Source organism: Aedes albopictus, chromosome 1 (genome assembly GCF_035046485.1).
Source record: "Aedes albopictus strain Foshan chromosome 1, AalbF5, whole genome shotgun sequence".
In the NCBI taxonomy this organism is placed as follows: domain Eukaryota; kingdom Metazoa; phylum Arthropoda; class Insecta; order Diptera; family Culicidae; genus Aedes; species Aedes albopictus.
Window position 1 is genome coordinate 233,533,584 of NC_085136.1, and position 60,803 is coordinate 233,594,386.

The window sequence follows — 60,803 nt, forward strand, 5'->3', positions numbered from 1 at the left end:
GATACTCTGGTCAAATTTTCAACTAAATCCGTTAACATTTGGGCGGTGCTAAACTCGTTTGTATGGGAGTTTATATGGGAAAACATCGAATTTTGCATTTTGCTTTTGAGGGGTTCTAATTTTCCATGCTTTTGAGTGGTTCCCGTTCCATGGACTTTGTTACAATTGTTTTTAAAAATAAACGCGTTTTTAAAATAAACGGAAATGGTCTACTGTTTTTCAGATTTGGGCTGATTATCGTCAAAATGTAAATTAGAAGTTTGTTTGTGATAAAAACGAAAGCCAAGCTACCGGAGGTGGTCCAGCTGTAGACGCTCTCATCCTATGAAGAAACTGTTGTCAAATTATTATCATTAGATAGCAGGTATTGTTGAATTTATTTTTTGCTTAAATTGTTTCTTTTCCTCTACATTCCAATTATAATTTTCAGGATCCGAATTTGGTATTCAACCAACCAGCTTCACCGCAAAGACCATCGACATCGCGATCATCTCCTCCAAATTCGCCATCTTTTCGACATGTTATGTCAAGTACGCCACAGTTGGATTCGTCAAACTGCGTAATAGAAAATGCTGAGATCATCAACACAATCAATCGGGCTGCCATCATGAAGACAATTGAGTCTATCGGCAAACGAAAGCAAAAGTCTAGCGAAGATAATACGCGAAATGAGATGCTCAGTCCGATGGCTGTCCAACTCCCAGGAGACAGCCTGATATACGGGAAAAATCTTCAAACTGAAAGAAGAGAAATGTGAAAAGAAAGCAGAACACAGATTGAGAAAGGAACAATGAAGGTCAGAAGAATTGCAATTTCAAATGTAATAACTGAATTACGTACAAGCAGCATAAACTAGCCCTCCTAAAGCGCAATTCGAAATAAACGTATAACTGTAGTTACAATAGTTACTAATCCGATCATCTTAACAATAAGGAACAAAGGTGAATGAACTCATTTGTAACAACTAATATTCACAAATAATAATGAGTAAACCAATTGATGCTAACTCACCAAATCGCGGTGATCGATCAATTGGTACCATCACAAAAGGTTCGATAAAGAATTGAGAGAATGACCTTCCCAAGGAGACTACGAAACAAATACGGAAGGGTACCGGATATGTTCCAGCGCCCTAGTCAAACTGGAGGTAAAACATGTTAAACTGAATAACACCAAGGTGTTTCTTCTGAACTGCAGGTGACGGAAGCTTATAGTACCGTCAGCCGTCAGTGGGGGTGTTATTGGGCCAAAACTGCATAGTCCTTCCCTTTGTAGGGCGTTACAATATTTTAGCTCTAAATCAATGTTGAATTCGGTAAACACGTTCATTTTTATATTGTTTAGAATTGTTTAAAGTATTAATGCTTCAACTTTAATTTTGATAGCCTAATTAAAATTGGCCCAATTTCACCCCTTGTAGGGGGTGACATTGAGCCAAACACTAAAATTCAAACAAAACAGTTCAATGTGAGAAAATATCGCTTGTCAATCAAAACTAGTGATCATTAGATGCTTGCGCACAACTTATCAGTGTCTAGTCACTTTAAAATAACATCACAGACAAACGTGAAAGCTTGACCACATTCATTGAAAATAATCAATGATCCATTACAATACATCCGCTGTCCCCTGGATATAACTCCAACTAGCATTCTCAAAAGACGACAGAAACATTTCCTTATCATCTACCTAGAAACTGATATGCGTGCATTTTTTGTTTAGCATGAATCTTAAGTGCCCACACAATGCATACGTTTGCGTGTGCGTGATAGTAGTTTGACACATTTCCCATGGGAAAACTGTCAAAAAAACGCAAACCTCGACGGAACGGACGCTATGTGCTGCAGGCTTTACATTTATTTCTAAAACCAACAACGTATTGTGCATAAAATAATGTGAATGCTCTCAGTTGTTTTAATTCACATTTGTAGGGTTCTCGTACCCTAGGTACCCGAGGTACTGACTGCATTATTGCTTTTATATGGCCCAATGTCACCCTCAAAATGAATTACACAGCGCAACATGTTTTTGTCTCAAGAGCAAACTTATGTGTCTCCGATGGATTTTGGGCCGCTGAATCCGAATCCGGGCTCAGATTTGCTCCAACACGACACAATTTTGAGCTATACCTCAATTTATAGGGCAAAATATGCCATTTTGGGCTTTTTTGACTGCAAGCCGTTAAGACTGGAAATATTTGTTTTAAGCAATCAAAAGGTTAATTGATCAATTAACATCTAAATTAACGACTCATGCAAAATATTTTGTTCTACCTAATCAAATTTGATAGATTTAAGCATTTTATGTTAGTATGAAAACTTGCATGCAACTTTTGGAGGGTGTCTTGTATGGGAAATACCAATAGAGTTAATAAACTATAGAGGACGAATGTCGCTGTCGTCACTGTTGGAACATCTCCTCTCTCGCGCGGGTTTATAAGTGTCACTTGTCGTGCATTGTTTACAAACAACACTTCGGTTTTATTTCGATTTGCGATTCGATTAGCGATGTTGTTCCCGGTAGTGCTTTTAAGTAGCTTCTAAACATGGTCCGAAAGTGTTCCTGGATCAATTGTCAGCTGACGGAACGTACTGCTGGTCCAGCAGTAACATTCCATCGGTAAGAATATTATGGAAAATCACTTGCCATTATTCAATTACGTATAACAATGTAGGCTTCCTGGTGACGCATCACAGTTAGCAGCGTTAGCAACTAATCTACCTGCTCCAGGTCCGAGAGAACAGATCTTCATTTCTGTAACGCCGATTTCATTATCACTGGAGGGAGAAAGCATCTTCGCGCCGGAGCTGTTCCATGGCCAGAGCAACCGCCCACACTCCAAGAAAAACATCACGATCCTTACTCGTTGGAAGATACTCGTGCAGATGATTCTTTTCATCCAGCTCTCTCATCACTTCAACTATCGAGCACCGGTGACGAGTTCATCCAGTGTGTATTATAAAACATTGGTTCTCAGAAAACTTCATAATCAATTTCGTTTCCCAGAACTGCTACAAGTTTCCAGGAGATGTGTACCGAATGTGACTCTGAAGAAGAAAATGCTCCATCAGGTTCTAGAACAATCCGGTATCCTGGTGACGTCCGGGAAAGCGATTTTCAATCGCCAACGCGTGCCAAGCAGGCCTTTGATATAACTTATCAAAAACTAGTGGAAACAAGAACGCAAAAAGAACGGTTACACCAGGAAAATCAGCGATATTTGGCGAAAATTTCTGCACTTCAAACTCAGCTTCAGATGGCGATGGAACAACTCTCAGTATCCAAAACCAACAGTAATGCTGAAGTTTTAGATGTAAGTAATCTTTCATACTGCGCATATCTGTTTTAGAGACCATTTTTTTAGAAGATTAATCGGTAGTGACTCACTTTCGAATAAATTGGTCACCGATGATCACATAACTTAACTAAAAATCACTGAGGTTTAATTTTCCAACAAAAATGGGCACTATTCGCTATAATTGAAAATCAATTAATTTACTAAAATTTATTTTCTTACGATATTACAGACAATCAAGCAGCTGACAACCAATACAAAACAAGGCTCACACTACACCGAAGATATCCGAACGTTTGCCATGGGAATGCATTACCATTCTCCAGCCGCGTATGAGTTCGCAAAGGAGAAACTTAGCTCCGGCGATGATCTGCCCCACAAATCGACCATTTCGCAGTGGTACAATGTTGTGGATTGCAAACCTGGGATTTCAGCGGAAGCACTAGAGATCGTCAATAACAAAGTCAAAGCAATGGAGGAAAAGGGTAAACAGCTTCTAGCAAATTTGGTCATGGACGAGATGTCCATCAGGAAGCAGTTATTTACTGAACCAGACGGGACAGTTGGAGGCTGCACGAATGTTGGATTCGATATTGGCCTCAAACAAGAGATGGCCACGGAGGCATTAGTATTTTTAGTAACAGCCATAAATGAGCATTTCAAAGTATCTGTTTCGTATCACTTTACGGCTGGAATCGTAGCAGAGCAAAAAAATATTTTGATCAATCAGGTACTCACTGCATTACATGATCAGCATCTTACCATACCATCAATTACTTTTGACGGTATGAAGACAAATATGCGCTGTATGAAATTGCTGGGGGCGTCTTTCGATGAGCCAATCACACCAACCTTTCCACATCCGTGCGGCACTGGATCAGTGTGCGTTATCATGGACGCAGTTCATATGCTAAAACTAGTAAGAAATACGTTCGCTTCTAGAGGTATTCTCCAGGATTGCCTTGGTCGTGATATCAAATTCGATTATTTGGTCGCACTTGAAGAATTTCAATCAAAGAAAGGGCTTCACCTCGGAAATAAATTAAAGAATGATCACATCAACTTTCAGAAAAACAAGATGAAATCGAAACTTGCTATTCAAACGTTCAGTAATAGTGTGGCAAATGCATTAGAATATCTGCAAAACCAGAAAGTTGACGAATTTCAGGGATGTGAAGGTACCATTGAGTTTCTCCGCACATTCAATAATTTGTTTGACATAATGAATCCAAAATCCAAATTTGGAAAAGGTTTTGGCAAACCGTATTGCAAGGAAACGCATCCCGACTTTTTTAAATACCTACAATATTGCAAACGATATATTTCAGGATTAACCTGCCTCATCAAAGGAGAACAAACTCCAATTTTGGAGTCAGTCAACTATACAGGTTTTCTTGGGCTGCTTGTGAATATTGAGTCTATAACAATTCTTTACTTTAAGTTTATTCACCCACCCAGTAGTCCGTTAGATTATTTACTGACCTACAAACTATGCCAGGATCACATCGAACAGACTTTTTGTCTAATTCGTGCCAGAGGTGGGTTTAACGACAATCCTACTACAAAACAATTCATGTATGCGTTTCGTGCTCTCCTTATCCATAAAGAATTAAAAATGTCTACTGTTGCAAATAGTCTGCCGCAGGACAGCACGGAGTTTGCAATCTTGTCAGCTTCAAGCACCCGAAAGAGACAACTGAATGAATCAGATACACCAACAGATAACTTGTGTGAAGATTGGTTGTACGATGACGTAAATTTGAAAGGTTTGGATAGCATTGACCACGACATAATAACTTACATCGCAGGATATGTAGAAAGAAAGGTCGATAAAATACTTAAATGTAATGATTGTAGAAGCGCGTTGTATACGAACGAAACAGAAAATTCGATGTTAGTCGAACAGAAGCGATTTTGTGCAGGGGGTTTAATTGCCCAACAAACATTTTAGCTGTGTAAGAGTTGAACAAACAACTCTTAAGCAAACTTCAGCTTAAGAAACTGTTGTTCATCTATCTCTGTTTCTTGGGTGATGCACAGAAAGACACAGTAATTATTTGCAAAACTGCAGAACAACTGCTAAGAGCAGAACAAACAAAAATTGAGAAAGGATTCTTAGAGCCAGTAAAGTTAGTCAACAAAACTATGTCAATCTTGTACGATCAGAATCCGACATTATTTAAGGGTTTGGATGATCACGTAATGAATTGTCCAGTGGACGAAAATCATAAATTCCTTTTGATGAAACTCATCGTACGTTGTTATCTAACTATTCGTAGCCATCACATGTGTAAGCTAGTGTCTGAATCAAGTAAGAAAGAAAATATCAGACAATTCTCGAAGAAAATGGTTATATTCGCTGGGCAGTAGTAATTAGCAGAAAATGTGTACGAATTTGAGGACACTATGAAACCACAGGAAACGAAATGTAAAATAAAGTTTATTTTGTTATATACTTATATGCTTAAAGTAGCCTTTTTTATTTTCTTATATGTACCAGTCCGTATCATAAATATATGTCATATATTCCTTTTTTGTATTTCATTGCAAAGCTTTATCTATTATTTACTACAAAACTTCGACTTCTTTTGTTTGGTTCTACATTATTCGGTGCTTAACCGGATTGACATACATCATGGAAGCAAATCATTGCATAACCTCTACCTGATTACCTCGATTACACTGCTTTATGGAAATTAAAAAAAAAGTAGATAGGGTATCACGCCACTTGGGCGGTGGCTCCTATATTCGTCTGTTTTCCACTATAACTCACTATAACTAATGTTGTACACGGGTAGATACTGTACCTACAGGGGATGGCCAAAATGTTTGGGATAGGCAACTTTTTTTCTCCCACAAAAAAAAAAATCAACATGCTGTTACTTTTCATAGAGTGCATCAAAAAATCTCAAATTTTGACTGTTTAACAACCTGTTATATGTGCATCACTGGTACAAATTTGGGCTCAATTGATCAATTTTTCGCTAAGTTAGATCCGTTCGGTTTTAACACTATTATTTAGACAACTAATTTTTGAACTGTCATATCTCGGAAACCAGTGAACCGAATTTAATGGTTTTTATTTAACGTTTATCAACAATATATTGATACTTAATACGACGTTATAAAATGTAATATTTTCTCACGGCGAATTAAGTTATACCGGATTGAAATTTTTACCCATATAGAGGAAAATAAGTCAAATTTACAATACCACACAAAAATTACTTAATGTGTTCTTCCTTCAATCGAAATAGGCTCTAATATGTCTTATTAGAGATAACTTGAGAGCAGAAGTGGAAAATCTTTGGATATCAATACTAAAATTTATTGACATTGATGTAAAAAAATACATTTTTTTGAGAAAAATCCAAAAGTGTCAATCCATGATAACTTTTTTCAACGTTTAAAAAGTGCCTATGTTTTAATAGTTTGTGAAGCATTTATATATTGTTAGTGTATGTTCAAAATTTATTCAATTCGGTTCACTGGTTTCCCGGATAAGACACCTCAAAAATGAGTTGTCTAAAAAAATAGTGTTTTACCCGAACGGTTCTAACTTTGCGAAAGATTAACCAATCGAGCCCAAATTTGTACCAATGATGCACACATAATAGGTTGACAAACAGACAAAATTTGAGATTTTTTGATGCGCTCTATGAAAAGTTATAGCTTGTTGAACTTTTTTGTGAGAGAAAAAGAAGTTGCCCATCCCAAACATTTTGGCCATCCCCTGTATCTCACCACATTGCAAAAGTTGTGTCAATTGGTTCAAATTTGACTGAGTTATAGTGGAAAACAGACGAATACAGAAGCCACCGCCCAATTGGCGCGATTCCCTACTCGTCATCTAAATTTATTGGAAATCCCAACTGAAAACTTGGAGGGTGGTAGGGTATCGCGCCACTTGGGCGGTGACTTCTATATTCGTCTGTTTTCCACTAGAACTCAGTCAATTTTGAACCAATTGACTTGAAATGTTGTACACGGGTAAATACTATACCTATCTCACCACATTCCAAAAGTTGTGTCAATTGGTTCAAATTTGACTGAGTTCTAGGGGAAAACAGACGAATATAGAAGCCACCGCCCAAAAGGCGCGATTCCCTAGATTAAAAAAAATAGCGAAAACTAATCAACGTTTGAAAATCGTTATTGTTGGTGAACTGATATTTGTTGCATCCCCGGGTGGGACCCTTGGCATCGCCTGTCGTTGTTGAACCCACCGAAGTTGCTTTAATTGCTCTGCTTAGCCGAGGACTGCTTCCTGTTTAGCATCATCACCACCCCCATCCGTCGTCTTCGTGTTTATCCGCCCTCCACTTCTGGCCAGATTTTGCCGATTGGTTTATTCTCAGGTTTCGCGTCGGAACCCAACGAATTCTTAGGAATGGAGGATTTTTAGGAATCAACTTTGCCACCGCTCAGCTTATTCCCCCCCCCCCCCTTTGGTACATCAATTACTACGTACTCCGCTTGACCAACAATCTTTGCAACCTAAAACCGAAAGCAACACGAATTTGATTCAAAATTTCAAGGACAGAAAAAATAATTCTCACCTTCAGGATTCCAACGTTGAAAGTCCCACACATCCAGGAAGAAAATTCATCCCAGCTGGGGGTGGTCCTGTCCCTGCTCGGGTCCATGCATTCGAAAGGGTTGAAAGTTGAGATCCAAATCGGTTGAGATCCAAATCGGTTGGTAGCAACTTTTCATTAGCGATCCGGTTTGTGGCGGCTTCGATACTTTTGAACATATCCTGGCGCTATCAGCAACATTCGGGGTGAAATCGATGTGTGGAAGCAGCTGCCACTATCGTTTGGGAAACAAACAGTGTAGAAAATCGGCAACACATACTGCAGCGGTAGAACAAACGTACTGTGAATGCTCTATTTTTTCTCTATAAATCACTTACCTACATTTTTCGTAGTTCCGTGAACATTCCGGCGAAAGAGGCCAATTTGTGCGACGAAAATATGGACACATAGGAATAGATTCCATTTCACTGACGATATGCGCGGCGCGAGGTAACCAAAAAAACCAAAACAAACAACACAAAGTTTGACATTTATATACCCCCGAGCGCGGAGCATGTTCCCGATGGAGAACAAAAGGAACAGCAGCGACATTCGTCCTCTATAGTTTATTAACTCTATTGAAATACCGTACCTAACATAAATCACTAAAAACTATCAAATTCGCTTTGATAAAACGAAATATTTTGCATGAGTCGTTGATTTAGATTTTAACTAGCTGAATGACCCGGCTTTGCTCGGGCAAAAGCAAAGTCTCGTTTAACTGAATCGGTGCCGATATTCCGCAAGACCATGCTGAAGATGATGAAGAAATTCCAAGTGACATAAAAGCCATGTGAAAAACTGTCAAAAAGCTAGAATTTCGAAGCATACTTAGTATACTTAACTTTAAATTTACTGATACGTTTCTACGGCATAGTGTGCCATTGTGTTGGCCGCACAATATAGGCATGGTACACTTATTACGTAACGCAAAAATTGACCATTTCAGACCCCCTCCCTCCCCCCCATGTAACGCTTTTTGTATGAAAAGTCAAAATTTTTGTATGGGTCGTAACGCTGAGCTAGACTCCCCCTCCCCCTATAGCGTTACGTAATTTGTGTACGATGCCATACAAATTTATGGAATTAAAATCAAAGAAGCCATTCAATTAAAATTAGTAGCTGTGTTCAAAAGAAAAACTAGGGGTGGGTAATGTCTGAGACATAACCGCAATGTTGACGTGGGACAAAGGCTGGAATGAAGTTCTGATTTTTATATATTAAAATGGGCCCTTTCATTTGAAGTCTTACATCAGCTGATTTTTCGGGTCATTGTTGTCCGACCTTCGTAAATAAATGCCTAACGGATTTATCACATAAAAGGCCTAAACAATGTATACTGGCCAAATTAAAATCGGCGGAGTGATGTGTTGATTAAAGTTGTTATAATGATTCATTTCACTGAACGCATTCATAAGATGTTAATTAGTTAAACCTTCCGTAACTCGCGTGGTTGGCCATCACTTGGGGGTTGAGCATTATTTCATTTTGAAGATAAATGTTCAACCGTTGTTTGAAAGAATTTCGTCGAAAGGATAAAATGATTATAATATTGAAAGGCGTTAAGCCATAGCTTCCCAAACATCATTGCGATCGTGAATTAGAATAATGACCAGTTTCACTATTGCTGGCAACGATGCTCTGTCTTTTGCTTTTTGGTTGCACTACATCTCGATCGATGATGGAAATTGTAGGATTTTCTTCCGCAAAACAACAATAAACACAACAATCTCATTCAAATTTCTTTTCTATTCTTGTTCATTTCGATGCTATCGAACATAACGGGTAAATTTTCCACTTTTTTTTCACACGCACAACACACCCGTCAATCACAACGTCTGTCTCCAAACTGTCATCATTTACATTCAGCGCCGTTGATTCGGTTCGGTTCGTTCGGTCTCGTTCGTGCTCGTTTCTGCTGTCATCATCATTTCGCTCTCACGCATGCCATCATCAGACAAGAGAGCGGCCTGCGTCTGTCGTGTCGTGCATCATCAGACAAGCGAACGGTTGCGTCGACGATGGAATGATGGTCCTAAAATACACTGGAATAAACTTAGAGATTATTTTAGAATTATTTATAGAATTATTTAGTTATTTATACAAAACCTTTGTTTACATACATATCATCATTATTACAGAAATTATCTAATTAACTCTTGAGGATTCATTTTCGATGGTCCTGAAAAGAACCGGTTTGAATAATGGACCATTATGATGCATTCATCATGCCACGTATTGCGTGTTGGTTTTCTCTGCGGAGAATGCTGGACGCCGTCGAAAATTGGCCCACCCACCGAAAATTGGTCCGCTGCCATGGATGCGATTCCTGGTGCTATCATTAGCACGATAGCCGAGAGTAGTCGCTGAGTTGGTGTGCTACTGTTTTGCTGGAGGTGACATCCACCTCCAACCTTCTTGACTGAACCAACGAAAATGACGAAAGAAAACAGAGAACACTGCTTTTATACCCCTAGATTAGCAGATGAAGCTCCTCCCATTTGGCTGGCTTTGCAGTTTATTCTGTTTGCATGACCCGTCTCGCATGCTCCAGACGCTTCAAACGATTAATCAACCAAGAAATAGAGAAAATTTTCATTGAACGGCTGAAGTAACCAAATCCAAAATATTGGATGGTTGCACCACACTTTTCTTGTTCGATGGAATGAAATTATCTAATTCACAACTCTTGAGGAATAACTTTTGGTGGTCCTGTAAAGGACCGTTTGATTAATTGACGATTTTAGGAAGGAAGTGGCATGAATTCACCATGCCACGCAAGGCGTGTTGGTTTTCTCAGTGCTGAACATTAGCGGAGCCAGCATTTTCTTTTTTCTTACTCACTCTCCCAAACATACACGAGAGAGAAACAGATGGAAGAGGGGGCAGCTTGCCTCCTCTTTCATCTCGCTCATTCTCCTGCTTGTTTAGGAGAGTGAGTAAGAAAAAAGAAAAAGCTGGCTCCGCTAATGGTGCTGAATGATGGACGCCACCTGAAACTGCCCCGACGCTTGCTGCCGTGGATGAGATTAATGACCGGCTTCACTCTTGCTGGCAACGAAGTACACCTTTCTCGATCGAGGGTGGAAATTTCTCCAATTAACTCTTGAGGAATCACTTTCGATGGTCCTGAAAAGGACCGTTTGAATAATGGACGAATTTGATGGATTCATCATGCCACGCAATGCGTGTTGGATTCCTCCGCGCTCAATACTAGGCGTCGTCGAAAACTGGCCCGCCGCTTGCTGCCGTGGATGAGATTCCTGGTGCTATCAGCCGAGAGTCATCGCAGTCGATATGCGGCTGCTTGCTGGAGATGACATCCTACCTCCTTGGCCGATCCAACGAAAATGAAGACAGAAAACAGAGGGCACAGCTTTTATACCCCTAGATTAGCATATGAAGCTCCTCCCATTCGGCTGGCTTTCCAGTTAATTTCGTTAGCATGACCCGCCCCTCATGCTCCAGACGCATCAAACGATTAATCAACCGAGAAATGATAAAATTTACATTGAACGGATAATGTAACCAAAATATTAGATGACTTAGATTATTTTAATTTGAAAAATGTTAGAATTGAAAAACTTTTCACGCAAAATGGTCCGGATATGATAATGCGTTGCCAAAGTCCACTGCCGGTCAAACTCATAACTCTTTTGGAAAGATTTTCTTTGGTCCTGAAAAGGACCGTTTATATTATGGACGATTTTGATGAATTCACCACGCCACGCAATGCGTGTTGGTTTTCTCCATGCTGAATGCTGAAAGCCGTCGTAAACTGACCCGCCGCTTGCTGCCTTGGATGAGATTTCCAGCCGAGCCGAGCCGTCGCTGGGTTGGTGTGTGCTGCTGTCGTACTGGAGGCGCCACCAACCTCCTTGACTGATCCAACGAAAATGACGGAAGAAAACCGAGGACAAATCTTTTATACCCCTAGATTAGCAGATGAAGCTCCTCCCATTTGGCTGCCTTTCCAGTTTATTTTGTTTGCATGCCCCGCCCGCATGCACCCAGACGCTTCAAACCATGAATCATCCCAGAAATGAAAAATACGAATGATCTTATTTGGAAAATGCGTTGTGGAATTCCAGGTGGAATCATTAGTGGCCGGCTTTATCACTGTTGCTGAGCCATCAATCAATCAATATTTCACTTTTTTGTTGCACCACGCTTTTCCCGATCGATGATATTAGGCCTGGAATCTGGAGAAAATTACATAAATTCACCATACCACGCAATGCGTGTTGGGTTTCTGCGCGGTGAATGCTGGGCCACCGTAAACTGACCCACTGTTTGCTGCTATGGATAAAATTAATGGTCGGCTTCACTTTTGCTGAGAAGCGGAACTGTCTTTCACTTTTCATAACTCTGTAGGAAAGATTTTCTGTGGTCCTGAAAAGGACCGTTTGTATTATGGACGATTTTGATGTGATCCTGCCATGTTAGTTTACGCCGCGTTGAATTCTGAATGCCTTCGAACACTAACCGGCAGCTTGCTGCCGTGGATGAAATTCCTGACCGAGCAAAGTCGTCGCTGTGTTCGTGTGTGTTGCTGCCGGGCAGGAGGTGACACCAACCACCATGACTGATCCAACGAAAATGACGAAAGAAAACAGAGGGTACAGCTTTTATACCCCTAGATTAGCAGATGAAGCTCCTCCCATTTGGCTGGCTTCCAGTTTATTTCGTTTGCATGCTCCGCCCCACATGCACCAGACGCTTGAAACGATTTATCAACCGAGAAATGAGAAAAGTTTCATGTAACGAATAAAGTAATCAAAATATTGGAAGATTCAGATCATTTTAACTCGAAAATGCTATAATTAAACAATGTTCCACTAAAAATGGTCCGGATAGGATAAAGCGTTGCTAAATTCCGGATGGAACCAATGGTGGCCGGCATCATCATTGTTGCGGGGCCATCAAGCATTCAATCTTTCACTTTTCGGTCACACCACACTTTTCCTGTTCGATGGAATGAAATAATTATCTGATTCACAACTCTTGAGGAATAATTTTCGATGGTCCTGAAAAGAACCGTTTAAATATTGAACGATTTTGAACAGAAAATGACATGAATTCATCATGCCACGCAATGCGTGTTGGTTTATTCCTTGTTGAATGCTGAACGCCGTCGAAAATTGGCCCGCCGCTTGCTGCCGTGGATGCGAATCCTGATGCTATCAGCAATGCGCCGCTGTCACTCAATCCAAATCGAGGCCCCGAGGAAAGAAAAGCGACGCAACTCGCAAAATCGTCCGTCACGGAGGGTCTTTCTGTGGATTTTGCTGCTGCCTCTGCCACCACCGTCGATCAATCCAATATTCGAAACACTTCCCTGGTCTGCCGCGTTAGACGGTTAGAAGGTGAATGTGCAACACACCCTTGCCGACAACCATCGATACCGAGCCGACACGGCCGCCAAAGAAGAATGAGCGAAAACGAAGTAAGTGGGCAGCTCTCGTTCGATGCGTTCACCTCGAGACGACAAAGGCAAATGAGGGAAGATGCGAAGAAGCAGTAGCTTTTATATTCGACGGGAGCATCCAAAATGTGCTCGATCGTGATTGGCTGGAATAAACATGGGTTCACTTTTCCCAATTTTTCAATAGTTTGTTATTGAAGAATAGCAAATATTATTATTGGACATAATTGGTGTAAAGATTTGCAATCGATTGGTGCCAAAATTTTGAAGATTCAACAAGAAATGACTGAGTTATTAACGCTCAAAATCTCCACTTTCAACGTAACGCGGCCGATTTCTGAAAATTTAGAATGACACCCGGTATAGAAAAGAGAGACGTAGTCCTACGTCAAAACACTAAGCTGAAGAGAGATAGGTCAAGTTCAATATCAAAACTTGTATTTTCGTTTCTGCCAACATGGCCACATGGCATTTGCTAGATTTATTAGTTTCATAGCTTTCAATATGAATTATGATTCCTCATGGTTTGCTCTGTCAACAAACAGTTAGAAATACATTAAAGCTAAATGATATGCTCTCACCATATTTCAACGGTACTTTGAGAAAGTGTTAGGGGTTTATATACATCTCAGGTTCCTTAGAGAAATGTAACGAAAATATAATATGGACGTTTCATATAAGTTTTTGTTGCGTGCTCTGTGTTCTATCGAATTGCGGAGCCGTGGTTTCAAATCTCAATCAGTGGACATATGATTGCGTTACAACGTGTAAACGCTAGCTGTCCGACTCGCGTACGCTCGTCGGACTGGAAATAGGAAAAACACCTATGTTCGCATTCTACCGGGCAAATGCTTAGATATGCTGCTAGCCTAGAAGTGAATCGACGCAAACACGGCGCATCGGACTTTCGGGACATCGGCGGCTTTCTGACGCCGATGTTCATCAGTCCTCCATGCAGTTGCAACGCAAAACTTTGCCAGAGATTGTTTAATATTTTATGGTAAACGAATGTTTTACGGTCCGCTTATGACTCCGCTATCTTGATTTTCAAAATGGCGTTTGATATTCATTTGAGATTTCTACTCATCAAGCCCGATCGATAGATACCGTAATCCGGGGTAACATTGATCAGAATCTTCGATCTTTCTTGAATAATTCTCTTGTTAAAGCAAGCATTGCATGTTTTATATTTTTAAAACAAGTACTGGCCCTCTGAGTTTGTATTAAGCTACTCGAAAAAGTATTGTAAAACTATAAAATATGTTTAAGGCCCCTTAGCGTGTCATCGCAAAATGGCTTCTTCAAAATCATTGACCGAAATCAACTTTACACAACATTGCACCAATACATCTTTGTAAAAAATCGACACTTATCTTATTCTATAAAATAATCAATTTCACGCGATATATTCGGCATAAAAATGTATTCACACTTCTTCAAATACAAGCCTCTTTCCAAGTAATCACGATTTCTAAGCATTAGTTCACTCGAAAGTAGAAATTTTTATCGATTTATTTCGACCGCACTCAAAATGTGGTTGGCGGTGTTTACCACCCACCGCAGTACCAACGAAGACGGCGGCAGCGCGGTGGTGTCTTTTGGCGCGCACAATCATCGATCATTGCACGCAGTGATGTCGATCCTGCTGGCCAAAGCATCAATGAAATTGATCAAAATCAATTAAAAAATCCAGTCAAACACATTGGTTATGCGTCATAAAATCAAAAATAATTTGTGGGGTGATTATAATTGTTAGTGAAATATGCAAAGCATTATAATTTACGATATCTTCACCAAGCGGTCCGCCAGCACTGCTGTTGCAGCAAACATAAACAGTGGGAGAGCGTACCAGAATAATTCGATCATTTCTAGCTTGTTACATAAAAAATCTAACATTTTTCGAGACATTTGGATATGTTTCCTTGTTATTCATTGAAGTAGAGTAGTTTACTGCTTGAGTTGCTTTCAAATTATTCATATTCTCGAAATGTTTACATTGGAGCTACCGAGACAAAGAGGTGCTGTTTTTGTTTGTTTGTTTATGGAATTGCTATAGAAAGGCTACACAACTACTATCGTGCTTGATGATTGTTTGGAATAAGAATCAAATAAGAAGAATAAAATTTGAGCTGACACGCTAAGGGGCCTTAAATAGTTTTTTTAATCTAATTTTTGATTTTGTTGATTTGGGGTAACATTGATCATGTCAGTGATCAATGTTCGTTTGTGTTGGAAATACCCTTACTTACTAAATTCGGGGTCGCTGATTTCGAATATGTTGTCCAAATTCTTACAAGTTTTGCACTTTTTGAGTTATTTTAGGATTAAAATCCTCCAAACCGCGAATAACGCCTAAAGGTAGGCAATGGCTTAAGGAATTTGATTGAATTGATATCCTACTTTTAATAAATCGTATATGTATTTTATTGAAAAATAGTATTCTCGTAAAAGTTTCGGTGATTAAATCCAACTCTAGGATATCATATTGAAGTAAGACAGTGATTTCGAACCTCATATTGTATCTAGTATTCATGCCACGCATGATTTTTTGACAATGTATCTCATTGCGTTACGAAACACACCTATGGAAAAATCGATTTATTTCAATGTTTATGAAATTCAATTATCATGCATTACATGTCATTCGATAGCTGAATAATAGCAGATTACGATATATCATTTGAGAGCAGAAACTGATTCAATGTAAAATGCTTGTTTAAACATTTCATGAGGTCGGTCAAGCCGATCAATGTTACCCCGCTGATCAATGATACCCCGTTTTACGGTACCCACATTGCATGGTATCGTAGCTTAATCTACCATTCCATGGCGGCCATCTTGGATTATGATCCACCATCTTGGATTCTAAACTGGCATATTGCATTGTATCATAATTCAAACCACCATTCCATATCGCCATCTTGGAATATGGTCTGCCATCTTTGATTATAGTCCGCCATCTTGGATTCCGAATTGGCGTCAGATATTGATTTTTGACTTCTACTCATCAAGCCCGATGGTTAGATGCCATATTGCATGGTATCTTAGCTCAATCTATCATTTCATGGCCACCATTTCGGATTATGGTCCGCCATCCAAAATGGCGTCGGGTATTGAAAAATGACTTCTACTCATCAAGCCCGATCGATAAATACATACCCATATTGCATGGTATCATAGCTCAATCTACCATTCCATGGCCGCCATCTTGGATTCCAAAATGACGTCGGATATTGATTTTTGACTTCTAGTCGTCAAGCCCGATCGATAGATACCCATATTGCATGGTACATGGCTCAAATAAGCATTTCATGGCCACCATCTTCAATTATGGGTCGCCATCTTGGATTCAAAAAAGGCGTCGGATATTGATTTTTGACTTCTACTCATCATTGGCTTGATCGATAGATACCCATATTGCATGGTTTCATCGCTCAAACCACCATTCCATGGCCGCCATCTTGGATTGCAAAATGGCGTCAGATATTGATTTTTGACTTCTACTCATCAAGCCCGATCGATAGATATCCATATTGCATGGTATCATAGCTCAAACCACCATTCCATGGCCGCCATCTTGGATTAGTGTGCGCCATCTTGGATTCCAAAATAGCGTCGAATATTGATGATGATTAACCTGGGCTTGTTAGGGGAATATCTGTAAATAAAAAGAAAATCGCGTTAAGTACTGTTCCTTTGAATTCCACTAAGAATTTGCATCCTTTGACAGATACGTATTTCGACCTCAACTGTAAGGTCGTCTTCAGTGTCTTGTAGTCTTGTCGAGTCAAGTACAAGACACTGAAGACGACCTTACAGTTGAGGTCGAAATACGTATCTGTCAAAGGATGCAAATTCTTAGTGGAATTCAAAGGAACAGTACTTAACGCGATTTTCTTTTTGTCGAATATTGATTTTTGACTTCTACTCATCAAGCCCGATCGATAGATACCCATATTGCATGGTATCTCATAGCTCAAACCACTACTCCATGGCCGCCATCTTGGATTATGGTCCGCCATCTTGGATTAAGGGCCATCATCAAGAATTCCAGAATGGCGTCGGATATTAATTTTTGACTTTTACTCATCAAGCCCGATCGATAGATACCCATATTGCATGGTATCCTAGTTCAAACCACCATTCCATGGCCGCCATCTTGGATTATTGTCCGCCATCTTGGATTAAGGGCCGCCATCTTGGATTCCAAAATGGCGATATTGATTTTTGACTTCTCATCAAACCCGGTCAGCTTCAATGCTGTAATTTTATTAATTTCATTTTAAATACATTCTTAAATTAGTCTTAAATATCACTTACGTTATAGTATTTTTCTACCATCTCCAGAAACAAACATCCCAACACTTTCACTACTTATTCACTTCTGTTTGTGCTGCGGGACGGGGCCGGATCACAACGTCCGAGGCCATACTGTCCCGGTCGTTAAGTCGCGTTTTTTTTGCGAAATAACGTCCAAAAGTTTAGGTGCGTCATAATATCCTATGTGCCTTCTTTCCTTGGACTTCGTGGCATACTTGTATGTTTGGACGTTATGCCCCGAAAAAATGCGCCTTAAAGCCCTGGGACATTATGGCCTCGGACGTTATGATACTGCGCCCTGCGGGACGTCTAATGTATATTAGACAATACCAGTGCTGCCGGTTTCACAAAAGGCAAAAACCACCACAACAGTTTAACTTGTTTCGCAGCTTCTTGATACGCCGCATTGATCTCCGCCAAATTCTTCTGGTATTCTTCTTCAATGCGACGTTCCTCATCCTCGTACGGAAGTGCGCAAAGAACACTAAGTTGAAGCGAGACAGGCCAAGCCCCAGTGCGGACGTAGAGCCAGAAAGAAGAAGAAGAAGAACGTTCAAACATGCAGGTACGCCACAAAGTCCAAGGAAAGAAGGCACATAGGATGTTAGACGCATCCAAACTTTTGTGGACTTTATTTCACAAAAAAACGTGACTTAACGACCGGGACAGTATGACCTCGGATGTTGTGATCCGGTCCCGGTTCCACATAGAGATTGCCATCGGTGCATCGTTGGTTCACTGGATGGATATAGTGACATGAACATATCCTTGGTTCCTTGGTACTTACCACAAGAGTTGTTACACAATAAGTGATGCCTCTACAACAGTGGTTCCAAACAGCCGCTGCTTATTGGACTCTTCAATGGCCGGGAGTCGTCGGGTGAAATGTGTTTTGCTTAATGAAGTTGTGGTCACTGTTGGCAATACCTTGAAGCTCCGGCATCCGGAATATTTCGATTTGAGTTTTTTTTAGATGTTGCTCATTTTGAGAAGTTGTACTCAGCCAGGCAAAGTAGTCGTCGTGACATTCGAGAAAATCATGCTCTCCATCGCTTCCTGTGTGAATGCTCTCCGGGATTGATCGGAGGTTGAGCACATGGAATGATACCGGGTAATAATCTAAAAGAACGCAACACATTCCTAAATTATTCCTCAATGAGAGTTGCTTGCTCTTGATCTTTTGCAAAATTTACCGGAATGAAGTGGTAGGAGCATTTTTTTCTTTTACGCAATACCTTCACGCCAAATTCATGGAAGACTTAAACGATCTCCTCGGAATGGCAACTTTCCACCCACAGACAGCATCTAGAATTATCGAAAAGGGCAGTCAAATCAATGTTTACTGAATGGGCTGAACAATACTATCAAATTGTCGGTGTTCGGAAAGCTGTGGAACGATTTTCCAAGAGTATACCCTTCCTGGTTAGTGCACCAAAAGAATTCGCACTTGCAACCCATCTTCTTTAACGGTCGAATGATTTACAAACATTGATGTACTATGATGTTGCTTATTGCTGATTGGTTAGAATGACAGTTTGCGTTTAAAATGCATGTATCGCAGCGCCTCTGGCGGTGATTTCCCATAACACATTAAAGCAGTTTAATTTGACCGTTGCATTGCTTTACACAAGTTATCCAGTGCTTCTTAGACGTCTGTTCTCGGTGTTGATACCGCATTCGAGTCGACTATCGAAATCAAAACAAAGAGTTCATTCGAGAGCTAAGTGACGATTCTCGATTGCTCTCACTCCACTCGTCGAATCAGCATCAATATGATCCCAGTAGGGGGTGGAAGCTCAGGTAAAATGTTATCTCCTGGGCGCCACCCCAGGCGAAGACTGGCGCTTGAGCCTAGCTATTTAGCACTGTAGTTGGAGGAAATGCCAATGCAGAACTCGTAGCTTCCGGGAAGGTAAGCCCAGCTTCCTGGGTTAGTGGGTTGGTGTTATAGTATTCAAGATTTCTTCCGTATATTATAAAGTAATAGCACACTTTCTTCCAATTTATTACAGAACACTTTTATTCCTTGCTTCTCAGTCAACAGTTCTATCACTTCTCCCGATCCGAGCCAATCCTCCCATCCTCCCTCTTTCCCACTCTCTTCCTCTCCCTTCCCACACATCTCGGGTGCGTTGCTAAAACCCTCACTCTGTCTCATTCTCTTATTCTACCGTGCTGCCAGATACTACAGGTGTCAGGCCCGGCGAGCCAGCCGTAAATAAGACTAGCACCGGAAAATCAACAAGAGAAGAATGCGAACCGATACCAATGGCGACGACCACAGCGACGAAAAGGGACTTGCGATTGGAAGCTCGGTACGTGGAACTGTAGGTCTCTCAACTTCATTGGGAGCACCCGCATTTTCGCCGATATACTGAAGAACCGCGGGTTCGGAATCGTAGCGCTGCAGAAGGTGTGTTGGACAGGATCTATGGTGCGAACGTTTAGAGGTAATCATACCATCTACCAGAGTTGCGGCAACACACGTGAGCTGGAAACAGCTTTTATAATGATGGGTGACATGCAGAGGCGCGTGATCAATTGGTGGCCGATCGACGAAAGAATGTGCAGGTTGAGGATCAAGGGCCGATTCTTCAACATCAGCATAATAAACGTGCACTGCCCTCACTCCGGAAGCACTGATGATGACAAAGACGCATTTTACGCGCAGCTCGAACGCGAGTACGACGTCAAGATCATCATAGGGGATCTAAACGCTCAGGTAGGCCAGGGGGAGGAATTCAGACCGACGATTGGAAAGTTCACCCGACTAGAAAATTATATCAAGTTTGTAACATATTGTGTTATGATGTTATAAAATTTTTCAATATCTTATTATGTTATAAACTAGATGCAGGATGATGTTAAAATAACTAAAATTGTAACATAAAGTACTCTGGTGTAATCAAGAAAATAACTTATTGTGTTAAGAACAGATCAAAATTATAACAAAACGTGATATAAATCTAAGCTTCAAAATAACTAGTTTCTATCAAAATTTGATACAACTGTGTAACAATGCTATCTCAATGCCAAAGAATCGAAACTTAAGTATATTACAATGAGTTGTAATCAGATTTTATAACATAATGTGACATAATAGTGTTATAATATTTATGTACGCCAAATGTTTCTAACAGAAGTATAACACAATAAGTTATAAATATCAGGATTAGGTAGAAAGATGTTACATATTTGTTAGAAAATTCTAGTCGGGCAGCGCCCACCAGCTGACGAACGAAATGGCCTACGCCTTATGGATTTCGCCGCCTCCAAGAACCTGGCCATTCGTAGCACCTTCTTCCAACACAGCCTCCCGTATCGTTACACCTGGAGATCACCACAACAAACGGAATCGCAAATCGACCACGTTCTGATTGATGGACGGCACTTCTCCGACAATATTTATCGACGTCAGGACCTATCGTGGCACTAATATCGACTCTGATCACTACCTGGCGATGGTCAAACTGCGCCCAAAACTCTCCGTTGTTAACAATATACAGTACCGGCGGCCGCCCCGGTACGATCTAGAATGACTGAAGCAACCGGATGTCGCCACCGCATACGCACAGAATCTCGAGGCAGCGTTGCCGGAGGAAGGTGTGCTCGATGTGGTCCCTCTAGAGGACTGCTGGAGTACAGTCAAAGCAGCCATCAACAACGCAGCCGAGAGCACTATCGGGTAGGTAGAACGGAGTCGACGAAACGATTGGTTCGACGAGGAGAGCAGAGCGGTTCTGGAGGACAAGGATGCAGCGCGGGCGGTAAAGCTGCAGCATGGAACCCGACAGAATGTGGAGCGATACAGACAAAAGCGGAAAACCCGTCTCTTCCGGGAGAAAAAGCGCCACCTGGAAGAAGCAGAGTGCGAGGAAATAGAACTGCTGTGCCGTTCACAAGAAACACGTAAGTTCTACCAGAAGCTCAACGCATCCCGCATAGGCTACGTGCCGCAAGCCGAAATCTGCAGGGATAAGGACGGGAGCCTCCTGACGGACAAACGTGAGGAGATCGAAAGGTGGAAGCAGCACTTCGACAAGCACCTGAATGGCGAAGAGAATGTAGGCGCGGAGGGCCAAGGCAGCGCTACAGCGCTGCAGCGGATGAAATGACTATGTTGGTACAGCAGAGGACGGGAACGAACCAACTCCCACGCTGAGGGAAGTTAACCCTCTAATGGATACCTGGGGTCCATTGGACCCCAGAGCCACTTTGAAGTGGTCGCAAAAAATTTAAGATTGATACATCGGTCCCGTTTTCACAGTACCTTAATCCGGGGTAACATTGATTAGAATTTTCGATTTTTCTTGAATAATTCTCTTGTTAAAGAAAACATTATATGTTTTATATTTTTAAAACAAGTACTGGCCCTCTGAGTAAGTGTTAAGCTACTCGAAAAACTATTGTAAAACTTTAAAACATGTTTAAATAGGTTTTTAAATCTATTTTTTGATTCTGTTGATTTGGGGTAACATTGATAATGTCAGTGATCAATGTTCGTTTGTGTTGAAAATACCCTAACTTACTAAATTCGAGGTCGCTGATTTCAAATATATTGTCCAAATGTACTTTTTGAGTTATTTTAAGATAAAAATTCTCCAAACCGCGAATAACGCCTAAAGGTAGGCAATGGTTTAAGGAATTGATAGCCTACTTTTAATAAATCGTATATTTAATTGAAAAAGAGCATTTTCATAAATATTTCGTTTATTAAATCCAACTCTAGGATATCATACTGAAGTAATACAGTGATTTCGAACCTCATATTGTATCTAGTATTCATGTCATGCATGAATGTTTGACTATGTATCTCATTGCGCTACGAAACACAGTTATGGAAAAATCGATTTATTTCAATGTTAATGAAATTTAATTTTCAAGAATTACTTGTCATTTGATAGCTAAATACTAGCAGATTACGATATACCATTTGATAGCAGAAACTGGTTCAATGTAAAATGCTTGTTTGAACATTCCATGAGGTCGGACAAGCCGATCAATGTTACCCCGCTGATCAATGATACCCCGTTTTACGGTACCTTCAAACTACACCACGATGAGTTATTTGTGCAAAAATAACAAATATTTCATGGCGTACTATAGTTTATTTTTTATGTCAAAGTTGAACCGGGCGATTTTGGTCCCCTGGGGTCCATTGGACCCCGCGACACGAATGATTATATCTTGTGATCGTCACTTCCTAGAATAATGCTGTCTTCGACAAAATTGTTCAATAGACCAAGGGCAATCTTGTGACGAACAAATTGAATTGAAATTAGCCCAGTAGGTGGCGCTATTGTTTATTCAAATTATGGATTGAAAGTTAAATTCAGCTTGCATATCTTGAGATTCGGAATGTATAGACAGTTTGTGTCTTCGGCAAAAGTGTTCAATACATCAAGGATTATTTGGTAATGAAAATTATTTTAAAGTTTTTCTGCAAAATGGCGCTAATTAGTTCGTATATGCCCAGCATCCTAGATTACCGAGTGGCAAGCGTCCTCAAATAAGTACGCTTCTTTTGAAGTGAATATCTTGAGAATAACACAATATAATTACATTCTGTTCACAATACCAATACTTCCAATTTGGTGGATAATTTACTTCAGAATTGACTCACCCGGATACCTCCAGGAATTCCTCCCAAAATTTCTGAAGGAACTCCTACCAGGATTCTTCCAGAAATTAATACAGGAATTTTTTCAGTAATTCTTCCCGAGGTTCCTCTACGATTCCATCTGGGAAATCCACTCAAAAGCCCTCCGGAAATGACTCCCAAAACTACATCAGTAATTCCACCAGGGATTCAACTAGGAATTCGTAAAAGGATTTTTCCACAAATGCTTTCCGAGATTCCTCCACGAAATCCTCCCAGAATTTCTTCAGGAATTTGTCTCCGAATTGCTCCCGGGTTTTCTCCAGAATTTCCTCCCGGGTTTCCTGCATGAGTTTTTCTAGGAAATCCACTTGAAATTCCTCCTGGGATTTCTTCAGGAATTCCTCCGGGGGTTGCTTCAGGAATTCCTCCTGGGATTTCTCCAGGAGTTCTTACCGGTATTTCTCAACGAATTTCTCCCGGGATTCCTCCAAGAATTCTTCCTGGCATTCCTCCAGGAATTCCTTTAAAGATTCTTTAAGGAATTTCTCCCGGGATTCCTCTAGGAGTTGCTCTCGAGATTCCCTACAATGCTACAATTAGTGGTGAGTACGCATATCTACATAAGTTTTATATTCACCACCGACAACAGCGTGGGAACATTGGGATAGCAGCGCCACCACGATGTTGCCACTTGTGTTACCATTTCAAATGATCGTTTAATTCCTTACACAGTTTTGAAACTGAGCTTGGATGTCTGATCTCTGTGCTGTGGAAAATTGTGTAGATTATGATCAAAGTATAATTGTATATATCCCATAATCTGTAATATAGACACTATAGATTCCATATGCTTTCCAAGGTGCAGACAACTGTAAGGGGCCGTCCATAGATGAAGTGGCATCTTAGGGTGGTGGGGAGAGTCTCTGATTATGCTACGAGCCATGTATTAGGTATGGAAAAAAAGGGGGAGAAGGGGGGTGTCAAAAATCGTCAAAAAAAATGCTACGCCATTTATGGATGGCCCCTAACCAAGCGATCTATCAGCCAAACGAGATTTACGTTTAGCCAAACGAGATTTACGGAACGATAACGACTGTGGGTTGTGTGACGTCATTTTCTATTAGTACACACTAAATCCACTATAAAACACTCTAAAATTGCGTAATTCAACTATTTCTCCCCAAGTCTGTAGATTCTATAGTGTCTATATTCGGTAGGTCCATGTCCTGCCAAATAACAGCTGTAGACACCATCTCTATAAATAATAAGCATCCCGCACCAGCGTCTCCCAATAGGAGAGTTCGTATCAAATGACTCATCAACTGAACATTTTTGACCTACCCAACAACTAAGACACCATTTTTTCTAAGAAATCAGGATCCTGAGATATTATGAGATGAAAAATTTGCATGCTATCTAGCAGTGCCTAGTGGTGGAATATCGAATCAAACGGTCCATAATCTATAAGTTCTTGACCAACCAAACAACTTTGTCGAAGACATCAACTATATAAGTAATCAGGATCCTGAGATATATAAGAGTTTAAATTTTAATAGTGTTACGTCTGTTTGTCTCTGATTCCTCTTGGGTTTATTCAAATATTACGAAACGCAAAATTTGACAACTTTAGGGCTCCTCCCTTCTCCATGCAACAACTTTTGTAAGGAAAATTTTGAATGAAACGTAACACAGCGCTAGACCACCTCCCACTCCTTTGCGTTACGTAATATTTGAATGCCCCCTTTTGACCCGCTGGACATATATGTCTACTCGTCTACAGCAGTGCGATTTACCCTATTGTTTCGGTACGTCTTGTCCTTGTCCGCTTGTTTAGGTACGTTATATCCTGTAGATCGGGGGCATTTTTCAATGCTCACTAGCACCACCTAGCGGAAACTTTCCGAACTAAATTGTTTATCACTAGATAGGTCTTGACTTTCCTAACATCTTTGTTGAAAACATCACCCTTTCAAAAAGTAAGGATCATGAGATACGCGAGAATATATGTTGGGGTCCAATGGACCCCAGGGTCCCAAAACGGACCTTCATTTAAGGTATCCTCTTGAGGGTTAAGGATGCCATCCACCAGCTCAAAAACAACAAAGCGGCTGGTAAGGACGGTATCGCAGCAGAACTCATCAAGATGGGCCCGGAAAAGTTGGCCACTTGCCTGCACCAGTTAGTAGTCAAGATCTGGGAAACCGAACAGCTACCGGAGAAGTGGAAGGAAGGGATAATCTGTCACATCCACAAGAAAGGTGACAAGTTAATGTGTGAGAACTTTCGAGCGATCACCATTTTGCATGCCGCCTACAAAGTGCTATCCCAGATCATCTTCCGTCGTCTTTCACCTAAAGTAAATGAGTTCGTGGGAAGTTACCATGCCGGTTTCATCGGCGGCCGGTCGACAACGGACCAGATCTTCACCGTACGGCACATCCTCCAGAAATGCCGTGAATACCAACTCCCAACGCACCTCATCGACTTCAAAGCGGCATACGACAGTGTCGACCGCACAGAGCTCTGTAAAATCATGGACGAGAACAGCTTTCCCGGGAAGCCTACTAGACTGAGCAACGATGGACGGTGTGCAGAACAGCGTAAGGATTTCGGGTGAACTATCCAGTTCATTCGAATCTCGGCGGGGACTACGACAAGGTGATGGACTTTCCTGCCTACTATTCAACATCGCCCTGGAAGGTGTTATGCGACGAGCCGGGCTCAACAGCCGGGGTACGATCTTCACGAAATCCAGCCAATTTGTCTGTTTTGCGGATGACATGGATATTATAGCCAGAACATTTGGAATGGTGGCAGAACAGTACACCCGTCTGAAACGTGAAGCAGCAAAGGTCGGACTGGTGGTGAATGCGGCTAAGACAAAGTACATGCTGGTAGGTGGGACTGAGCGAGACAGGACAAGCCTTGGCAGCAATGTTACGATAGACGGGAATACTTTCGAGGTGGTAGAAGAATTCATCTACCTCGGTTTCTTGCTAACGGCTGACAATAACGTGAGCCGTGAAATACGAAGGCGCATCATCAGTGGAAGTCGTGCTTACTATGGGCTCCAGAAGAAACTGCGGCCAAAAAAAATTCACCCCCGCACCAAATGTACCATGTACAAGACGCTAATAAGACCGGTGGTTCTCTCCGGACACGAGACATGGACGATGCTCGAGGAGGACCTGCAAGCACTCGGAGTTTTCGAGCAACGCGTGCTAAGGACGATCTTTGGCAGGAGAACGGTGTGTGGTGCACTCTACGGTGAACCCAACATCCTGAAAGTGGCTAAAGCAGGGCGGATACGGTGGGCAGGGCATGTTGCAAGAATGCCGGACAACAACCCTGCAAAGTTGGTGTTTACTAACCATCCGGTTGGTACAAGAAGGCGTGGAGCGCAGCACGATGGGCGGACCAGGTGGAGCGTGATCTGGCGAGTGTTGGGCGTGACCGACGTTGGAGAACTGCAGCTGCAAATCGAGTATTATGGCGGCAAATTGTTGCTTCAGAATTGACATGAATTTGATGTTAACTAAATAAATGAATGAATGATCCCAGTAACAGCTTTATTATTTCAGCTTAACCTAATTTTTTACTAATTTGCTTTCTCTTAGGGAAATGCATGCAAAAAAAACTTGAAAATATGCTATTTGGGGTGTCAACGTAAGGCTGAAACTATGGAATTGTAATATAAGACTAAAGTCACAAAAAAAGTGAAAACTAAAAAGGCTAAAAACTTTCAGTTCATTCTAGTAGAAAATGCGATAAGGCTGGGTTTAGTCTGACCGAGGTACAGGGGATGGCCAAAATGTTTGGGATAGGCAACTTTTTTTCTCCCACAAAAAAATTCAACATGCTGGGTCTTTTCATAGAGTGCATCAAAAAATCTCAAATTTTGACTGTTTGTCAACCTATTATATGTGCATCATTGGTACAAATTTGGGCTCGATTGATTAATCTTTCGCAAAGTTAGAACCGTTCGGGTAAAACACTATTATTTAGACAACTAATTTTTGAACTGTCATATCTCGGAAACCAGTGAACCGAATTGAATGAATTTTTTAACGTTTATCAACAATATGTTGATACTTAATACGTCGTTATAAAATGTAATATTTTCTCACGGCGAATTAAGTTATACCGGATTGAATTTTTTACCCATATAGAAGAAAATAAGTCAAATTTACAATACCACACAAAAATTACTAAATGTGTTCTTCCTTCAATCTGAATAGGCTGAAGGTGAATATAGAACGAAGTCACACCTTGAATTTTCGAAAGCACAAATCTGAGGAACCAAACATCGCACCGAGCTGAAAAGTTGATCGATTGGTCATCCGCTGGTGGTGACCAATCGATCAGCTTTTCAGCTCAGTGCGATACTTGGTTCTTCAGATTTGTGCTATTGAAAACTCAACGTGTGGCTTCGTTCTATATTCACCTGAAATATATCTGTTTAGAGATAACTTGAGAACAGAAGTGGAAAATCTTTGGATATCAACACTAAAATGTATTGGCATTGATGTAAAAAAATCATATTTTTTCGAGAAAAATCCAAAAAGTGTCAATCCATGCTAACTTTTTTCAACGTTTAAAAAGTATCTATGTTTTAATAGTTTTAAAGCATTTACATATTGTTAGTGTACGTTCAAAATTTAATTCAATTCGGTTCACTGGTTTCCGAGATATGACACCTCAAAAATGAGTTGTCTGAAAAATAGTGTTTTACGCGAACGGTTCTAACTTTGCGAAATATTAATCAATCGAGCCCAAATTTGTACCAATGATGCACACATAATAGGTTGACAAGCAGTCAAAATTTGAGATTTTTTGATAAGCTCTATGAAAAGTTATAGCCTGTTGAACTTTTTTTGTGAGAAAAAAAAAGTTGCCTATCCCAAACATTTTGGCCATCCCCTGTATAGGAGTAACGCGTTACCCAGACTTGACCGTACCATTTATTGAACTCGTTATGCAATTTAAAGTGTGCATGATGTCTGCTAGCCGAATAACTTTTCCGTCAGTTATATCGCTGAGGTTCTCGATGTACATTAGAGCATTTTGATCATTTTTAAATTCGAAATGACATCAAGATCGTCACATATGTGACACTTCCTGTTCCAGTTTACTCGTTTATCAGGACGTACACTGTCACTGACGTGACGCCAAAGGTTGCCTCAGGGTGATGGTCGAAAGCTTTCATCGAGTCGACAGTAGATACCCACTGTCAGCTGGAACCAGGGCTGGAGCGGTCCGGCCCCAAACGAAACCAACCAAAGCAGGAGGTCAATATTGAGGCAATAAATAATGTTTGCTGTCTAACGTAAACTGCGGTTCCCGGTCTCCTTGGCGCGGAAAACCCATTCTCCACCATGTGTGCAGGACGCTTTCTCCGATGTTGTTTCGATTTTTTTCGCTCTGTGTGAGCCGTCCTCTCCTTTCATTGTTGGTGGTGCCTTGCCGGCTTCAAACGGTCGAGGCCCGACCGGCTGATAGCCAGTTAACCTGGAGGGCCGGAAACACCCATCGTGTTTGTCTTCCTTTGGAGAAGGATGAAGCCGTATCCGGAATAGAGCAGCGTGGGTTGCCAGATTGGCTGTGAAGCTGGCGTTCGGGTTTTTGGTTGAATCTGGTAACTCCGAGGAAAATAATAGCCCAATACTGCCCAAGGCAGCAGCAGCAGCAACGACAAAAGCAGAACGACCCTCAGGTGTATCCACCATTGGTTGACCTCTTCCAACGAACGAAACCGACTGACTGGATCGTGATTTCTGGTAAAATTGAGCGCCTGTCAGGCAGAAGGTGAGATGAAAAGCTCACCGTAGAAGGGGGCTTCTCTTCATTACACCAACAAAGCTAGCCACAGCGACACTTCTGAGGTCATTTTGACAGACCACACACATGCATGAAAAAGACGGATAATGTATTCTACTTTATCGATCTTGTTGCCGTCCTTTTTATGCTCATGTTACATCTGTCAAAATGACCTGTGAATTGTCAGTCATTCTGAGGTTGGGTTCGTTGGTGCAATAAAGAACTGTGGCGACAGATACGAAGTGTCAGCTCCAGTGGAAGAGATTGTACACTCATAATATACGTGGCATCACGGCATAAATATCACAAGGCAGGCTAGTAACCTATGTAAACAAACAGTTTGGATGTAAACATGTGACGTCATTCTAATCGTTCTTCACATCTGGAGCAACATTTGAAAAGGGCCCAAGAGGTCTTGTGTCTTTTTTCTAAAACGCTCCGTAGGGCATAACAGCAGCCCGCCCACGCAAATGAACACCGTTATCCAAAAGATCGATGTTTGCTCTATCTGATAACGGTCTTTGTTTTTGTGAATAAGCTGAGGGGGGCTCAGGAGCGACGTGTGAAGTCATTGTTTACCAATGCTTGTATGCCCTTTTCAAATGTTGCTCCAGACATGATCGAATTGATGTGGAGTACTAGATCGCCTCTGAAAGATTTGGATTACGTCATCAAAAAACTGTCACTTTTCCGGAAGATATTAACTTCTAAATGTTGTACACCGTGCGTGGCATAATATACGGATCACTCCGTAGTCCTTGAGCTTTGAACGCCACTTTATACTCCATTGAACGGTGACGTCATCAAGAAATCGCTCTCTTTCTCTCCTACGGGAAATTAGAAAACAACAGGACCAACACCTGTCAAATTTGACAGGTACTGGTCCTGTTGTTTTCAAACTCTCTGAAAGAGTGAAAGAGATAGAATTTCGCCGTGAGGTGGTCTATGGGTAAAGAGATGTACCGTTGAACGGGGTAACTTTGATAATGAGAGTAACTTTAATAGTGCGACAGGCACTGTTTATTTTATTTTATTGTGCGTTTAGCACTAAATTGATTTCCGAAAAAACTTCATCGACTTCCGCTGCCTTTCCTATGCGTTAAACATAACGTCGGAAGTAGTGCGCTGTATAGAAAACCAGATTTACTGTACAGCGCACTACTTCCGGCGTGATGTTTAACGCATAGGAAAGGCAGCGGAAGTCGATGAAATTTTTTCGGAAATCAATTTAGTGCTAAACGCACAATATAACTATCATTACTTCAATTAGATAAGAAAAAGGCAAACGTGGATCAAAACTGTACATATTAAAGTTTATCTTACAGATGTTTTTATGAAAACCGAGATAATATAAACATTTTTAGACGAAAACTTTTTTTTTTTTGATATTTTAGTCATTTGTCAACGTTTGCAAACAATTGGCTCAACAACAACGTTTTGACGTTTTTTTTTTCTTTTTTGGCCTACCGATGTCCCATGTTTGTTTCTGTCCTTTCCCTGGCACCCTTGTTTAGGTCCACCAACGCGGGAAACTAAAATGGCTGATTTCGTGAGTTTGGTGTCCTTGCGCAGGAATCCAACCCCGGCATCCTAGCGGGGGATCGCAGAAAGTAGGCGAAGAGAGCCTCGATTACTATCGATATTATCGATTCCAGTTATAGTCAATAGGTTTTGTTTGGTCTGCCGGGTGAGAATTACTCCCTGGGCGTCTCCTTTCGAATGCTTAATCCCCGGTCTTCTGCCTCGGGGATGCCTGTAGTGGTTGTATGTTGAGGTTGTAACCAGTGGTGTGTGAAGTGTCCAAGATTTGTGAGATTGTCGTGATTTTGTGTATCGTACTTGTGTAAAATAACTCCAAGGAAGTATTTAAATATTACATCTGGACACTACCCAACACCCACTATGATGTAACGCAGCCAACAGTTCCGCTACTCACCACCAGGCGTCGCAGAAGGACATGTTGGGCGGCCATTGTGGGTGGTGTAAAGGGGGCCATGATGGGGCGAAATATGATGGGCGGATTACAGGACGGTCGCAGGCCTGGAGCATGCACCACCATTGCTAATCGTGCAATTACCTTGCAACTGTCGTTAAAGCAAGACGTGAGGTAGCAAAGAAAGAGTTAAAAGCCAATCTATAACAAGCAAATTTAAGACTTTGGTCTGTAAAGAGGAGTGAATAGTGGAAGTAGTGAAGTGGTGAAAACATCCAGGTAATCCACGGCATACGATATTTAATCCCGGCCGACCCCATCATTAACCGCTAAAATTCCCCCCTACAGGACCCCTGTGCTTAAGTTAAAAGTTAGCACTTACCTGTGTTACAGTTTGAAAAGCCTGTACTTACCTGTGCTACCCTTGAAAGGGCCTGTGTATGCCTCCAAGTTCCCCGGAGGATTGCCGGAAGTACGTTAGAAGGAACCGTGGTCCGGAGTTGGCTTCGCCGTCAAGTGCGCCGCTCCGTCGACCTGATAGACCGCCATTGGCCAATCCGACGCCGCCTAACCAGTGAAAAGGTGCGGCCATTTTGTGTCCGGAGTTCACGCGCACAACCAACCGTCGCGACTCGGACTGCACCGACCGGCCGCCCAGCTCAACGGAAGACGAGAAGCAGCGAAGGACACCACAGGAGAGACGGAAGTGAAGGTGTAGTAGCGGAGCCAGAAGAAGGGGCCCCGCCAAAAGTGAAGAAGAATCAAGAGTGAGGTAGCAGATAGAAAGTAAGGAAGTGGGAGGAAGTAATAAAGGTACCGTAAACCGGGGTCAAATTGATCAGCGGGGTGAAATTGATCATACGGGTACTACATTGTATTCCATACTAGGAACTCTAAAGCGTCATAATGATCTCAAACTTTTTACGTCATCTGGTTCGTAGATGTCTAGAGATCAGTGTAGACTTTTAATTTTTTAGAAAAAGTTAGTTTTGCCTTATTTTTTAGGAGTTTGCTATGTATTTCTCATTTTGCTGAAATCATAGCTACTAAACAATCGATTGCTAATAGGACTTCCCGTAAATTCTCTGTTTTAACATTTTTGTGGAGCCCTGGTTGGGAAGTTATGTAGCTAATCAGAACATGAAATAGTGAAAAAAGGTCATTTTATGTTGAAATAGTCATTAATTGTGATAGAAATCACTCATTTCAAAAGAAAATTGCCTACCTTTAGGCGTTTAAGGGAAAATTTCAAAATTTAATTTTGCATTTAAAGTATTAAATTCATAAGTTGTAAGATTTTAAACGCGTTATTCGGTTTTAGAAGAGCAAAATTAAGCGGAGAAGGAAATTTTCCTTTCTAACCGATGCTTAATTGTATACTGATCAATTTCGCCCCAAAGTGGCATTTTCATTTTTTTGATATTTGGAGTTATTTAACTTAAAATTTAAATTAGTTGAACAAAATTCTGTCACATGGTTCCATGGAGATTCACTTGGTACTGGTTTTACAGAAATTCTTTTGGCCATATTTGAATTGGCACTGATGTTATACGCAAAAGTTGTTTTAAAGTGATCAATTTGACCCCGGATTACGGTACCTAGTTTTGTGTAAGAGCGTAATAAAGTGGGTTTTGTGTCACGCGAAGTGTTTAAGTGTGTTCCTTGGTCGCGATAGTCCAGCGCATACGCCGACCCTGAGGCAGTTGAAAGAGGGGGGTCTCACGAGTGCTGGGCAGGGATCGCCCACTAGTTACAAGGTTTGGTTCTGGTGATACGGTTGATTGGTTTGGAGTACCGATTTCAGGGTGGGGCTTACTCTCTGGACTTCCCATCAGGGATGCCCCCTTGAGCCCTTTGGATGGTGTGGAAGGTCGGTATGCTAGATCTCTTCGTAGATTCCATAGTCCTTTAAGAAACAGAAGAGCGCTTCCTCGTTGGATTTGTCATTTTGGAGGATGGTCCGGATGCTTCCTAATCCGTACATTTCCCTGACGTTTTGGAGAGTAGGACAGTTGTAAAGGAGTGTTCTATAGAGTTGTGTTGTCTACAGGTCTCGCACAGTTTTCGGAAGTTGAGGCCTCCTCCCATGTCGTCGTGGGAGACCCTTGGCCCGTTCGATTTCTCGAGAGGATGAACTGCTCCTTTCTGTTAGTCCGATCCTCCCAGACTTCTGTTGTGACCTGACCTTTGACGGTTGCCTCCAATCCGTACAGCAGTCGGCTGCTGATGATGGCATCTGCTACTCTGTGTCGTGATTCCCAGTCACTCCTCGTTCACCTCCCTGGTATGGCCTTTAGCAAGTTTATCGTCGTTTACTAGCTTCCTTCACCTTATTGAGGTGGGACTTGAAGGTTAGAAAACGATCGTAAATCACTTCCAGGATCTTCCGCGTACACTAATATGCAGATGCCTTTTGGGAGATTCTCAAAGACCCAGACCCCATTTTTGTGATTTCAAATGAAACCTACCATATTTTGCTCGATAACTCAAAAACGAAAAAAGCTATCGCAATTCTGAGCACATTTTCGGCCCTTTAACCTTTAAAGGTCCTAAAATCGTCGATTTTAGTAGAACACGGTATTTTGGTCAAAATTCAACATTTTGAGGAGGGACACAAAAAAAAATTGTTCGAGAAATTTAAAAACTTTCAACAAAACTTAAATGAAATGTTGATGAGTACCGCACTGGTTAACAAAAAAAAACATTTCATGGCACCAGAAATCATATCGTTTATTTAGCTTTTGATGTCTGGGCCTTAAACTCTCAAAAAACCGCGATCTTGAATATTGAGCTGCGCTTTTGGATTTAAGTCCGCCTTCAGGAAATTCTGGTCGCTATTTTCGTACTCCAGACTTCTCCCCCATTCCAGATATAGCCATATTGAATAATTATATAGCCTAAAGCTCTCTTAAACAGCCGCCATTTTGGATTTTCGACCACCATCATGATTATTCTGGTTGCCATTTCTGGACTCCGGAAATTTTTGCTATATCAAATATATCCATATGGCATGGTTTTAGGGCCTAAACTCCATTACACAGAAACAATATTGGTTTTTGGATATTTTGGTTGCCATTTTTGGACTCTGGACATCTCATCCATTGATTGATTGATTTATCTTTATTTGAGAGACTTTCAGCCCTTGGCTGGTTCGTCTCTTTCTTGGGAAAGGTGAGCCAGAAGGGCTTAGTAACTTTAAGTGCAATAATTCACTATTTGCAAGTGTCCTTCTTGTAGAGGACCTTTTGTTTTGGTAAACAAAATTGACTTGACACTTCTAGTACCGCTGCTGACGCTGTAAGGGCGTGGCAAACTAGATGTTAGTCACACAAACAGTCGCGACATTGAACTTCTGTGGCTAGTTATTCTACTGGGGCCACCAAAGAGAAGTAATTACATTTCATTTGTTTTTGTTCATTTGTTTTTGCTGCTGTCTGCTGTGGGCTTCGGTCTTTGGTACCGGTGGTGTGGGCCCGTGAGGCCCGCCGCTCACCGGGGGAGGGGGTTGTCTGTCGACCAGGTTGGTCATGGTGTTCCAGTGGTGTCCTGGGAGCCAGCGGCTCGCCACGGGCCTTTCCGGCCAGGGTTGGACTCGAAGCTTGTTTCCGACTGGTAAGCCGGGTTATATGAGGTTGCTGGTTTAGGGGTCCGGGGTTCCAGGCGGCCTACAGCTCGCCGCGGGCCTTTGCCGGCCAGGCTTGAACACGAAGTCCTTCTTGGTCTGTTTGGATGGCTCCTCTCCATGGGGGGGGGGGGGTCAATATGGTCCCGTAAGGACCGCAGGGTAGGCGGAGTTGTCGGTTGATGGTTGTTAGAGGGGTGGGGCTTACCACTCGGATCCCGGAAAAAAAAACCCGAGAGGTCCGAGGTGCCCACCGGTGGCCCGCGGTTCTCCTGTTGCTGATGCCGACCTTGGGGGTCGCTATAGTCCCGAAACCGGGTGGTTCAAGGAGCTAAGGGTTGGTCCGTGGCTTGGTCTGTGGCTTCGGGGTAGACCTTACCGCTCGGATCCCAGGAAAGTCCGCGAGGTCCGAGGTGCCCTCCAGGAGGGTCGTTGTGGTGTAGTGTTGGTCGTCTTTCCTGCTGATTCCGTTGTCCATCCGGCGCCGAGGTCGGTCCATCCATGCCGGTCCCCTGCCGGCTTCCGGTTGGAGGCGCCCCGGCTACCGGAGGATTCGCTGTGTCGGCGGTTCCTCCCCACAACGCCGAGGTCGACCCGTCCATGCCGGTCCCTTACCGGCTTCCGGTTGGACGGCGCCCCCACGGTTGCAGGGAGTAGCCCGCTGATCTTTCTCCTGCCGCTACAAATGTCCGACCTTGAGGGTCGATGTGGTTGATGGTTTGCTTCAATACTCCTTCCGCTGCTGAATCCGACCTTGAGGGTCGTTGTGGTCTTGAGGGTCGAGAGAGTCTGGACTGTTGCTGATGCCGACCTTGAGGGTCGCTGCAATCTCGGAACCGGGTGGTTCAAGGAGCTAAGTGTTGATCTGTAGCTTGGGGGTAGGCCTTACCGCTCGGATCCCGGGAAAGCCCGAGAGGTCCGAGGTGCCCACCAGGAGGGTCGTTGTGGTGTAATGTTGGTTGTCGTTCCTGCTGATTCCGTTGCCAGCCGGCGCCGAGGTCGGTCCATCCATGCCGGTCCCCTGCCGGCTTCCGGTTGGAGGCGCCCCGGCTACCGGAGGATTCGCTGTGTCGGCGGTTCCTCCCCACAACGCCGAGGTCGACCCGTCCATGCCGGTCCCCTACCAGCTTCCGGTTGGACGGCGCCCCGACGGTTGCAGAGAGTAGCCCGCTGATTTTTTCTCCTACCGCTACAGATGTCCGACCTTGAGAGTCGATGTGGCTATTGGTGTGTTTCAAATTCCTTCCGCTGCTGAATCCGACCTTGAGGGTCGTTGTAACTCCTTCCGCTGCTGAGTCCGACCTTGAGGGTCGTTGTAGCCTTGAAGTCTTGGAGTTGGAGTTGGAGTTGGTTGATGGGTGGGCCTTACCACTCGGATCCCGGGAAGTCCGAGAGGTCCGAGGTACCCACCGGTCCCGCCAGCGGTTTGGCACTTCTTATATCTCGTGGTACAGGCCACCCTCTTTCAAAAAGTTGATGACTTGCCGCTCACGGACTTGGTCATTGGAGAGTGAGCTTGGGATATCGGAGATTTGATGGGTTTCTCGGAGGAACCCGAGTGCCGGACAGTCGCACAAGAAGTACTCTACCGTGTTTGGCGTGTCACAATTTTCACATTGCCGGCGGAAGCCGGAGTTGCTAGCTGCCATATTGTGGGATGCTCTCGTGTGCCCCGTCCTAAGTCGGGACAGGACGATTTGGTCTCGCCGGTAAGGAAGATCTTCTCCGGGTTCTGTGGTCGGTTTGGCCTTTCGCAGGAAGAGGGTCCGGTTCCGCCTCCACTCGTTGGACCAGGCTTGTCGGATGGTGTCTTTGATCCATTTCTTGGCATCGTCCGCTGGGATTTTCCGGGTGAGGAAGGGGCTGTTCCGGCCAATGCCGGCCAGGACGTCGGCACGCTCGTTTCCGTGGATGCCGCAGTGTCCGGGAACCCACATTAGCACCGTCCGGTGCTTGGGAGCGTCAAGGGCCGCCTGGATGCCCTGGATGAAGGGGTGCTTGGACTTCACATTTTCGATGGCAGAGATGACGCTGTTGGAGTCAGTAACTACCAGTGCGGCACAGTCCCTTGGTGCTATTATGGCCTGAGAGATGCCTGCTGCTTCGGCCGAAAAAACCGAGCACTCCGTCGGGAGGCGGTGGTGTTGTTCTGGGTTTGTACCGTGGACACCAATGCCCACTCGGTTGCCCAGTTTAGAGCCGTCGGTATAATTGATCACATAATCGCTGTATCGGCCTCGGATCCTCTCCAGGAAGAAGGCCTGGAGTTCCTGGGGTTGAGCTTGCCGCGCAAAGTGGTTCTTAATTGCTCGGTCAATTTCTGGTGCCCTGGCCGACCAGCTTCTCGGCCCGAGCCGGTGGAGACCTGCCACCGGGGGAAGCGTGGCGTTGGCCACGGATTGAAGGGCCAGGTTTGCTTGCCCCCTCAGGAAGCAGCCTTGCCCATTTTTCCGGGTCTTCTCAAGGAAGCCTATGGCTCGGTTACAGATTGTTTGGGCAAGCTTGTGCCGGAAAGGCAACACACCGGCCTCGACGCATGCTGCGTCGGCAGGGGTCGATGGTAGAAGACCGGAAATCGTTCGGATGGCCCGGTTATAGATGGGCCCTAAGACCTTGATAAGACGATCTCGGGCTCGGCATGTAATTTCTATGCCGTATGTTAGGCGGCTCCAAATCACGGCGTCGGCGACCCGTAGGTGGGTGGCCCGTTCGCTCTTTCCTCCCGATGCTCCGGAGGAAATTCAACCGGGTTTCACAGCTCTTTTTCACGTTTTCGAAGTGGGCTTGTAGGGTCAAATGCCGATCAAGGGTGACCCCGAGGGTCTTCAAGGTTCTCCTTGTGGGAATCACTTCCTTGTTAAGGGTAATGTGCTTCCGGGGCAGTTGATGGTTGCTGCCACAGATGTGCAGCCTTGCCGATTTGGTGGCCGAAATATCGAAGCCGGCCTTGGCGGCCCACTTCCCAAAGGCATTCGTGGCTGCTTGGGCCTTCTTTCGTAATGCCTTCGTGTGCACGCCGATCACGATGAGGGTGATGTCATCGGCGTACACCTTCAGGTAGATACCCCTCGGGATGGTCTCAAAAACACCATGCATGGCCACCAGGAAGATGGTGACCGCAATCACGGACCCTTGGGGGACTCCCGTTTCTTCCTCTCGAACGCTGCTTCGGGTGTTTCCAATAATGACTTGGAAGGATCTTCCTGTGAGGAAGTCCTTCATGAAATACAAAAGGTTTCCTGTTACTCCCCAATGAGTTAACCTTGCTAGGACATCAGGGGTCCAAGCCCGATTGTAGGCCTTGGCCAAGTCGAGGTAAATAATCTCGGCATGTTCGTTGTTTTCTAGGGCATCGTCCAGCGTTTTACCCGATTCGGCCAGGAAGGAACCGGTGCCGCGTCCGGCCCGGAATGCATGCTGCCGGTGGTCTAGGTAGCCGTTGGTTTCGAGGTGTTCCACCAGACGGCGGTTCACCATCTTCTCCACTATCTTGGAGGCACAACTGGTTAGTGCGATGGGTCGGTAACTGGATACCTGGTTGGCTGATCCAGATCCTTTGGGGATCGGGACTACCAGGCTCTTTTCCCACTCGGCTGGTAATGTTCCCGAGGTCCAGATGGTGTTTATGGACTGTAGTAGGCTCCGCTTGCAGCTGGGAGGAGGTTTCGTAGCATGGGGTAACCGAGCTCATCTGGCCCGGAGGATTTCCCCTTGGCCCTGCTGAGGGCGAAATCTAGCTTGTGGGGTTTAAACGGGAGATTAAACTCCTGGTCCCGATCGGGGGGAACGGCAAAGCTGGACAGGGCGGTCCGCGGGGATGGATGTGCTTTGAGGAAAGCAGCAGGGTATTTGTCAATGGCCGAGAGCCCATGGAAATATTCCGCCAGAGCCTCAGAGATTTCCTGTAGGTCCCTGGTGGGCGACCCGTTCACGGTCAGGCAGATTCCTTTGGTTCTGCGTTTTCCCTGAAGCGAATTGACCTTCTGCCAAAGCTCGGCAGACGTTTACTGGTCGTTGATCGAGTCAAGGAACTCCTTCCATGACCTCTCCTTAGCTTCTCTAATCTCCTGGCGACAGGAGTTCCGAGCGGCTTTAAAGTCTTCATTGGCTTGCTCTAATCCCGGATGATCCGGCGGGAGTCGGTCTTTGGCCCTTTTCAAGGCCCGGAGCTTTTTTCCGGCGGAGCTTAACCGCCGCCTTGGTGGTACTGTCCCACCAGTGGAGGGCTCGTTTTCCCGGATTCGGGCTGGTCTTTGGGATGGCCTGCCCGGCAGCCTGGACGATTGCGGAAGTAATCTCTTCCATTGAGCAAGGCTTCGCGTTTTCAAATTCGTCTTCTACGGCCACTTGGAATGCCGCCCAGTCGGCTTTTTCATATTTCCACCGGGGACGTCGGTTTGTTTCCGGCGGGTTCTTATCGCTCAAGGCAATTACGATGGGGGTATGGTCGCTGCCGTGGGGGTCCTCGACAGTGTGCCACCGCAACCGGGGGGCGATCCTCGTGGAGGCGAGGGCACATCTCATCCATACCAAATATACTCATATTACATGCCCAAAACTCCATCAAACAGCCGCCATCTTGAATCTTGAACTGCCATCTTGGATTTTAGACTGCCATCTCTGATATTCTGGTGGTCATTTTTGGACTCCGTACATCTTCACTACACCAAATATAATAATATTGCATGGTTTTGGAGCCTAAACACCATTAAAAAGCCGCCATCTTGAATTTTGAGCAGCCATCTTGGAGTTGAGACAGCCATGTTGGATATTCTTGTGGTCATTATTGGACTCTGAACATCTTCCTTTGGTATGGGGAACCATATTGAATGGTTTAGGCACTAAAACTCCATTAAACAATCGTCATCTTGAATTTTGAGCCGCCATCTTGGATAATGTGGTCGCCATTTTTAGACTTCGGACATCTCATCCATACCAAATATACTCATATTACATGGTTTTGGGGCCCAAATCTCCATCAAACAGCCGCCATCTTGAATTTTGAGCCGTCATCTTGGATTTTAGACTGCCATCTTTGATATTCTGGTGGCCATTTTTGGACTCCAGACAACTTCCCCTTAGCAAATATACCGCATATTGCATGATTTTGGAGCCTAAGACAGCATTAAACAGTCACCATCTTGAATTTGGAGCCGTCATCTTGAATATTAGGCTGCCATTTTGAATTTTGGGCTGACATCCTTGAATTTCTTGTCATCAGTGTGGTTTCTGCCCAAAATTACTGCTTAATGTTACTGCCGCAGTTTGATATGTCGCATGATGGGACACGGCTCAGATTTATATACGGCTCAGATTTATATACCGGTGCTGGTTCAGATCACTCAAATCCGGACCATTTTTAATAGCAAACAATGCGGTAAAATTCCGGTTGGATTCGAGCTATAATCCGAAAAATCGACCAATGGAAAGTGCCTTAAAAGTGAGTGACCTTTTTGTACACAGCTATACATACACACATACACACACTCATACATACATACACACACAGACATCACCTCAATTCGTCGAACTGAGTTTATTGGTATATGTGAGTTGACCCTCCGAGCCTTCTATCAAAAAATCGTGTTTTGAGTGAACATATAGTCTTTCAGTACACTTTGGTGTAGGTACGAAACAGGCAAAAAGAGATTAAATTTTGTTCCGGCCATTTATTTAAACATCTCTGACCTGCACGATTTGGATGAATATTTTAAAACGATTAAACTGACAGATAGCATGCTGTTGTAGGGTTTTGAAGAAAAAGTTTTACATTTTCAAGTTTGTTCTTACGGATATCTCCTAGGGGTTTGAACATCTACCTACATTGTAGATTTCTGTACACATGTTGGTTTGCGTTAATGCATGGACGGATTCTGCCGATTTCAAAGCTCTGGCGACACTTTGTTCAGGTGTTTCGCGAAGCATTCGTCTGTTCAGCATCATGTGCTCCGATGGGCTTTAATATACGGCTCCTGTATGCGTTTCTTGTTGGATGAAACTAACCTTTCGAAGTCCTTACTACACTGGGTACTGCTAGGATTTATATGGATTCTCCTTAGCTTCATCAACTTATCTTCAGAAATAAACAGTTAAGTTTTGCACTATCGTTTGGATCGACTTGGATCATTCATTAGATTTGAGAGCCACTGCTTTCGGTAGCAAGGTGCGACACCTGATCGAACTGTTAGGTACATTTCGATAGGGCGCAATCCTGGTCGACCCTGGAACTTTCCGTGATGGAAATTTCCTTGACTTACTCGGGCATGGCTTAGAGTATCTTCGTGACGTTTGTTTCTGCGTTGATTTCAGTGGAGAGCGGTATTGATTACGGAAAATCAATTATTAAAGAATTGATTGATGTGAAACCTTCTCTTCAAACTACGTGGACGGCAATTTGGCTGTAAACAGAGCTCTACAACAGTACATTTCCAATCATAATGTTTAAGTTGAAATAAAGAGCATTGCATACTTTAAGGGATTTCAGGTGGCACCCATTTAGTACGTCATGCTATTGCGCTTAGCAAGAAAAATTTTAGTTTCACACTTTTACCGATCTGTCAGTCAGTTGTGCGCAAGGGTGAATCTCTTATCATGGGCAGTATCCATATTTGCATTACTTAAAACATACCCAACCGGTATCAACCGCGTTCGATCAGTACAAGACTGAATGCAACAAATAATGGCACAACCAATCGAATCAGTAACAATTCCAGAAAATATTGTTTTATTTCCATTTCATTAAAACAATCTCGAAAGGGACCATAATGAGTTAACTTACCTTTCCACGCAAGTTAACAACAACAACAATCAGCCGGTGGGCGAGCGTCGATGTTTGTTTTGGTCGCAGACAATAGAAACGTGCTGCGAGTAGCTTTGGCGCGCAACGACGTCGTCTGCTTCCTTGCTCCTGATTGGCTGCGCGCAACTGGAGTGGAGCTGCGCGTAACTGACCGGCGCGCAAATTGCGCAACGAAAGAAAAACTATACAAAATATTCGCAATAAATCTTGACAAAAAATTGCAAAAACTACGAAAAATTAGGTATCAATTCCATGCGAAATTGCCTAACAATTTCGTTTTTATCGAAGTTCTGTAGCGATTCAAAACCCTAACCATTAAACCACTGCCGACTTGAAAGTCCATCTTCTTCTTCTTCTTCTTTATGGCTCGACGCTCGCATTGGAACTTGGCCTGCCTCTATTCAAATTAGTGTTCTTAAAGCACTTCCACAGTTACTAATGGAAGGGCTTTCTTTGCCTGGCATTGCATGAATTTGAACATTGTGAGGCAAAGTACAATGATACACTATGCCCAGGGAGTCGCCGATCCATAGCCTTAACCACTATGTTAACTGGAGACCCCTTTCCAGTCCTCTCGAACTCTTATATACCTCTTATGGGCTAGCTGGTTGGCCCAATCCTATTTTGATCTACGGGACTTCGTATGCAAATCAACTTAAGATTTCGGGTTGTACTTATCACAATTTAACTTATCCCCGATACAACCTTCTAAGTAAAACCATCTTCTGACTTGTCAAATATTTGTTTTGCTTATTTTTTACTATAAATGTTCGATCGTCAGAATACAATCGGTTTGGTTATTTCCCCGACCATCAATTGGAAAGATGTATAAAAGTTTTTTCAAGATAGCGGAGTATCATTAAATTTTGTTTTCTTTTCGGAGTTTCATTGAGTTTTAAGCAAAGGGAGGTTGCAAGGGCGTTTCAGGAGGCCTTAGGGGTGTCTCAAGGAGTCCCAGAGGGGCATTCCAGAGGGTTTCTGGGGTACAAGGAGATCTCTGGGGCATTCCAGATGGTTGCAGGCAAAGATGTTTTCGATCACCTGGCAATCATTTGACTCATTTGTCCATAACTCAGTTCAGAAGCAAATTATTGAAATGTGGAGTTCGGCAAACATGTAGATTAGTGTTTTTTCCTACAATTATCACCAAGGGCGGCATATTCCAACTCATATATTTACGACGTAAAAGTGTTAGTACCACCTACTCATACTAAACGATCGGATTTTTCAATCGTTTAGTATGAGTAGGTGGTACTAGCGCTTTCAGATCGTACCTATAAGAGCTAGAATATGCCGCCCTTGGTGATAATTGTAGGAAAAACACTAATCTACATGTTTGCCGAACTCCACATTTCAATAATTTGCTTCTGAACTGAGTTATGGACAAATGAGTCAAATGATTGACAGGTGATCGAAAACATCCTTGGTTGCAGGGGCTCTTCAGGGATTCTCAGGGGGCTCAGGAGCGTTACAAGGGGCCAAAGGGAATCTCAGGGGGTATCTGGAAGTCAGGGGCGTTTCAAGGGGTTTCAGATGAAACCAGGAGTTCTCAGTTTCAATTCAGGGGTCCTAAGGGACACCCAGGGAGTTTCAGGAGGTACCGAAAGACCTCAGAGACGTTTAAGGGGTCTCAGTGTGGATTAGTGGGTTCACGAGGCGCTTCAAAGGCCACAGGAGGCGCTTTAAGGGGTCCAAAGAGGGTTTCAGGAACATCTATATGAATCTCATGGGCATTTCAGTGGACCACAGGGGGGTTCAGAGTGGTTCCAAAGGGTCTCAGGACCGCTTCAAGGGGTCCAAAGAAGGTATCAGGAGCGTGTAAAGGGGTCTCATGGGCGTTCCAGAGGATCTCAGGGGCGTTTCAGGGGTATCTTAAGGGCGTATCAGAGGGTCCCAGGGGCTTTCAAGGGGGTACGTTCACGTCGCAAAAGCGTTTCAGGAGATCTCATTGAGTTTCATGGGTTCTCTGGTAATTTCAAAAACAATCAGAATAGTTGACAAACCAAAATTCGAATTTTCAACTCGAACGAGTAATCGGTGCTGCTGTTCGCCAGTAAAAACTTGATGTGTATCAGTGAAGAACACTCAACGGCAGCAGGTCTTCATCAGAAGATGCCTGCGGTATATAGTTCATGTAAGGTGGCCTCACAATTGGATCTCCAACGTGGAGCTCCATCGTCGAGGTCATCAAAAGCCGATAGTGACAGAAATTCGGAAGCGAAAATGGAGGTGGGTCGGCCACACTCTACGCAGGGGCGCAAATGAAATCTGCAAGCTAGCGTTAGATTAGAACTCAGTAGGAGATCGCAACAGACATACTCAGAGGCTCATTGCGGTGCAGCATCAGCAATGAAATAAAGTAAGTCAGCAGAAATTTGACCCGGTCACAGGTCAAGGCGATGGCGATGGCGGGCAATCGCCCAGGATGGGGATCTTTCAATAGGGTAAAAGCTGTTTACATTTCCATTTAATGCTTTCAGTTGGCGCCAGCAACGAAAAGTGTAGACAAGAACCTTTATAGCATCTAGTTTCCAGCGCTGACAGCTCGGCGGCGACACCATCACTCGTATTCAATCCATCGTATGTGCTACTCTCGGTTGTCAACTTTCCCAAATTCTCACCTCAAGCTCACGGAAGAATGGTAGTCAAGAACTGTCTAATCGTATGGGAAAATCGTGAAAAACGGTAATTGTTGGAAAACGGGAAAGTTTTGTGAAAAATTAGTGAATACAAATCAAGAATGGTTTGGATTGGCAACTGTTGTGTTTACATCATGTTCCGGAATAGCTTATTTACCGAGAAAATTCGGTTTTACTACCATACAAAAAAGAGCCATCTGTTATATTTTTAGTTTGGAATGTCGATCTATTTGGCTCTCTGCACCACCAAGGATGCTCAGGGCAAAAAGTACTAAGCCTGGTGACTTCAGGGCGGATCCAGGAAGTCTCTGGGGCGCTTCAGAAGGGGAACCTTCATTAAAAGTGGAAGTATCATTCCACTGGACACAGGTCCTTTCAGGTCATGGTTGCTTCCGACAGTATTTACATCGTTTCGGTCATGTGGGTTCTCCTGAATGTCCGGTTTGCGCTGGTTTAGAGAAAACGGTTGAACGCGTTTTTTTTTTTCGTGTGCCCGCGTTTTCATATAATGCGTGACCGCATGCTTGCCCCATGCGGGGAGGACACAATTAAGGACAATCTTGTCCAGAGAACCTTCCTGTTGAGGTGTCTGATGAGTAGACACCCCCATGGCTTAGAAGAACAACAGGGAGGCTTAGGGAGGTCCCTGGAGGTCTCAAGGGCGTTCCAATGGGTCTCAGGGTTTTCAGGGAGTCTCATGGTGTTTTACGGGGTCTTTGGGATTCTATGGGGTCTCTGGGATACTTCAGAGGGTCTCAAAGGCGTCCCAGGAGGTCTCAGGGGAGTTCCAGGGGGTCTTAGGGGATTTCAGAGACTATCTGGAGATCTCAGGACCGTTTCAGAGGGTACCAGGAGGTGCTTCATGGAATTTTAGCGGCTCTTCAGGTGGTCCCAGGGGTCTCACGTGGGCTCCAGGGTGTTTTTAAAGGGAATCCCTGTCCGCCTTCCGAGGACAAAGGGAGTGGTGAGGACCACTCGGGAAACTGGCTAAGCGCCAGCATGTTACCGTGATGGACTCTCCAAAGCGAGTCATCGATGTTCGTTGCTGCAGGCTACGCAGCTAACCTTGAGGGTGCAATGTGCACTAGCCCCTCTCTGAAGCAATACTTTCTTGGTTGTTCCGGAGAGACGTACCCAAGTAACAATTCCATCGCTGATTGGTTTTGTTTGATTTTTATTAATGTTTTATTACAGCAATAATTAAAACTCACAGTTTTATGACTGCTTTTATGAAAACCATTAATAAAATGTTTTATAGTATACTTGAAGATATCCATAAAGACAGATTTTAAGAGTAAACAAAACTTTCCAATATGTAAACCTTCAGGCAATTATTATTACCGCAATAAAACTGTTAAAACTCTCAACAGATGGCGATCCGTTCGATTAGTAACGACATCTGTTGGTGGAAAAGCAGAAACTACGACACTGCTAGGTTTATTGCGGTCATCATAAAAGTAAACTTGCTTTCGTTTTATTTTCGCTGATTATGGTCGTCGCCATATTGAAGAATTAGCTAACGTGAATGAAAAATAGTTAATTTTGCTTAAATTAGCAATGAATTGGTAGTTTGCAACCATTTTCATAACATGCTCACATAAATAAACTCTCTCTGCTGAGTTTTCTTGTGATTCGGGATAGTTTTACTAAATTCACAAATTGATTTATTTCATTCCAAGATGATAATATTCACTACTTTCGAAGCGCATTAGTTTTATGATTCTGCAACCCCAATATTCACGGTAAATTCGAATGCGCATAAGCCTACCAGCACAATAACTACTAAAATACTACTTTGAAATAATCGCTTTCTACTTACGAATGATGTATCCTCCTGAACTTTACGTGCCATCGAAAAAGCTTCTCTGCATCTTGAGCTGTCATAGTTTTTGTTGAAAAAAAAAACAACAACAATCGATAATGGGAAATATTTCAACTGGGTTTCAAAACGGGTTTATTGCTACTCATAATGCGGTTTGCAAAACCTCGCCGAGAGTGGTCCACTTAGCCGGAAGATGCTCTTTAAGAGGTTATCAAGAGGTTTTGATGTATGATTCAGTTTCATTGCAAGTTTTATAAAATTGGTCATGAAGATCTCTTGTAGAGCCGAACAAAACTTAAAATGTTACTTGGGTAGGGTTTGGCGACCATAGGAATGTGTTTAGTGGGTCGAGAAGAGAGTAGTCCTGGCTTCTACTATTGTAGTAGAAGACGGCCTCAGCCCCACACTATCCTAACCTTCCTGTTAGGGTGTCTGTTTGCAGATTATCCTCCTATGGTTTAGAAGGAAAAAAAAAGAAGTAGCTGAATAAAAGTTTTTTAAGCTAAAATGTGCTTAAAAGACGTTTGTTCAACTCTTGTTCAGCGAAAATGTTATACCCGCGTAATCCCCTTGAAATACCCCTGACCGCCCTTGATATCCCCGTAATAAATTTGAAATGGCACTGAAATTCCTTGGAAAGACTTTATAAGGCTCCAGTAATCCCCACACCATAGCTGTAAAGGCCTGGATATTAGAAATGGGCGAACCGTTCGCGAACGGTTCAAAAGAACTAGTTCTTTGGAAAGAATGACTGAACTGACGTTCGTTTGAAAAGAACGGTAGTTTTCCGTTCTCTCAAAAACGGGAAAACTGAATGTTCCTCAGAACCGGATATTCTTCGTATCTAAAGAAGGAAGATTGGTTTCTGAGAGACAGTTCTCCGATGACTTGCAGCCGGTCAAAGAATGGCATTTGAGAAATGGCTGATCAATGCACAAGATCACAAAACTTGTTGGAGCTGGATTTGCAAAATATTAAATGGTTTCTGGAATTACGTAATTATGGTTATTTTAACACGTAAAATAACGACTTGGCAAATAGATATTTAGATTAACGTTAGATTGAGCAAACAACGAAAAAACCCACTGAACGATAGAACGGTTCACGAGAACTAGTTCTTTCCAAAGAACTGTTCATATGGGAACGATTCCTTTAAAAGAACTGTTTTGCCCATCTCTACTGGATATTGAATAGCCACGCTGAGGTTCGATTCCCGGTCGGTCCAGGTCCGAAATCAATGCACGTAGTAATTTCACCAGATTGAGTTTTCCAGCAAAAAATATACTTGTTGACATTTTCAACTATTGAATTCAGTTAATCATTTCAAAACAATACTAATAAATATCTCTATTTCGTTGTCAACTACTTATAAAACACATTCCCGTAGCACAGACGCTTCGTCTCGACCTTCCACGCACCTTACGCGTCGATGGTCTCACAAATTCTAATTCTAGCTTCTGGCTTCTCGTCTGCTCGACCGAACGCCGACCGCGGTTATGGTTAATGAATAAAATGGCTCCTTCACAGTTATAAAATGATACATCACATAGTCTGTAACAAAAGGACACCGTCATAACGCACACATTTTTCATCAGTCTAAAAATTTAAAGCTTGCTCTCAGTTCTTCTTCTTCTTCTTTATAGCTCTACGTCCCGGACTTGTGTGTTCCTTGAGCACTTCCACAGTTATTAATTGAAGGCCTTTCTTTGCCTGCCATTGCTTGAATTTGTATATTGTGAGGCAAGCTCAATGATACACTATGCCCAGGGAGCCGAGAAAATTTTCCCGATTGGAACGGGAATCGAACCCGCCGTCTCCGGATTGGCGGTCCATAGCCTTAACCGTTAGGCTAACTGGAGACCCCTCTCAGTATAAAGCTTGAATTCAATATTTTGTACAAGAAATTCTTTAATATAAAATTCAGTATAATGGAATAAAAATGTATGTGTTAAATTGTTTACGTCGAGTGTAATTTTCAAAAATTATTGCTGTGTACATTTATCAATTTTCAAACTCTACGCTGTATTCAGTAAGAAAACATGACAGTTGCCAGAATGACTCGCGGATAAAGGAGGAATCTTACTTGAGTACCTACTCTACTTGTATGTAGGTACCTACTCTACTTGGCAACAAGAAAATATGCTTCATCTGGAAACTTCTTTATCCCACAAAGGATCCCACTAGGATGAAGAAGAAACCAGCGTAAACGTATTGCTCGGGGCAACTGATTCCAAGCCATGTAGAAGACTGTGCCCTTTCATCCATCCACTCTAACGCCTCCTTTCAAATAAACCAGCTTAAGGGGGAAATCAGTTTCGGTTTTCTAACGCATACTTGCAAACATTTCCCAACATGTGTGGGTTTTCAATTGAAGATGAAGAAATACTCGAATATTCACCACTATCAGATATCGAGCTATTTTAAAATTTGCTTCAACGCTGGCTCAGGACACTTACCTTCTCATTGAGACCAAAAAACATAACATTTTCACAATATTTTACTGCAAAACTGCTATTTTATAATTCGTGCGCTATCTTTTCGAATTTCCTCCCCAACGCACACCAGCACACACCATTTCACAAACACTATGTTAGCGGGAACCATCTCACATTTTGATTGCTATTCTGAACGTAAATAATCACGTAATCGAACTATAAAATGTTTCACCGGCTTCGCAAACCGAATAATTATCACTACATCCCAAAAAAGTCCGCGGCGATAGCCACACAATCGCGAAAACTGCACCAAATCGAGGCTCACTTTCCAACCGGCGCGGTGTTTACTTCCATGTAGTGCGCAAACATGGTGTGGCATTCCTTGACTTGCTGTTTCTTTTATTCTCCCATGGCCTATGTGTGCATATTGCTTGCGTCATAAGCACAGCGTTATGAACAAGTTGAAGATGGGAAAGAGACAAAATAAATGCACCAACAAACCTGCTTCATCTGTACATTCGCGTGCAGGAGTGTTAGTTTAGTCTCTGTCGGATCGGTTGGCGCTATCACCAATACACATAAATTGTGAGTTGAACCTTAATTGAAATTGTTTCATAAACCGTAAACCTATCCGTTTGGTTGCCATAGGATTGTTTCTCACTGCACGTTGACTGCATTCCTACACTTGCACTCGTTTCTAAGTAATTTCAGTTGGTACACGTAGGTAGGAAAGGTACGCAGTCCTTCTGCTCACGACGATATAGCTTGTGGTGACCTTCGATGGAAAGGAATTTCTCTTCCGCTAGATAAACTACTGGTAAACGATTCATTCATCCCTTCGCGTCGTCCTACCTTACCGTTCGTACATAATGTCCGTCGCGACGGCTGCTTCTGAACACAAGTGTGTGACACTAGCTCTTCTATCCATTCAATCGAGAGTTTCGCTATTTCCGGCTCATGGGACTCTTTGCCACTTGAACGGCATGGGGATAGTTGGGTGGTAGTTAGGGGCTCTGCACTTGAACAAAGTAAAATTTATACCGGTTCCATTGAGATGGGATAAAGGTAATCATCTGGAAATTCCAGAGAAGGGCTTTCGGTGAACTCTTGATTGAAATAGATCAAAGCCTAGCATTCGGATAAGGTTCGTCTGGGTATGTTGAAAATTTTGAATAAAATTACAGAACGGATTTGACATTCTTTAAAAGCATGCAATCATTGGTCACTGTCGGATGAGTTGATGCTGAACTTTGAAGCCTGAAAAAAAAATGTTAAACATTCATAACATGATGCATCCCTTCGTCTTGGGTATAGTTATAGTCCAGTTCTTATGCGAATGGTATCATGTATGCGCGTAGCAGACACCATTATTGACGACTAAGTTTCTTTCGATACACCACTGGACTGGAACTGAACTAGCATATACCTAATACTGACGCAAATGAGACCTAGTTACCCTAAACATCCATGGACCACAGCATCCATTCGATGGAGCTTGGAAAACATGACAAGAGAAACAGCTTCTAGGCTTGGGCCGGGATTAAACCTTCGTTAGCATGTGCAAAACAATTTGTAATTGGTTTTCCCTGCTCGAATGGTTTGCACTTAGCCTCGGAAAACTATGAAGTGGAAATGTGAGATGCAGACAATAGAAGCACGAAGGAAGGTGGTGGTGGCGCAAAGTTCTCTACATTTGGTTCCAGAACGCACCAGCCTTAATTGAATGGAGGAGGCCAGCTGATGGTGCTTGGGCGTTCTCAGACAGAAGGAGTTACTGTAGTCCGGGGTAGATTTGAGCAATTATGTTAGATGGCGTCTTTCGGTAAAAGCTGGATCACAATGGAGCGCTGAGCGTCGCGTCGCGTCACGTCAGCTGTCAGCGCTGCCGTTTGGTACTTAAGCGCGCGTTAGTACAATTGCTACCAATGCTGTGTCTTAGCTCGCTTTTGCTTACGTTTTGTCCTGTCATCGTGAAAATGTGTTTGTGGAATTAATAAATCAGAGTATAAATTAACAAACTCATTGAATTTTCAAATAAACCAGTGCTGGTAGATCGCGATTGAAAAATGGATGTTTAATTCTAAGGGTGCTCGGAATTCACGAAAAGGGATTAAGAAGGAAAAATTCAAATTTCTTGAGATGACCAGATATTCCGGAACAAGCTGTTGCGATAATTCTAGGTAGTTGACTCGGGTACAATCATTGAAATTTTCAGAGGAGGCTAGTTATTCTGTAAGAAATGTAGTTAACGTCATTTCGGGTGAAATTAATCGACATGAGGATTTTTTTTGTCAAAACGCTCCAAACATAGAACAAATTGTGGGAAATTGCCATCATCTGGCTTAAGGGTTATTTAATTATGAGTTTACATGTTTTAAAGCCAACTAGCTGAATTACCCGGCTTTGTTCGGGTTTATTTATTGAACAGAATTGCAGCAAATGCGAAGTCTCATATAGTAGAATTGGTAAACGTACCGGTATTCCGCAAGACCATTTATTACTTAATAGAATAGCCTTGATCTGTCTATCTGTCCTTCTGTCTGTAATGCTTGCATGCAAGTTGGTAAAATTTGCAAACAAGTGCTTGGTAATGAGATGATGACCAAAGATAGAGGGTTAGGGTAGAGGGCTAGATTAGAGGGTAGGGTAGTGTGTTAGGGTAGAGGGTAAGGGTAGAGGGTAGAAGGTAAGGGTAGAGGGTAGGGTAGAGGGTTAGGGTAGAGGGTAAGGGTAGAGGGTAGAGGGTAGGGTAGAGAGTTGGGTAGAGGGTTAGGCTAGAGGGTAGGGTAGAGGGTTAGGGTAGAGGGTAGGGTGGAGGGTTAGGGTGAAGGAAAGGGTAGAGGGCTAGGGTAGAGAGTTGGTTAGAGGGTTAGGGTAGAGGGTAAGGTAAAGTGTTAGGGTAGAGAGTTGGGTAGAGGGTTAGGGTAGAGGGTAGGGTAGAGGGTTAGGGTAGAGGGTAGGGTAGAGGGTAGGGTAGAGGGTAAGGATAGAGGGCTAGGGTAGAGAGTAGGGTAGAGGGTAAGGAAAGGGGTTAGGGTAGGGTGCAGGGTGTTTGGAAAAGAAGATCGAAGGACAAAAGGTCGAATGGACAAAAGGTCGAATGGACTAAAGGTGGAATGGACAAAAGGTCAAATGGACAAAAGGTCGAATGGACTAAAGGTCGAATGGACAAAAAGTCGAATGAGACAAAAGGTCGATTGGGACAAAAGGTCGATTGGGACAAAAGGTCGAATGGGACAAAAGGTCCAATGGGACAAAAGGTCGAGGGGACAAAAGGCCGATTGGGACAAAAGGTCGAATGGGATAAAAGGTCGAATGGGACAAAAGGTCGAATGGGACAAAAGGTCGAATGGGACAAAAGGTCGAATGGGACAAAAGGTCGAATGGGACAAAAGGTCGAATGGGACAAAAGGTCGAATGGGACAAAAGGTCGAATGGGACAAAAGGTCGAATGGGACAAAAGGTCGAATGGGACAAAAGGTCGAATGGGACAAAAGGTCGAATGGGACAAAAGGTCGAATGGGACAAAAGGCCGTATGGGACAAAAGGTTGAATGGGACAAAAGGTCGAATTAGACAGAAGGTCGAATGGGACAAAAGGTCGAATGGGACAAAAGGTCGAATGGGACAAAAGGTCGAATGGGACAAAAGGTCGAATGGGACAAAAGGTCGAATGGGACAAAAGGTCGAATGGGACAAAAGGTCGAATGGGACAAAAGGTCGAATGGGACAAAAGGTCGAATGGGACAAAAGGTCGAATGGGACAAAAGGTCGAATGGGACAAAAGGTCGAATGGGACAAAAGGTCGAATGGGACAAAAGGTCGAATGGGACAAAAGGTCGAATGGGACAAAAGGTCGAATGGGACAAAAGGTCGAATGGGACAAAAGGTCGAATGGGACAAAAGGTCGAATGGGACAAAAGGTCGAATGGGACAAAAGGTCGAATGGGACAAAAGGTCGAATGGGACAAAAGGTAGAATGGGACAAAAGGTCGAATGGGACAAAAGGTCGAATGGGACAAAAGGTTGAATGGGACAAAAGGTCGAATTAGACAGAAAGTCGAATGGGACAAAAGGTCGAATGGGACAAACGGTCGAATGGGACAAAAGGTCGAATGGACTAAAGGTGGAATGGACAAAAGGTCAAATGGACAAAAGGTCGAATGGACTAAAGGTCGAATGGACAAAAAGTCGAATGAGACAAAAGGTCGATTGGGACAAAAGGTCGATTGGGACAAAAGGTCGAATGGGACAAAAGGTCCAATGGGACAAAAGGTCGAGGGGACAAAAGGCCGATTGGGACAAAAGGTCGAATGGGATAAAAGGTCGAATGGGACAAAAGGTCGAATGGGACAAAAGGTCGAATGGGACAAAAGGTCGAATGGGACAAAAGGTCGAATGGGACAAAAGGTCGAATGGGACAAAAGGTCGAATGGGACAAAAGGTCGAATGGGACAAAAGGTCGAATGGGACAAAAGGTCGAATGGGACAAAAGGTCGAATGGGACAAAAGGCCGTATGGGACAAAAGGTTGAATGGGACAAAAGGTCGAATTAGACAGAAGGTCGAATGGGACAAAAGGTCGAATGGGACAAAAGGTCGAATGGGACAAAAGGTCGAATGGGACAAAAGGTCGAATGGGACAAAAGGTCGAATGGGACAAAAGGTCGAATGGGACAAAAGGTCGAATGGGACAAAAGGTCGAATGGGACAAAAGGTCGAATGGGACAAAAGGTCGAATGGGACAAAAGGTCGAATGGGACAAAAGGTCGAATGGGACAAAAGGTCGAATGGGACAAAAGGTCGAATGGGACAAAAGGTCGAATGGGACAAAAGGTCGAATGGGACAAAAGGTCGAATGGGACAAAAGGTCGAATGGGACAAAAGGTCGAATGGGACAAAAGGTCGAATGGGACAAAAGGTCGAATGGGACAAAAGGTCGAATGGGACAAAAGGTCGAATGGGACAAAAGGTAGAATGGGACAAAAGGTCGAATGGGACAAAAGGTCGAATGGGACAAAAGGTTGAATGGGACAAAAGGTCGAATTAGACAGAAAGTCGAATGGGACAAAAGGTCGAATGGGACAAACGGTCGAATGGGACAAAAGGTCGAATGGGACAAAAGGTCGAATGGGACAAAAGGTCGAATGGGACAAAAGGTCGAATGGGACAAAAGGTCGAATGGGACAAAAGGTCGAATGGGACAAAAGGTCGAATGGGACAAAAGGTCGAATGGGACAAAAGGTCGAATGGGACAAAAGGTCGAATGGGACAAAAGGTCGAATGGGACAAAAGGTCGAATGGGACAAAAGGTCGAATGGGACAAAAGGTCGAATGGGACAAAAGGTCGAATGGGACAAAAGGTCGAATGGGACAAAAGGTCGAATGGGACAAAAGGTCGAATGGGACAAAAGGTCGAATGGGACAAAAGGTCGAATGGGACAAAAGGTCAAATATGACAAAAGGTCGAATGGGACAAAAGGTCGAATGGGACAAAAGGTCGAATGGGACAACAGGTCGAATGGGACAAAAGGTCGAATGGGACAAAAGGTCGAATGGGACAAAAGGTCGAATGGGACAAAAGGTCGAATGGGACAAAATGTCGAATGGGACAAAAGGTCGAATGGGACAAAAGGTCGAATGGGACAAAAGGTCGAATGGGACAAAAGGTCGAATGGGACAAAAGGTCGAATGGGACAAAAGGTCGAATGGGACAAAAGGTCGAATGGGACAAAAGGTCGAATGGGACAAAAGGTCGAATGGGACAAAAGGTCGAATGGGACAAAAGGTCGAATGGGACAAAAGGTCGAATGGGACAAAAGGTCGAATGGGACAAAAGGTCGAATGGGACAAAAGGTCGAATGGGACAAAAGGTCGAATGGGACAAAAGGTCGAATGGGATAAAAGGTCGAATGGGATAAAAGGTCGAATGGGACAAAAGGTCGAATAGAACAAAAGGTCGAATGGGACAAAAGGTCGAATGGGACAAAAGGTCGAATGGGACAAAAGGTCGAATGGGACAAAAGGTCGAATGGGACAAAAGGTCGAATGGGACAAAAGGTCGAATGGGATAAAAGGTCGAATGGGATAAAAGGTCGAATGGGACAAAAGGTCGAATAGAACAAAAGGTCGAATGGGACAAAAGGTCGAATGGGACAAAAGGTCGAATGGGACAAAAGGTTGAATGGGACAAAAGGTCGAATGGGACAAAAGGTCGAATGGGACAAAAGGTCGAATGGGACAAAAGGTCGAATGGGACAAAGGGTCGAATGGGACAAAAGGTCGAATGTGACAAAAGGTCGAATGGGACAAAAGGTCGAATGGGACAAAAGGTCGAATGGGACAAAAGGTCGAATGGGACAAAAGGTCAAATGGGACAAAAGGTCGAATGGGACAAAAGGTCGAATGGACAGAAGGTCGAATGGGACAAAAGGTCGAATGGGACAAAAGGTCGATTGGGACAAAACTTCGAATGGACAAAAGGTCGAATGGGACAAAAGGTCGCATGGACAAAAGGTCGAATGGGACAAAAGGTCGAATGGACAAAAGGTCGAATGGGACAAAAGGTCAAATGGGACAAAAGGTCAAATGGACAAAAGGTCGATTGGACAAAAGGTCGAATGGACAAAAGGTCGAATGGACAAAAGTGTTAGAGTAGAGGGTAGAGTAGAAGGTAGGGTGGAGGGTAGAGTGGTGGTTAGGGTAGTGGGTAGGGTGGAGGGTAGAGTAGAGGGTTAGGGTAGAGGGTAGGTTGGAGGGTAGGGTGGAGGGTAGGATAGAGGATTAGTGTAGAGTGGTGGGTAGAATAGAGGCTAGGGTAGAGGGTTGGGATATAGAGTTTGGGTACAGGGTGTAATAGACGGTTAGGGTAGAAGGTAGGATAGTAGGTAGGGTAGATGGTAGAATAGAGGGTAAGGACAGAAGGTATGGTAGAGGGTGGAGTAGATGGTAGGCTAGAGGATTAGGGTAGAAAGAAGGGATGAGAGGGAGATGAGAGATGAGATGAGAGATAAGATAAGAGATGAGAGATGAGCAAAGAGACGGGATGAGAGATGAGAGATGCAAGATGAGATGAGAGATAAGATGAGAGATGAGATAAGAGATGAGATGAGGGATTAGATGAGAGATGAGATGAGAGATGAGACGAGATATGAGATGAGAGATGAGATGAGATGAGAGATTAGATGAGAGATGAAGAGATGAGATTAGAGATTAGATAAGAGATATGATGAGTTATGAGATGAGAGATGAGGTGAAAGATGCGATGACAGGTGACATAAGAGATGAGCCGAGAGACGAGATGCGAGATGAAATGAGAGATGAGATGAGATCAGAAATAAGATCTGGTTTAGGAAAATTCCGTACAAAAATATGTTCAAATATATATTCACTCACTTCCATAGTTGCGAGAAATTTATTTGGTTTCCGGATAAAAAGATTATCAATACCTTAATTTTGAGATGTATGATCGTAAGAACCTTGGTAAGGGCCACCTAATTTTCAGAAGTTTTTATTAAGCGTTGTTTAAATTACAAGGAAACGGCATATTTGATTGTTGGTGGGCTTTGTTTCCTTGTGATTTTCGATGACAATCGTTCAGACGTATTGCGAGTGCTATGAAGTTATATTTCGCTCTAGCCAGGAAAACTATGTCGGAATGAAAATTATTCGCTGTTCACAGCCGGCGGGACACATGCGGCGAAGCCGCATATAGAGGATTGAGGAAACAAGGCGGCAGCAGGCCGCCGAAGTTTGTGATATCCGACGCGCCGTATTTGCGTCGATTCGGTTCTAGGCAAACCACAAATCCAAGATTTTGCTCGGTATAATGCAAACAGAGATGTTATCCTTATTTTTAGTCGGACGAGCGTTTGCGAGTTCGGACAGCAAGCGATTTCTTGGTCTATTGTAACACAGTTTATACCGTCTCTTCAGTTTTTTTTTATCACAGATAATCGTTTTTAGGACAATTGAAGAAATGTTTATAACAATTTTCTCATTGTTTTGCATTCAGATATTCAGTGTTAATTTAGATTTATTTAATTTTTAAATTTGTGTATTGATGTTTATATAGTTTCATATATTGCCATCATCCGTTCCGTAAATCCAATAATTTACCACGCAGTTCTACGGATGGGATCAGTCGTAGATAGTCTTATCCAAAAAAGCATATAAAACACAATTCGAAAAGCAGGCTCAATTCCAAAGGGAGCAGTATGTAAAGAATGAACAGAATTCAAGGTAATATTCTTGAAACAAAAAAAATGGATGAAAAGAAAAAAACAAACTGCTGACGGGCGCCGTGGCGCCTACAAACAAACTAGTTTATTTATTATTTATCTATTATTATTAATATCAACAGACATCTTATGCCCCAATGATGGCCTCTTATAACTAATACATAACTATAAAAACTAAAAACAAAAACTGCATTTGAAATACGAGACAAAACAGGAACAAAAATGCGAAAAAGTCAAATACCGTAACAAAAAAAAACTATAAAATCACATTTCGTTATTGTTCGTAAAATATCTGCGGAATATTTGGCGCATCGTTTGGCGGGACAAGTGGAAGTCGAAAAGGTGACCAAATTTATTGAATGCACGTTCAAATCCAATCAGCGACGCGTGTTGACCGTAATTGGTTCGTCGGAAAGGCAATCTAAGCATCGCGTTGCTCCGAAGGGCCCTAGGACGAACGTTCAAGTCAGCCGCTTCCAGAATGGCAGGGCAATCGACTCTTCCATGCAAAGTGTCGGCAATAAGCATAGCCTTTGCCATATCCCTGTGCGATTGGAGAGTTTCGAGTCGAATCAACTGACATCGATTGCTGTAACTTGGTAACCGGAGCGGCTCACGCCATGGAAGCAGACGGAGCGCATAGCGGATGAAACGATGCTGCACTGATTCGATTCTGTTAGAACCATTCTGATAATGCGGAAACCAAACAGCAGAGCAGTATTCGAGGGTTGAACGGAGCAAGGAGCAATACAGGGATTTTAAACAGTAAACATCGATGAAGTCCTTAGCGATGCGAAAAATGATTCCTAAGGTCCTAGACGCTTTGTCAACGATATATGCGACATGGTGCTTAAACGTAAGCTTACTCACAATTGCCTCTGTAAAACGACTAAAATAGTCAACTTTTACAAACAATGAGTGGCCTGAGGGTAGAGGGCCCATGAAGTCGACCGCGATGTCTTTCCAGGGCTTTTCTGGCATTTTGGTGCGCTTTAGTGGTTCTGGAGCTCCAAGACAGGATACCAACGTACACTCCTTACATCATTTCGAAAAACTCTACCTGTTTCTACATTTGCGGCCACCAGACCTTTTGTCGAAGCCGTCGTTACATCGCCGCCATACCTGGGTGTGCTTCATGAGCTAAAGCAATTATACGTTCTTGTAACTGAGTGGGAATGACCAGTCGATTAGCCCTCAAAAGCACTCCATCGACTGAGCATAATTCATCCATGTACGGTTTGAATTCTCTTGGAATGGCCTCTCGAGTTCCCTCTTGCAATGCTTCGATAACCTTTTGAATCGTTTCATCTTTCTTAGAGTCTTCAGTTACCTTCTCAACCGTCACTAATGATTCAGAGACAATGTTCCAAATATGTCCTTCGATTGGTTCATCAAACGTTTTGCTGGCTGGCACACTTAATCTCGAAAGCGCGTCTGCTATGTTGTCGGATCCCGGAACATGTTCCACTCTGAATGTGTATCCTTGAAGCCTGAGAACCCAGCGCTCGATACGAGCGCAAGGTCTTGATCTAGGACTGAAGAGGAATTTCAGGGCTTTGCAGTCGGTTATCAACGTGAACTGGATGCCTAAAAGGTACAGGTGGAACTTTTCGACTCCCCCAGACCAACGATAAAGCTTTTCGCTCGGTTTGAAAGTATTTATTTTCCAGTTCCGTTAATGCCTTACTAGCATAGGCAATTACGCTGCAGTTCCCTTCGGAGTCTACTTGCGAGAGTACTGCATCCAGTCCAGTTGGGCTGGCATCGGTCATTAGTTTGGTCTCGTTCTTGGGTTGAAAAAATCAAGATGTTGAATCTGATATATTTCTTCTTTGATCCACTGGAAAGCCGAAGTCTGTTTGCATGTCCATTCAAATGAACCTTTTGAACGGAGAAGTTGGCTTAGAGGGTCTGTCAATGAATCAGGTTCGGAACAAATCTTCCCACACAGCAAACCAACCCGAGAAAGCTTCCCAGTTCTGACAAGTTCTGTGGCTCCCGGAAGTTTTGAATAGCCAAAATTCTACTTTCTGTTGGTCTTACATCCTGTACAGACAGCTGATGACCAAAAAACTCTTCGTAGTACACCCACTTTGGCCCTAGACGCAATGCTTCACCTGCCCCGGTTAGATCAATTCATAAAGCTGGAAGCGGAAAAAAGTACTCTAAGGTTAAAGAGAACAAAAACGCTGCTATCGGGAGACCTTACGGGTCACCTCAGCATATTAAATGAATTTGCCATAAATCCCGCAATAGGAATTTGTAGTGACTGGATGGAAACGGTAGTCAATTATGATTTACCTTACGATGTGCTCATTCCTTCCCGCCAGGAGTGGGAAGGAGGTGGACCCAGCGTTCCAACAGGCTCCATAAATTTCTTCACAGATGGTTCGAAAATGAATAATCTGACAGGCTCCGGAATCTATGGCCCTAGAACAAAAATCTCTGTCCACTTAGGACAGTGGCCCACAGTATTTCAGGCGGAAATATATGCAATATTAGAATGCGTGTTATTATGCCTGAGGAGAAAGTATAGGTTTGCAAAAATATGTATTTTCTCTGACAGCCAAGCGGCACTTAAGTCGCTTAATAACTACACTTGTAACTCAAAGCTAGTCTGCCGTATTTCTGCAAACTGACGTAAGCGCCATGAAAAATGTCGATATTTTTTGGTATATTATATGTAATATCTGGTGTAAAAATAACACTGTGGTATGCCTGCTGTATTGGAATGCAAGATCTAGTCGTAATCTATTATCTATGGAAAGAAACTTAGAGGATGAGCAAGAGTTTAATGCATAAGAACCAAAAAATGGCCCAAAACTCTCAATGTCGCTTACGTCACTTTGCAGAATTACGGCAGTAGTGTGGGAATGCATTCTGGCTTTGAAAAACTTATCCATACGCAATCGAGTCTACCTATATTGGATCCCAGGACATACGGGTCTAGAGGGAAACGAGATTGCTGATGAGCTAGCCAGAAATGGATCTAATGAAAGGTTCATTGGCCCTGAGCCCTTCTGCGGGATCTCAGACTGCTCTGTAAAAATGGAACTGAACAAATATATGGTCAGTCAAATCACATCAAACTGGAATGCACTTCCCCATACGAGCCAATCTAAAAGGCTCGTAACGATAAACCCCAAGAAAACCCAACAACTATTAGGTCTCAACAAAAGGGATCTCAACATCTACACCGGTCTAATAACTGGACACCGCCCCTGCAGATACCATCTACAAAAGATCGGAGCAATCCAAACCTCAAATTGCCGCTTCTGTGACGAGGAGAGGGAAACATCAGAACACATCCTCTGCTATTGCAGTGCACTCACTCAACGTAGGTTCAAAGTTCTCAGCAAGCCCTTTTAGGGCCTGCTGACATATGGATCTTATCTCCCAAGGACGTGGTTGGCTTCATAAAGCTCGTCTCGCCAGAATGGGGGAGTCACATACTGTAACTCAGGATCTCTATTCATCAATAATAGATGGTCTTGAGTTCAGTCGATACCAAGGTATCTCAGTGACAAATATGTTACTGAGATAACTTGCGTACCTCACAGCAAAAGGGTATATCACAAAAGTTCTAAAATCTGGACGCAGTGATCTTCACCCGACAAATGAGAGAAAGAAACTCTAGACATTCGGTGCTATACACACACTTCTCTTCATTAAGCAGAATGTTGTATTCAGGAAAACTCTTGAGTAATGCTGCCAATCTTCGATCGTGCTCTTCAACTGTAGTTCCGAAAACAACCGCATCATCCAAATATACGATCACGCCATCCAAACCCGCTACAATAGACTCCATTAACTTTTGGAATAGTTCGGGTGCACAACTTTCTCCGAACATGAGTCTTTTGTACCTAAAGGAACATTAAAAATACGTTTATATACAAAATAGTTTTTTTGCAATTTCTCATCATAATAGGGCACTGCACTGTTTTGATTTTGTATGGGATTTTGACGTTTCTTGGCCTTGTTGTTTACAAAATTTCTGTAAGAGTGAAAGAGAAGGAGAGAATTTCATGCAGTGACCTATAGGCTGTTTTACCTCACGCAAATCTGACAGGAAAAGGCCTACTTTCCCACACCAAATAAACAGTGCTGTAATGGTTCATCACTTCTTGATGCTTTCTGGGCGCAGTTTTGAAAAATTGTGACAACTGCACAGTATAACCTGCTATGTTCAGATTTTCTCAAACATGGCTATGAATGTCAGTGTGCAGTTTGATGAAAAAGTTTTGTTAAAAACTATCCTCAAGGGTAATTTATGAAATTG

At 43.1% G+C, this 60,803-nt stretch overlaps 2 protein-coding genes across 2 annotated transcripts; one reads left to right on the top strand and one right to left on the bottom strand.

Annotated features, from left to right (window-relative positions):
* Positions 1 to 3,050: 3,050 nt before the first annotated feature.
* Positions 3,051 to 33,844, top strand: LOC134291283 (uncharacterized). The gene is made up of 3 exons (XM_062858808.1): positions 3,051 to 3,313; positions 3,528 to 3,923; positions 33,839 to 33,844. Exons 1-3 carry the CDS (start codon positions 3,257 to 3,259, stop codon positions 33,842 to 33,844), a joined length of 459 nt encoding a protein of 152 aa, XP_062714792.1. The 5' UTR covers positions 3,051 to 3,256.
* Positions 33,845 to 36,027: 2,183 nt separating this feature from the next.
* LOC134291286 (uncharacterized) lies at positions 36,028 to 38,282 on the bottom strand. Its single transcript, XM_062858813.1, has 3 exons — positions 38,126 to 38,282; positions 37,204 to 38,076; positions 36,028 to 37,130 (listed from the first exon to the last, which is right to left on the bottom strand). The coding sequence occupies exons 1-3, from the start codon at positions 38,280 to 38,282 to the stop codon at positions 36,028 to 36,030; spliced, it is 2,133 nt and encodes a 710-aa protein (XP_062714797.1).
* Positions 38,283 to 60,803: the final 22,521 nt, after the last annotated feature.

What these genes read in the sequence shown, in the direction of transcription:
- LOC134291283 (XM_062858808.1), top strand. Translation starts at nt 3,257, where the DNA reads ATGGCGATGGAACAACTCTCAGTATCCAAAACCAACAGTAATGCTGAA. An exon ending in GTAATGCTGAAGTTTTAGAT is followed by an intron (nt 3,314 to 3,527) that starts GTAAGTAATCTT and finishes ACGATATTACAG; the next exon opens with ACAATCAAGCAGCTGACAAC.
- LOC134291286 (XM_062858813.1), bottom strand. Translation starts at nt 38,282, where the DNA reads ATGAGCTCGGTTACCCCATGCTACGAAACCTCCTCCCAGCTGCAAGCG. An exon ending in GATCTGGATCAGCCAACCAG is followed by an intron (nt 38,077 to 38,125) that starts GTATCCAGTTAC and finishes CCTCCAAGATAG; the next exon opens with TGGAGAAGATGGTGAACCGC. An exon ending in CCCGAGATCGTCTTATCAAG is followed by an intron (nt 37,131 to 37,203) that starts GTCTTAGGGCCC and finishes CTGCCGACGCAG; the next exon opens with CATGCGTCGAGGCCGGTGTG.